Genomic DNA, 72,089 nt, shown 5'->3' on the forward strand with positions numbered 1-72,089 from the left:
AGGGTTGCAATGAAATCATCTCCGCATTTTATCTATTTCTCCACTCATTTGTTTCATGTCAAGAGTTGTCGTGTATCTACCTCTCATTCATATTCTCATTGCGTTGTTTGTTAGCTAGGAGTAGGAGTAGTGTTAGTGTAGAAATCCCTCCATCATTCTTTTATTCAAACCGCCGCATGCACATTTCCGCATTCATTTTGCTACAAGTCCCTGAGTTCGACCTCGAATCACCTGAGAAGCTTGCATTCGCATTATAATTGGCATGAGAGCAAGAAAACTTGTGACAGGACGCATGGTCATCGTATACATTTATTAACGCATAGTAATTCCAACGCAGGACCATTGACGCATGACAATCAACGTATACCTGAAGAACATGCATCACATATTGCATTTGAGAGATTTTAGTTGTCGAGTAATTGACATCTAATTTCCCATCATCAATGCCCACAACCCAGACGCTTCGAAAACATGCTAAAGGACGCGTTTCTGTCTTGGACGGCTCTGGAAGGATCTAGAAGGCATGAGACATGGCCTGACTGCTCACCTAAGGATCTAGAAGGCTCGAGACAGTGCCAGCGCCCACAAAAATCACACAGAGACGTTTGAAAGCCCTTGGACAGCTTGACACTGTGCTGGGCATCTAGACAGTGACACACAGTGCCAACATGGGCTAGACAGCCCCACACAACCCCAGAAGTCTTTAGAAGGGTCTAGACAGTACCAGAACGTGCCAGATGACTCTGGAAGGCTCATGGACATGCTAGAACGTCCCAGCACCTTTTCGAATGTATGATGACAGGGAAATTAGAAGTCAAACTATTCAACAACTAAAATCCTTTGGACGCGGTATGCGATGCATGTTCTTAAGATATGCGTTGATAGTCATGCGTCGATGGTCATGCATCCTGTCACAAGTTTTTTTGCACTCACGCCAAGTATAACGCGAACGCAAGTTTCTCGGGTGATCCGAGGTCGAACTCAGGGACTTGTAGCAAAATGAATGCGGTAATGTGCATGCGACGGTTTAAATACAAGAACAGATGGGAAGGTTGCTAAGTTAACCCTACTCCTATTCCTATCTAATAGACAACGCAATGAGAATATGCATGAGAGGTAGAGAGACGATAACTCTTGACATAAAACAAATGAATGGGAAAGATAGATAAAATGCGGAGATGTCTTCATTGTAATACTTAAGAGTAACCGCAAGGGCAACCTTAGTCAACACAAGCCATGCGATCATGCTACACACACTAAAAGCCTAAATCTAGGACATATGCAGTGGGTATGCATAGTGTCGAGATGATCGCATACATCCACCATATCCTACTTCCTGGATGCATTCAATATCCCATCCGTAGGGTGCATATGCTGTGTGAAAGCAAACAGAGCTTATCTCTAAGATCTCTATTCTTGCTTATGTGTTCCAATCCGCTTTCCCGAATCTTAGATTTGGGTTTTAGACTACTCTCCCAAGTATGCCTAAATGATGAATGATGCGCTCATAGGACAAGGTAACCGCATGAACTTGGTTGACCTAAGATTGTTCCTATCCCTAATGAATAATGACTTACATTGCTTAATGCGACCAACCATTTACCCTCCCAGGTAGTTGGTTGTTGCTGACTTTACTCATAGACAAGAAATGCGTTAGCCTATAGACAGGCATTGCCACAGCTTCACACTAAGCAAATAAGGTTTTCTCATATACTTGCACAACGGACACCTCTTGGTGGTTTGCTACATGCTTCATATCCCTAATCCACATGACTAAGTATGCGATACTCAAGCAATCTCACTAAGTGATGCAATGAATTTAAAGATGCTAAGTAAAGAAGATGGAGATGGAATCGAAGGAAATATAGAAATGTATTGAACACAAAATATATTAATTCCTTAATCACAAAATGTATACAGTACAATATAAGAAAAGAAAGGAAAATGAAATGACCGACTGGAAGTAAAGACTTCCTTCCAACGGATGTGCGTCAAGGCTGCCGGTGGTGCCATGGATGGGCGGTGGAGCTGACTCTCCCGAGATTTAGCTCCGGTCGTCACTCGGAGTGGATGAAGGAGGTGAAGAACTCTCAAGCGTCTTCTCACGCATTTTGTCTGGATCACAAGGATCTGCCCTAGGCGAACTTCAGGAAAAAACCTTGGATAACTTGATTTCTGCTCATCTGCTTCTATTTATAGAGCTTTAATCACTGATAACATTAATGGACTGCTCTGAGTTTGACATTCGGCGCGCTAGTCCTTTTCTGAACCTCTGCCGCCAATGGCGTGGTAGGTGAAATGTTAGCATCAGCTTATGATTTTCTCGAGGTAGATGCGTTGATGCGTTCATTCCACCAACCTTGTGTTGATCCCATTAGTATTCATTATCGCATAGCTGCGATCATTTAATGACCGCATTCGCTTAATATCGCAACTCTCACGATGACTGCAATCGCTTGACGAGCGTAACGTCCATGCGATGGATGCATACAGTTGATTACCGCAACATTCATGTGTTGATCGATGCGTTCGCCTTTGCGATTGAGAGTTTCTTCACATGCGGTCGTCTATGCGGTGGTCCGATTTTCGCGTTTGCTTTCACTTCCTGTATTAGTTACAAAAATAGAACATTAAACGCATAATAACACATAATAATGGGTTAGCCGAGATTCTTTAATGCTGATCGATGAAAACTCATTTTTCATGAATTCCTAGCACAATTGCCGCATATTCTGCTTAACAACCTTCATAATTCTAAGTAAAAGGCCTAAGATGACATGCATTTCTGAATGTCATCAATGTACATACTCTAAACTTCTTTGTTATGGTCTATAATTGTCTAGAAAGAGTCTAGAAGGGTCATGTATGTACTTGGAAGTGTATGGAAGGACCTAAAATATGCTAGAAACATGTCAAGACGTCTGGGTAGTATCTAGAAAGGAGGCTTAGGTCGGTGGAAAACCTCTAAAAATAGACCAAAGGGGCCTCATTTGTATTCAATCCAACATCACACATCAATAAAGCCTCTCCACATTCTTTCAAACACACTCACTTGCCCAACACTCTCTAACTCTCTAAGGTGTGTACCTAAGTGTCTTGAATAGACACAAGCTCTTCTCTCAATGTTTATTTAGTGCCCTTTGATAGCTAGGAAGCCCAAGTACCGCATAGTTAGTTGTCTCAAGCACTGACCCCGTGACATAAAGCTCTAGAGATTTTCATTTGTAATAGATTTTAAAAAGGTCAAAATTTATTGTAGCAAATTAATTGTACTTTCTGTAGCACCCAACTTAACAAAGTAAAGGCACAATGACTTAATAGTCTTTTTCATATGATCAATAGTAAAGCTCAAACAACCAAATTTGATATTGCATTTTATTTAAGTAACCATAAAGCATTACAAGAAATAATAGATACGACAGCAAATGAAAAAAGTTATAAAAGACTTTTATAGCCCTTTTCGAAGGTCTTAACAGCCTATGTTATTAAAACTCTAGAACTTTTTATAGCATTTTTGTAAAGCTATAATGAATGCTATAATAGGGTATGAAGGTATAGCTTATTTACATTGCTATAAAACATTTAATAGCATTTTATATTAAAGCTATAGTATGTTTATATAGCTAAAATAATATGCTATTGTTAACTTATAATAACATTTTTTTACCGTTATAATGTTGTATTTAGAGCTTTAATATTATGCTATGATAAGTTTTTTTTCATTCTTTTATAATTATTATAATTATTGTAATAACATTTTGATTGTCTTTTTTTGGCTATATAAATTTTGTTATAGCTTTTACTCGTGGTTATAAAAGGTCTAACTTTCTTTCTCAACAATTATTTTCTATATATAATTTATTTTTGGTGTTACAATAAACTCATTTTCTTTTTGAAATATCATTTAAATTAATTAAATTTTAGTAAACTCTACTCCAAGTACTCATTTTTAGTTGAATCCACACATAATAACTACTTCATAACATATTAAATAACATGAACTTTTATTCATAATTGAAGTTTCATAATCTATTAACATTACAAAATAAAGTAGTCAATAGTTACTTAGAAAAACGAAATTATCCAAACACTACAAAATAAAGTATTTACTGAACGTAATCACTAACATAAATTTGTTCACAAAATACAAAATTCATCAAATGTTCAAAATTTCAATTTCGTGTAGTTGAGCTGCTATCTTTGATTCCTTTGCTTGAGTAAGATAGCATTTCATTTACCTACATAAATATATATAAAAAATATATAAATATGTAATTATGTGAATGCCAATGATAGTGAATTAATTAAATAAAGAAATCATCTAATAAATTTTAAACATATTGCCCTGAATGCAAGACAAAATCTACCCTCATCTATGATCTGGAAGAACAACAAAGATTTAAGGATAGTAGCCCTAAGTTGATACCAGCCACTGAACACAATTACTTAATAACCCAAATAAATCTCCAAATGAAGAAAGAACCCACTCATCGAGATTGAAAAATAAAAATATTTCAACACCATTTAGTGACCACCTAGTAATTGAAGACACTATACACAAATTTTGTACAAAGAACATCCTAACACATAAAAAAAATACAAATAAAAAGGCATCAAACTAACACAATTATCAAATCTCTTAAACATAGATTAAAATTATAATTATATATGTATTTACATGAAGCATATCTGTAGCAGAAGAATCCTTACAAGAAAGAAGAGAAATAAGAGCAAGAGCAACCCAACGATGGCTAATCATATGCACATCACACCCTTCCGGAAGCCAAGGTACAAGGATTGAGTTACGAAGCGTGAATAAATAAGAACATCAATAGAATTGACCACTGATTCAGTGTAGCAAGAATGAAAGAGAAAATATGAAATTAAATTATTTGTAAGATAACTGAGCCTAATTGGAAAGGAATCATTGCAGGTCCTCCTTGACAATAAAACAACTACTGTCCAATACTTGGACAAGCAGGGGATATATGAGCATCCAAGGGGCAACTGAAGCAACCATAACAACTGGTCATATTTGAGATAGCTAAGTCCATAGAATACAATCAAAGCCATTAAATCATAATATTTGACTAAATTAAAATAAATAGAATGAAAGCGACCATTAGAGAATATAAATCATAAATAGGGGTAATCATAGACATATATGGAAAAAAATCCACAACAAAGACACTAGTTTGTATAAGGATATTTCTAAAAGAATATAAATCATATATAGAGGTAAAAGAAAAAGCACATCCACTCATATCTCACAACTTTAGATTCAATATCTCAACAAAATCTACCTTATCTGCACAAAAGCTAGCAATATATCTTCCAAACAACAAGAATTGTCTCAGATTTCATTGTTCTATTGAAATCAAATACTCAAACTTAAAGAGATAGTCTTGAAATGCAAAGAAGGACTGAGTAAGGAATACGCAAAAGAACAAGATAACCCAACTATACGATAGAATCAGTGCTTTCCACCTCTTGACCTGAGCTGGAACTCAACTCTTGCCTCCTCTTTCACAACAAATGTATTTGAATTAGATTATAAACGCTAGCATAAAAGATCTAAAATGGTAATGACAAGATCTAAAAATAAAATTATTGAAATGAGATCTTACACCAAAGACTGCATGAATCCAAAATTGAATAAAAGAATTAACCATAGAAAAAGAAAAAAATATATGTAACATATATGCAATGGAATTTTAATTTCAGCAATGAAACTTTTGTGTTGTTTTTCTCAATCATTTTTTCCAATGGGTAATTGCATTTTCACTTTAACTTCCTTAATGTTCCCATGTTACCAACTAATCTATGTAAAGGTAAAGAATAAAGATTATCAAATGTAGACGACAGAAACCTCAAAATTATTGAAAGTTTAGAAGATTGAAATCAAATCCTCGATCAATGAAAGAGGAATTGTATGAATGAAAAAATTTGTTACAGTAAATTAAGAGTAAATGAAAATAATGTAATGAAAGATTCAAATATTACCAACAATAGTGCATTTGTATAAATAAACAAATAAAGTATGGAATACATAAAACTGTCTGATGGTTTCAAGAATCAAAATAACCAGCAATGAGTTTACTTCAAGGTACCTGTCAAAGGGCTGTTGTTTACGAATCGATTCACCAAAATATCTGGGGGTTGATTATTTTTTGAAAACCTATGATTTTAATTGAGAATCATACAAGAAATGGATGAAAAATGGAAATAAATTTTGGCATGCCTACGATAAGTTTTGAGCCTCACATACTTCGATATTGAGATCAAATACTTAAACTCATTCAAATTGATAGTATTGAAATCTAGAGAATTGATAAGTGAAAAATAATTCATACCTCTTTCATAACAAACTCCTACACAAACCTCTCCTCAAGTTCCCACTAGCCACACACCAATACCATACTCACTAGCTAAAATTGTATCAAAATTAAAAAATACATCTTTTGAAAAAAATGGAAACATAAACTCAAAATTAAGCTTGAGAAGAACAAATCATCCTTAACTGATGAGCAAAAAACAAACTCCATGTCCAAGTTTAGAAAACCTATTTGAAATCGGAGGGCATAAAAAATTTTCTATAGAACTACAAATCATAAAGATTCATATTTGATACATAACCCTACGACAATAAAGCTCAGAGGTTAAGAATAAGAGAGATTTTAAAATAAATAGAAAATTACAAAACCTCTTAGATTGAAAACAAACATTTACGTTAACATCGTTAACAAACAGCCTAATAAATTATTTTCACCAATCAAGAAATATGGTTTTCAATCAAACAATTTTATACATTAGATAGAAGTAGAAAACTATCACGAGAAAATTCAATAAGATTAGAAAACAAAGCACAAAAGTAAACAGAAATTTGCATGTGTAGCAAAAACATGTTCTCATTTGTATCACTCTTTAAGAGAATATTTCGACCCTAACAAACACATAACATTAAAATATTACAAAGTGGAATAAAACAACTTGAAAGTGGACTCTTAAGGTTCGAGCCATGAACTTTGCAAGTTGAAAAAGAGAAACGACTGAGTGTTAGTTCAAAGCAAAGACTACACTAGAGTTCAAAAAATTAACTAGTTGGCAATTACCAAATCAAATGCAGAGCTTTGAATGACGTTTTGAATTTCAGGTTGTAATCATTATCATATTGTTAAGGCTCAAAAGATAGTTAACAAATCTAAATTGTCCACTTAAAAAGACCACCAATTTAGAAGAATAGAATGCAAATAAACTACAATATGATGTTATCATTTACATTTGGAAATTATGTTGCTGCTCTTACCAAATGAACAGTTCATAATAGAAATGATCTAGAAAAAGTTTCAGTTGCCAAAAACATTCACTCTCACTCGTGCAATAACTTTAGGATGAAACTTAAGCTCTAATATATTTTTCTTGGCTCCCTTATCTCTAGAAGAAAAACATTCAACTTGTCGATATCCCTGCACATCATTGTATGCTTAAGCTTTCAAGAATTAGTTAACGAGATTGAGATGCGGTTTGAAAATGTTATCTAAACTTTAGTCATACAGTGTACACTTAAAATTTTTAAAAGATCCAGCTAGATTTTATGGGGTCTCAAATACTATTAGTAGAAGATAGCAATTGCTTGTTTATTGCATTTCCATTAAAGCTCATGGTTTTAGTGAGAAAGTCACATTAGAATCTAAAAGGGTATTTGGGATTAACTATATTGTTGGGTTAACCACTCTTCACTAGACTCAAATACTCAAGAACAACACTGGAAAGATGAAAAAAAGGCTAAGAAATATTTTGTCAAATCCTCTTCCTACTCGATGCTCGATGAGAATTCCCTTCTTTGTCTGACGAGTCTCTGTTAAATCCTCGGATGAACTCGATGACAATTGAATTAATACTCGATTTTACTCGATGATTCTTGATGAATACTCGGTGCGACTCGAAGGTGAAAGCGATCAGCTCGAAGCTACTCGATAGCAAAGATCGATGCACAATTCAACTTGATACTTTGTTATTCAATGTGATTTGAAATGAAATTATATAGCACGCGATTTGCAAAAAAGATTGACCGTTTCATCACAAAGACGAATGAACAAGAAAGATAAAGACAGGAAGAAGAGACACAGAGGTTTACGTGGTTCGGCAAGATTGCCTACGTCTACGGGAAGATTCAAGTTCTTTACTATTGAAGATTGCATACAACTTTTGTTGTTAAGATTGCATACAACTTTTGTTGTTTACAGAAAACTAGGAAAATGATGATAACTCTCTCTATTTTTGTTTTACTGATCAGAGGTATTTATAAAGCATATCAACTGACCATTACATCACAAAGTTAGTTATAGACAAATAAAAAATTGAGGTATTTGAGTCACAGCTTCTTCATATATATAATAGTTATCTATATTCAAAAATCAACATTAAAAATCAAACCCAATATCTCAAAAAAGAAAAATAATAATAATACATAAAGAAAAGATTTCAAAAACAAAATATTAATAGTAGACTTGCTTCATAAATCTGCAGATTTTCCATTTCGAAAATCTAACAAACTTCGCATGGAGAGCTTTTTGAACATCGTTGTTGATTCAAGTACTTCATTACTATATCTTCTACACATAGATCTCAATCTACCTATTCAGCCTGCACGAAACCTTGAATCAAACCATGATTTCAAATTACACAACCAAAGCAAAGAGAATAAAAAATGCCCTAGGAATTGCAACAAGAAGTTGAATCACCTGGCTATAGATGAAGTTATGGAGAAGAGTGGAGCAGAGAGGATTGTTGTGTTTGACATTGCCAAATTATGAGGCGTTGATGGAGGGATAGGCATTGCCGGTGGCGACATCGAAGAAATTGATGGCGGGAGACAACTCTTTAGATACATTAGTGGGAAGAAGATGCAATTGGGAGAGATAAAATTGGTGATTCCTTCGGTGAGAAAATAATAGGATTGTCAGATGTAAACAAGAATGATGAGAAATGAGTAGAAAAGAAACAAAAGAGGAGAGAAATGAGAGAATTTTAGATACCCTAAATGTTTTGCGAGTAAATAAGGAGAAGATAAACGAAAACAAAATCTTGGTGACATGCTAGCAAATTCTAATATTTCGGGCACGATCAGAAATTTTTCATTTTCTTTTTCTTAGTCTTTTTTTTTTCACTTGATTTTATAGCCTATTTTCAAAAATACTTTACTTTGAAGCTATAAAAGAGCATATTTCTTGTAGTGAATCTAGTGCAAAAATGTTAGGTGTGTTCAATCATCAAAGTCTTTGGCTAATTTATATCACGTTCGATTCATTAATAAAACGAACAACTTAACAAAACCAACTTGACATATAATTTGATGATAAAATACGAATCAACATCAACATGGAAACAAATAATAGAAGTTATATTTATGAGTAATGTTTTTTATTTCCATGTCTAGACTAAATGCATTATCATTGATTCATTGTCTTAACAATAGTCACGAACCCATATGTACAGAGTCTTGAGAAAGTCACCTTGCTTTTAACACAATCTTTTTCCCTTATTTGTTGGTTTTACTTCTCTCTGTGGAAGTCCATAATTTTACAGACAGGTGGATTGGCTTTTTGTTGGACCTGAAAAATATTTGACAATTGGAATCAAATTTTGCAAGACCTAATAATAAATAGGAAAGACTTCTTTAATTAGTAAGGTTCAAAATTCAGCTATAAATATAAAAAGACAACATAAGATAGTAATATTAAAATAGAAATTTACCTCAACCAAGCTCCTAGCCTCACCAACAAACACCAGGAAACGATTCGATGGTTTTAAGAACAGACTCAAGAGAAGCTTGATCCAGGTACTCAGGAAGCTGCAAAGCCTTCTTCGATTTCCAGCTCTTCAAAATCCATTTCTCGTGGGTAGACAACGTCCCCACTGTCTTCTTACGTGGGGTCTCAACAACCTTGTCATCGGTTGGCTCTGAAGCGTGAACGCAGAGATTCGTTAGCTAAGCCTGAGATAGGTCTTCGATGGAACAAAAAACGAACTGGGCTCGTGAGATTTAGATTCAAGAAGAAGATTGAAGATCAATTTGAATGAACAAAGAGCACGGAGTGGATGGATCTAGCTACGAGTCGATGAATCTAGCGTTGTACGATTCATGATTCGATGGAGCTTCCAGCGAACGATTTGATGGAGCTTGCAGCGTGTGATTTGAACGCACTGGTGGCGATATTGATGGAGCTTCGATGGTCCGGTGGTGAGAGATATGGTAACAGCTTGGCGGGGAGATAGATGTTGTGAAGAGAGAGAGGACAAGAAGGTTATGAACAAGAAGGAAACAATAACTTGAGAGGGTAACCAGAATGGGGGAGGGAGGGAAACAGAAAATGAAATTTAAAAATTGTGTGGGATTAAAAAGATGGTCACCTACAATGTCGGTCTTAGACCGACATTGTAGCTTCATTAATATATATCCTTAATGTTAGTTTAAAACTGACATTACAGATCCGTTTTTTTAAGAAAGCAATATTATACATCCATGTTTAGTTTTTTCAACCGACATCAAAGACCAAATTTATTGTAGTGAAAAGAAAACTGGTGGAGGAAAAAGTTCATGCAAATTTGTTTTTTGAAAGAATTTTATTCTTTTAAATTCTCACAACAAAATCTCTTCAATCCCAAAATTCCCTTCAATTTCTTCACATTTGGATCCCATAATCCATTCCAAGGCTGGAGAATAGCAGGAAATACTCTTGTGGTTGTCCATGAACCATTCATGATTAGAAAACAAAGAGGGATTGCATCATTTTTAGAGTTCTACAAAGGTTGTACATTATAACCCTAATTTGCTATGTATGACCTTGCTTGCTTATTTATTAAAATTAATATAATGAGAGTACTTAAGATCCAAATCTCTTCCACATGTTAAATGTCAACTCTAACAATTGGTATCAGAGTATGTTTTAAGTATTCAATTTACGTTATTTTTAGTTTGATGGGTGTTTTTCATAAATTGTATGAAATGGGTGCTGATATGGATATATTATAGTTTTGGCATTAGATTTCTCTTCAATTACGTTGTAATTGTTGTAATTGGCTCTTTGTTTATGGGTCTTAATGTATGATTAAGAGTCTGTACATTTATTAGATGCTTTAAAACGTTAAAATAGGTCGCTATCTTGTAAAACTTTGGTTACAAATGCACCTGGGCTAAATCCTATCTAAGGCTAGAGGTACTTAAGTTGACGGTTTACAGAATACCTGCTACCTGAGAATTTTTGTCGGTTCTTGAGTATTGTTAACTCGATTTTATGAGCATGCATGAGTGATTTGAGGTAATAAATTGGTTTCTCACTTTAACATCGTAGGTTAGATCCAAATATAAACGTTATACTTAGATAAATACCTAAACTTAGGTTGTTTTTACCAGAATATTTCTAAGTAAATATATACTCAAATAAGTAGAACACTTTAGTGAGAGATTAATTATATATATGATACATTATTTTTTGCTCTCACGTCCCTAGAGTTCACACCGTGAGATCCATGCTCGGCTTTATGTCGCTTTTATTGTGACTGTTCCATTCAGAAAGTGTTTGTATGAGTCAATAACAAGGTGAATAGGGAAGTAGTTCATAGTAAATGAGTGAAGAAAATGTATCAACGTATATTGCGGTCTCTTCTATTAGGTTACGAGTTCCTATGTTCCATCTACTTGTCATTTTTAGGTGACCACCAATTCTGATTGTTGTAACATAGGGATCGAAACACCGCAAATTTCAGAAATAAGTAGGATCTCTTAGTTCCTTCTTCAGCATTGTCTTCCAATTCGGGAGCTTGTTGATACCATTCTCTGAAATCTTAAAATGAAGGGTCACACTTACAAGAGTTACTAAGTGTTAGTAAGTTCTTGACAAAAAATGATGGCTAAATGACTATAGGAATAAAGAGTTATTCTGACCTTAGTATTTAGTCAAGAATGTCTTGCTTCAGTGAAGGAATATTTGACTGCCCCTCGATAGCATCTATTGTGACTCCTTAAATTATTGTTGCAAGTAATAATGAGGTATGGGTACATTGTTATTTTTGCTAAAATTAAATTGGATTTTAAAAGAAGTTTAATAATAGAATTGTTTTATATTTTCAGCATGTCGAACTCTATCATTCAAGTTTTAGCTTCCAATAAGTTTAATGAAGATTGTTGAATACCTGGAGATTTAATATTAATACAATACTAGTAATAGATGATTTGAGGTTTATTTTAAAGGAGGAATGTCCTCCAACTCCCAGCCTGATTGCAAACCGAAATGTTCGAGATGGATATGACAAATGGGTTAGGGAAAATGAGAAAGTTCGAGCCTATATCTTAGCAAGCATATCAGATGTTTTAACCAAGAAGCATGAGAGCATAGTCACCGCTAAGTGATCATGGATTCATAACAAGCGATGTTTGAGCAATCGTCCACATCCATTCAGCATGATACTCTCAAATACGTTTACAACTCCTGTATGAAGGAATGGACCTTTGCTAAAAAACATGTCCTGAACATGATGGTCTATTTCAATATTGTAGAGGCAAATGAGTCTTTCATTGATGAGAAGAGCCAGGTTAGTTTCATCATGGAATCTCTTCTGAAGAGTTTCCTACAGTTTAGAACAAATGCAATGATGAACAAAATAGAATATAATCTGCCTACTCTTCTAAATGAGGTTTAGACTTATCAATCTATGATGAAAAATAAGGGATAGGAAGGGGAAGCAAATATTATAACCCCTAGTAAATTCCATAAAGGATCGTTCTCTGGGACTAAATCCTCTAGTACAAAGTCTGGACCTTTAACTTCTAAGGATAAGAGTATCCCGACGAAGAAGAAGGGAAAAAGGAAAAAGAAAGCTCCTGCAAAGAAAAGTAAGGCTAAGGTTGCGAAAGGTAAACGTTATGATTGCAACAAAGATGAGCACTGAAAAAGGAATTGCCTTGGATATCTTGCTGAGAAAAAAAGTCGAGAAGGAAAAACAAGATAAATACGATTTACTTGTTATTGAAACATGTTTAGTGGAGAATTTTCATTTGACCTGGATATTAGATTCGAGCGTTGCCAACCATATCCTTACTTTTATTTAGGAAACTAGTTCTTGGAAACAACTTGCAGAAGGCAAGATGACTTTCAAGGTGGGAACAAGAGAGGTCATCTCAGCCCATGCAGTGGGAGATTTGATTTTTTTTTTTTTTTTTGGAGATGTTTACATTTCGTTAGAAAATGATTATTATGTACCTAACATGAGAAGGAACTTTATATCAATCTCTTGTTTATTAGAACATATGTACAAATTTTTTTTGAAATCAATGAAGTGTTCATTAGTTCAAAATGTGTTCAATTATGTTCTACTAAACTTGAAAATAACTTGTATGTACTAAAACTAATTGAGTCAAAAGCTATTTTAAATATAGAGATATTTAAAACATCTGAAACTCAAAATAGAAAATGCAAAATTTCTTCTAATACGTATCTTTGACACTTAAAACTTAGATACATAAATCTCAATAGATTGGGAGATTAGTTAAGAGTATACTCCTAAATCAGTTAAAAGACAACTCTTTACTTCCATGTGAATCATGTCTTGAGGGTAAAATGACCAACAGATCTTTTACGAGAAAATGTCTAAGAGTCAAAGAACCCCTAAAGCTTGTACATTAAAGCCTTTGTGGTCTTATGAATGTTAAGGCTCGAGGAGGATCTGAATGTTTCATCTAGATATGACTATGTTTACCTAATGCATCATAAGTCTGAAACTCTTAAAAAGTTAAAAAGAGTATAAGGCAGAGGCTAAGAATCTATTAGGTAAAAAGATTAAAACACTTCGATCATATCATGTTTGTGAGTATATGGACTTGAAATTTTAGGACTATTTGATAGACACGGAATTTAGTCTTAGCTCACAACACTCAGTACACCTCAACATAATGGTGTAGTGGAGAGGAAAAACAGAATCATGTTAGACATGGTTCGTTCAATGATGAGTTATGCTCAATTACCTAATTCATTTTGGGGATACGCAGTACGAACTGCAGTATATATATTTTGAACATGGTTCACTCAAAAAGTGTTTCTGAAATACTGTATGAGTTATGGAGAGAGTGTAAAGGTAGTTTTTTTCACTTTAGGATTTGGGGATGCTCGACACATGTGTTGGTGCAGAATCCAAAGAAATTTAATTGTTGTTCAAAAGTATGCCTATTTGTAGGATACACCAAAGAAACAAAAGTGGTCTATTTTATGATACTAAAGATGATAAAGTGTTTGTATCGACAAATGCTACATTCTTGGAGGAGTACCACATAAGAAATCATCAACCTTGTAGTAAACTAGTATTGAATGAAATGTCCAAGGAAACTACAAAAGAGACCAACAAGAGTTGATGATCAAGCCAGTCCATCAACAAGAGTTGTTGATGAAACTGGTACGTATGGTCAGTCATATCCTTCTCCAGGGTTGAGAATGCCTCGATACAGTGGGAGGGTTGTTCAACAACCTGACTGATACATAGGTTTGATAAAAACTCAAGTCATCATATCTGATGATGGCTTAGAAGATCCATTGACCTATAAAAAGACAATGGAAGATGTAGACCGAGACTAGTGAATAAAAGCCACGGATCTCGAAATAGAGTCAATGTACATCAATTGAGTTTGGGAACTTGTAGATCAACCAGATGGGTTAAAACCTATTGGTTGTAAATAGATCTATAAAAGAAAATGAGACCAAGCTGGTAAGGTACAAACCTACCAAGCTCGGCTTGTGGCAAAAAGGGTTTACCCAAAGAAAGGGTGGACTATGAAGAAACCTTATCTTCGGTTGCCATGATTAAGTCAATTAGCATACTCTTGTCCATTGCTACCTTTTATGATTATGAAATATTTCAAATGGATGTCAAGAAAGCCTTTCTAAATGACAATCTTGAAAAAAGTATTTATATGTCTCAGCTAGAGGGATTCATTGAAAAGGGTCAAGAGTAAAAGGTTTCAAGATCAAACGATCCATTTATAGATTGAAACATGCATCTCGATCATGGAATATAAGATTTGACATTGCGATCAAATCTTTTGGCTTTGAACAGAATGTTGACGAACCTTGTGTTTACAAGAAAATTGTCAACAAAACTGTAGCCTTTCTGGTATTATATGTTGATGATATTCTACTCATTGGGAATGAGGAAGGATTCCTTGCTAACGTTAAAAGAGAGCTAGCATCACAGTTCCAAATGAAAGATTTGGGAGATGTTCTATATGCTCTTAGAATCCAAATAGTTCAAAATCACAAGAACAGAATGCTAAAAAATCGCAAGAACAGAATGATAACCTTATCTCAGGCATCTTATATAGACAATATATTGTGTAGATATAAGATACAAAATTCCAAAAGAGGTCTATTATCTTCAGACATGAAATTCATCTATCTAAGGAACAGTGTCCTAAGACATCTTAAGAAGTTAAGGTTATGAAACAAATTCTTTATGCATTAGCAGTTGGGAGTTTGATGTATGCCATGTTGTGTACACGTCCAGACATATGCTATGTAGTTGGAATATTCAACAGGTTTCAGTCCAATCCTGATATGATCATTGGATTGTCATTAAGAACATCCTCAAGTATCTTTGGAGAGTGAAAGACTATATGCTTGTCTATGATGCTAAGAATCTGATCCTTAAAGGATACACTGACTCTGATTTTCAAACCGATATTGATTCAAGGAAATTAACTTTGGGATCAATGTTCACTCTAAATAAAGGAGGTATAGTATGGAGAAGTATAAAGTAGAGTTATATTGCAGACTCCAGCATAGACGTGGAGTATGTAGCTGCATGTGAATCAGCGGAAGAAGCGGTATGGCTTAGTAAATTCTTAACTGATTTGGAAGTAGTTCCAAATATGCATCTGCCTATCATACTGTATTGTGATAATAGTGGAGCAGTTGCTAATTCGAAAGTATTGGGATTGGTGCCCTAAATCTATAGGGTTATATAGTTTGTAATTGTATTGTACAAACATCTTATTTATCTAATAAAATATGTGATATTTTATTTGACATTTAGTTGCATTAAACCCACAAATCGATAAACTAATATCCAAGGTTATCTTGTAGCCTAAACATGTATGTAGAGATATACGGGTGGATCATGTTTAAGTAATAACCTAAATGATCTGTAGTAGTGGATACCTTATCCTAGTGACACTATGAGTACTGCCCGTTTTGTAGATGTTACAATTGTTTAAAGTGCTATAAATCACCTGATCTTGATCATTTCTGTAGAGTCATTTGAGCGGGAGTATTCTATACAAAGGAATTTGTATAATATCGGACCACAAAATTATTAGTCTTATTATATAATGTCATTCATAATTGACACTTACATTTCACCAAGATGACCATAAGTGATATGACCTGAATCTTGAGTGAGTTGTGAACTCCTGCCTATGAAGGTGGTCCTTTGATTTGCATGGGTGAGGTGACTAGATTGTTGACTCAACAAGCCTACCATTTTAGGGATTCATCTGATTGTGGAGCTGAGAACACAACTACACAAGAAGGAATTCACTCCTAACCCAATGTCGGGGTAAGTAGATAAATTGCTCCTTTAAAGGCTGATTCTGATGCTTGAACAATGTGATGCTACACCCTTTTCTGGTCCGAGAGGGGTTTGGTCATAGTTGTGTTGGGTTTTATGTCCTAAAACTCATAGTTTGTAAATAATAAACTTATTTTGTTAATCAATAAAGATGTTATTGAAGTTTGATTCAATAAAATAGTTACTGAATATATGAATTGCTCATTTCGTTTTAGAAATAAATCCCATAAACTTAAGATCCATGGCTATTACATGAGTACTTGAACTTTATGTGGAGATATAAGAGTGGATTGGGTTTGAGTAAATAGCCAAAATGATCTATAGTATATGAATAAGGTTAGGTATCTTATTCTGGTAATACTATTAGATGCAACACACTTTGTAGTTGTTACAATCGTTATAAAATGCTACAAACGAAGTGATCTTAATTCATTCATGTGGAGACATGAGGAGTGGGGGCATCCTATGCAATGAGTTTGTATAAGACTGGACCAATAAATAAGTCACTTTTATTTTATAAAACTATTTACTATTTAAGACTGACTATTTCAAAACGATGATCTTGGTAACTTAACCTTAATCCTGAGCTAACTATGAACTTTTGTTTATTCGAAATTATCCTTAGATTTGCATGGGTGAGGGTTGGCTCAACAACACCGGCTCAATAAGCCTCCTATTTTAGGGGTAAGATTGGGTAGATAGCTGGGGACATAGGGTGCAAAATGGAATTCATTTCTACCCGCTTTAGGGTTAATACAGAGGTTGTTCCCTTAAATGCTAACTCTGAGTCTTGAACAAATGGTCCTACCTTCTCATTGCCTGAGAGGGACTCATTTTGATGATTGGATCTTAGACCAATTGTTCATTAGAGGATCAGTGGGACTTAAGAAATAAGAGGTAATCTCGGGGGTAAAATAGTTATTGACCCAACCGTTATTATGAACAACTTGTGAAGGGTTAACTTACTAATTATGGTTATATCGATTGGACACAATATATCTATAGTGAGGGGAACGCAACTATTGGGCTTTAGTGGAGTGACCTGGTAGTTAATGAATAAGGGTTAATTTGGTTGAAAGAGTTTAACCAATTAATCTCGGTTCGTTAAAGTGCATGATTTGTAGGTTCATTAGGTCCCCCCACTAACTCACAAATGGAATAAACGTTAGAATAGCGTGATGAGTGAATTTGAAACGTTCAAATTTGAATTAAGAGAATTAGTAATTCTATATGATATAATTACATGTTTAGTTACAGAATTAAACGAAATTGGAGAATTGGAAAATATTTAAATATGATTTAAATATTAATTTCATGAATAGAGATTCATGGTGGTGGAATTGGTGTTTAATTAAATATTAAATTAATAGAATTTATTAAATTGTTTAATTAATTAATTATTATTATTTAAAAAATAATTGAATTATTTTTGTAAAATTAATATTTTTTTCAATTTAATTAAAGAAATAAAACCAAAAAATTGGTTTTAATTTTGAAAAGTTTTTTCAAAATTAAAAAGAAAATTTGGAATTTGGAAAACTCGCAAAAGTTGGATTTTCCCACTCAAAAGTTGAAACACCTCACTCACATTTTCGCTCTCAGTCTATGCAAATCTCAAAGTAGGAGCTGTTGATTTTGTGTGCAAGCTGATTGCATGAAGTGCTGATACAAAATTCAACTCCTAATGCTGAGAGATGATGAATGAAAAACCATGGATTTTGCTGAAATCTAGAGCTTGAAGAAGGATTCTTCAAGGTTGCAGAAAAATCAGACCTTCTCCTCAAAATTCCCCTGATCTAGCTTATTTTGAGTTCCACAACTCAATCTAAGGTTCCTAAAGGATAGTAGGGAAGATCATGTGGTGGTTCACAACTAGTAGACGAGAAGATTGCAACTGATTTTGAAACTTCAAGAAGATTTTCAAAGGTATTTTTGAAAATCCTCTTCATATTATATGAGCATGCTTGATTTGAAGCTAGAATTGATGAATTAGAGTGCTTAATGATTATGTTTTCTTCTGCTGCTACTGAGACCAACAAATTGGACTATGATTTATTATTCATTAGAAGGATCAGTGGTACTTAAGGAGTTAGATGTAATTACAGGGGAAAAACGGTAATTTTGGCTCAGCTGTACTTATGAGAAATTTGTGAAGGATCATCATACTGGTGACTAATTATATCCAATGGACACAAATATATATCTGTAGTGCGAAGAGTATAACTTTCGATCTTTAATGGAGTGACCAACAGTTAATGGATGGTGAATAATTTAATTAAAGAAGTTTAATTAATTATTCACGTATCGTTGGAGCTTCAAGCTACAGGTCCATGAGGTCCTCTTTGTAATTCAACAGGAATTAATTAGATTCAATTTTTGGATTAATTTGAATTGTTCAAATTAATTGAAGAAATTAATTATACAATTAATTTTATTTTATTATATATGATATAATTACTATAATGTATTTGATTCATTATAATATAAAGTTTATTTGAGAGAAATTAAATATTTGAATATGATTCAAATATTAATTATGTGAATTGGATTCATATAATTAAATCTAATATAAATTGGATTTATATTAAATATCGTTGTTGAAAAATTAAATTATAAGTTATATTGTATTGGATACAATATTAAACTATAGGTTATATGTTATATTTGATATAACATATAGTTTAATATATATTATATGATAAAATTGTTATCATATAAATATATATTAAATTTTTTATTAAAATTAATTTTTTTATATTAATTTTAATCTTAAAAACAATTTTAGGGAGGGAGTTGTAACCCCCTCTCATTTTTTCTCTCTAGAACGTGAGAGTGAGTTTTAATTTTGTTTTTTTGCTGGTTATTTATCTTCTTCTTCCTGAAGAAAAATTACAAAAAGGTTATGTAAGTTTGTTCAATCTCATCTCCATCTCTTGCTCTCATCTCTTTAAAATTCCCCCTCTTCCAAAATATCCAAAGCCCAGACCTCCTGAATTCTCATCTAAAGAATACGGTGGAATTCTCGTGGTGGTGTCTTTCTTGTTCAAGGGGTTTTTCTTGAAGAATCGATCTTCAAAGGTAAGGGTTTCTGAAACCCATTTTACTTTTATGTAAATTAGTTTTAGCATACTGTAAATTAATTTCAGATGCATAATTTATATATGTTTTTGCTGAAAAATTGATTTTCTGTGAATTTTGGGTTTGGGTTCGATCCCATTTACCGCTCAAGGACCTTCAATGGTTCCTTCAAAAAGAACCAAGAAGCCATAAGCGCGGGAAGCACATCAAGTGCAAGTACCATCTCATCAGGGAGATAGTATACCGAGGAGATGTGATCGTCATGAAAATCGCCTCATAAGACAATTTAGCTGATCCGTTTACAAAGGCCTTCACGGCTAAAGTATTCGAGGATCACCTAGTTGGATTAGGATTACAAGATTTATAAATCTAAGACACGTGGGAGAATTCATGGGTATCTTATGCCTTAGTTTATTGTAGTTATATTTTATTTTCTCATGCTTAACATTGTATATATATATATATGCAAACTCACTGGAGTTTTCGTACAAGTGGGAGTTTATTGGGTTGTATGTCCTTAAACTCGCAATTTATTAACATTAAATATATTCTATTTAGAATAAAGATGTTATTGAGGTTTATTTAATAAAGTTATTATTGAATATGTAAATTTCACATGTTAAAGCCTAAATCCAATCAACTAACGAACCCCTAGCTTTAGCATGAATACTTAAACTTTATGTGGAGAAATAAAGAGGATCAAGTTTGAGTATATAGCTAAAACGGTCTATAAATATAAGGAAAAAGTTGGGTACCTTATCCTGGGGGTACTAAGGATGCGACCCACTTTGTATTTGATACAAACAATATGATCCTGAAATCGTTCATGTAGGGACTGTAAGTGGGGACAGCTTATGCAAAAGATTTTTGCATAAGACCAGACCACGAAATAGTCACTTTTCTTTATAATGCCTTTTACTGATTTCAATTTGATGACCTGGGTGACTCGATCTTAATCCTGAGCTAACTATGAACTCTTGTTTATTCAGGATTATCCTTTAATCTGCATGGGTAAGAGTGGCTCAACATCGTCTACTCAATAGGCCTTCCATTTTAGGGTAAGACTGGGTAGATAGCTGGGGACATAGTCCTACAAGTCAAAATTCACTCCTACCCGATTCTAGGGATAGTAGGTTACTGTCTTAAGTGTTGACTTCGGGTCTTGAACAAGGGGTTCCACCCTCTTATTAACCCGAGAAGGACTCGGTTTAGTGGTTGGACTACAAACCAATTGTTCATTAGAGGATTGGTGGAACATAAGGATAAGATATAATTATAGGGGTAAAACGATAATTTTGACCCAATTGTAATACGAACAACCTGTGAAGAATCGATTTACTAGTCATGGTTAAATAATGTGGACAGAAATATATCTACAGTGAGAAAAGTGCAGTTACTGGGGTTTAGTGGAATGTCCCGACAATTAATGAATGTTAGTTTATTAAGTTAAAGAGTTTAGCCGATTAATCTCGAATCGTTAGAGCTCATAATATGTAGGTCCATTAGGTCCCCCTGATAGCTCATATCGGATTAAATCTTAGGATAGTGTGATGAGAGAATTCGAAACGTTCAATTCAGTTTAAGGAATAATCGTTAATGATATATGATATAATTAACGTAATTATATAGTATAATTGTTGAATTAAACAAAATTGGAGAGTTGTAACTATTTAGATTTGATTTAAAAATTATACACGTGAATGGGGATTCACGTTCGGGATTGGTGTTTTATTAATTTAATATTTAATATTAAAATTAATTTGATTAATTAAATTATTTAATTAATTATTAGAATTAATTTTATTTAAAATTAGTTCTAAAGAAATGAATTTTATTTAAAATTAATTATTTGAATTAATTTTATTTAAATTAAAATTTATTTAAATTGATTTTTTTGAAATTCAAAATATTAAATACATTTTTCAAGTGAGTGGAATTATCCCAAATTCATAGTGAGTGGAATTATCCAACTTTTTTCACTTACTAAAACACCTCAAATTCCATTTAATGCATGCAAATTTAAGAGTCAATTTGACATTAAGTCTCTTTGCATGTAATCACACTATAAATAGAAGAAAATTGGTGGAGGAAAAAGTTCGTGCAAATTTGTTTTATGAAAGAATTTTGTTCTTTCAAATTCTCATACCAAAATCTCTTCAGTCCCAATTCCCTTCAATTTCTTCACAATTTGGATTCCAAAATTCATTCTAAGGCCGGAGAATAGCGGGGAAGACTCTTTTGGTTGTCTATGAATCGTTTGTGATTAGAAAACAAAGAGGGATTGCATCATTTTTGGAGTTCTACAAAGGTTTTGCACTCTAACCCTAATTTGTTATGTTTGACCTTGTATGGTTATTTACTAAAATTGATATAATTAGAGTGCTTATGATCGAAACTTCATTTTGCATGTTGAATGTGTACTCTAACATCAAGTGGTAGAGTAGTAACCAACTTGATCGAACCGAAAGGGTGTCGTAAACACCTTCCGATCCAAATCAAATAATATCACATGCCTTACTCTAAAATAGGTATTAAAGTGAAATACGGAGTCGAACCAGAGGGAGCCACAATAATTCCTTAATTGAAAAGCTCATAGTATAGTAACCGAAATGATGGAGGGTTTGACTGGAATTGTTTCATTCGAAAATAAATTTACATGAAATTTAAATGAAATAAGAGAGAGAGATTTGTGAAATTTAATAGTGAAAAGATCTAGCTCGGGTTTATTGATCAATTAGATTAATTGATCATGGAACTCTAGATCAAACATTCTTTGATTAAGCCTAACCAAATTAATTAGAATTCTAATCAACCGTCCTATTATCTAATTAATCAAGATGCATAGAAAACGAATATGCTCTAAACACATTAACTAATCGATTAAGCTCTAAGGATATGCTATGATGAACAAATTAATTTCCAATGTCTAATTAACTCATTCAATATGATTTCTACCTCAAGATTGATTCAAGCATTACTTATAAGGGTCGACTCACATCAAATAAGTTAATATAATTTTTTTACTTCCTAATAGTTCATTGTCTTATCAAGGTTAAACCTAAGCATGAAATCACATAAACAAGTATTGGTTGTCAATCAAATACATAAAAATGTAATTCGCAGTAGAGAATTCAGAATATAAATCCTTAAACAAGAGTTTGAACAATGTAAGATGTAGAACAAGTCTCACAATTAACCTTGGAAAGGGGAAAACTATCAAACCCAAGCTAGAAGTGTTACCTTTAGCCTTTAATCATCCTCAAAATATGAGGGATTAAACTCAATGGAGACAAAAATGGTTAAACAACCGTGTTAACAGTGGAGAAGAGAAGAAAATAGGCATGAAAGAGGAAAAATGATGCGATCCCCATCAAATCGGGCAAAAATTTCTTTTATACTAATGCACAGGCGCTGCGACACTAGAGGGTTGGGAGGTCCCCTTGTGAAGCGTAGCCTTTCCCTATGCGTAGTATAGTGACAATTCGATGCGAGTAGGCCTTACACGTCAAGTTACGGAACGTCATAGCGCCACAACGCTCTCCCAGTTTAATAAATAGGTGCTCCTGGCCTTTAAATGCAACGCATAGTGGTGCGCTAGCCTCAGGGGTATTTTCATAATTTTGCCTCATTCTTTCACCCTTGATACAATTGAGCTCCAATTAGTTCTTTTTAGCACTATTTTGCTCAAAACGCCTTGCTCTACCTTTTAGATGTCTGAGATCTGTAAAATCATCAATTAAGCACGTTAAATGGAGCAACAATCTGAATTAAGTAGAGGAATATAACACATATTTTTATGCTATCACAAAGAAAGCGACTAAGTGAAAAAACTTTTTTTTTTCTTTTTTGAAGATATCTGTTGGTTGCTCTATAATGGAGATAGATTGGAAGAGGATATATAGTATTGCCAAGAGATGCTGACATACAAATTACAATCATTTCCAATTTGTTTGGTACGCTCATGGAATACATCATTGTTAAAATTTGGATTGCAGTACGATGGTCACAATGAAGTATAATAGCATACTATCAAAGATCACCCATATCAGAAAGAAGTCAATACAGCCCTAATAACTCAGAAATAGCATTTGCAAGAGCAACGATATGTAGATTCTGTGTTAAAAAGAAACTTCTTTTAAGTTATCCGACACTTGCATTTTTCATATTTCAAATCAAATTGTTACGTACAACTTGAAGATTACTTTTGTAAGGTATATTTAATTTTCATGTTTTCAATTACTCGTACAAATTTAGCTTTCATGCTTCAATTACTTTTGTACATTTAGTAACATTCACATTTTATATATTGGGAAATTATAAAAGAAAATTGTTTAGTTAATTTATAAATTTTGGAATTTATTACAAATAAATTTTTTTATTGAATTTTAAATAAAATTCTCTTAACAAAATTTCTAGACACTACACTACACCTATTGGTTTTTTTAAAGTTTGTTGTTAGGAGTTATCAAAATCAAAGTCCAATTTAGAAAACTAAAAAAAAAAAGGTTTATATATATATATATATGTATGTTAATTTTTCTAAAATCAAATGGTTTTTTTAAAAGAAGCGAAAATGAGAAAACAAGCTCAATTTTGAAAACAAAAAACTAAAATTGATGGTCTTGTTTGGTTACCATTTGGTTTTTTTATTTTTTAAAAATGGTGTTTTTTGTCACATTTTCTTACTCATGTTTTTGTGTTTTCTATATAAACGTAATTATTAGCCACTTTTCAAAAACAAAAGCTACAATTAGAAAACTACTTTTTTTAGTTTTCAAAATTTGACTTTGATTTTGAAAATACTCCTAAAATGTAGGCAACAAAACATAGAAACTAAAGGGGTCTTTTGGGCCCAACTTCGAGTTATTATAACTCATTCCATGTTTAGGGCTCTATTTATGATAGTATTTCGAACTATTAAAATCTACCATTAACTACAATATTTGTTACAAATGGTGTGTTGGCAATATTTGTCTAAGTCGGGCTGATGTTGTTTGAGTTGTCTCTTCTTTCGACTTATCTAACTAAAGGTTGTCTTCTGAAAATGTGGTTTCTGCAAAATATTTTCCGTATGTGGAAAATTCTATCTACCGTATATTTGTAGACATTATCTTAGCTTTGTGCAATTATTTTTAGAAGTTAGGATTGCTCATCTTTGTGTTTACTATGCATATTTAAAGGCTTTCAACATCTTGTTTTAGATTGGCAGTTTTTCACGAAAGATATTGAGTGTCGTTGTCTTGTGAAGTACTTTTTTGTCACAAGTGTTATGTCAATCTTCGAAGGCGTCAAAGGTTGTTTTGTTGTGAGGTTGGAGACGTACTCCAAGATATTTGTATAATTCATCGGTTGACTTTTTAGGAAGAGATTATCAAGCTTAGAGGAGCTTGAAACGTGTGAAGTGGTCACTGCTCGAAAGGGAAAGATAAAGAGCTAGCCGAGAAGGGGTCTCGACTTTAGGGGGAGCCTGTGAAGTTCTTTACTAATATTTCTACTTAGGGGAAGCCTAAGTTACCAAGAGATAGAGACTCAAATCTAGGGAGAGCCTAGGTGAATGATTGAGTGATTAAGCTCTACAGAAGTCATTGTAATCATGTTGTCATTATAGATAAGTATTATGTTGTAATTGCTTATCATTTATATTAGTGAAGTTATCTTTCTGCGCATACTATACCTAGACATAGGTGGTATTCACTGAACTGTGTTACCAAACTTTGGTGTTCCTTTTATCTGTTGTTTATGTCTGTTTGAAATTTTGTGAAATGTTGTAACATTATTCATAACAACGTTTAACTTGCGGTAGGTACCACTACAACAAAAATAGCTTTTTGTGGCATCTCACTATAACATTTTTAAAAAACAGCTATGAAAAAAAAGGAAAAAAAGGCAGAACACAAACGCGACACAAAAGCTCAAATTTTCCATGCTATTTCTTTTTGCTTACCCTAATCTTTGGTTGAATATGGAGGACGACACCGCGATAGGTTTGGCAGAGGATTCAATAACAGAGGTTGTAGTGGCAAGGCGATTATGGTAGTTGTCGTTGTTGCGAAGGGACCCGTGATGATAAGGAAAAGTGGGTTCCAGTCACCAAGCTCGGTTGCCTTGTCAAGGAAGGTTAGATTCAAACACTTAAAAGATTTACCTCCATTCTCTCCCAATAAAAAGGAACCTGATCGTCGACACTCTTATCGGCCCTAACCTCAAGCATGAGGACATGGAGATCATCCTTGTGCAGAAACAAACATAGTCGGGCAGAAGACTAGGTTTAAAGCCTTCGTTTAATTCTGTCATCGCTTTTTAATTCCTGCTTCTCATGGTGTTCGTATTGCTGCTAGTAAGCTTTCCAAAGAGATGCTTTAATTCACTAGTATTATTGAGGGGTTTTTACTTCTTCCAGTAGATCGATTAAGGCACTTAAAAACTTTGTGAAGGTATGTCATAATATGATGTGTGTGTATATATATATATATATATCAATCACTTTTGTTAAATATATGATTGAAATATAAGGTGTTCATTATTATAACGTGTTGTGTTCATTTGTTTCTTTTTGAAATTCATTTTTTTTGGATTAGTCATTTCTGCCTGATATCCAGATTTTCATTAGGCAAACCTTACGAAATTTTTAATGACAGTTTATGTTTGGATTATAGATTTGTTACTAATTTTGGTTGTTCTTTTTTGGATTCATTCTCATTCTTTGTGCATTTGATTGATGAAAACTACGTGGAATTAACTTTTGTGTTCATTTTTTATAAGCTTGCTGAATCGAATAATGGTGTTTAAATAAGAGTATTGGATAGGCTTTTGTAAAATATTAGGTTTTTGTGCGGTTTGTAAAATCTAAACAGTTTTTGAGTAATTAGATTAATATATGGAGTTCATGTGCAACTTTTGATGTTTCTAGAATAGAGAAACTCAAATATTTGTTATGATTAGATGGTATGGAATGAATTGCTTGTGAAGTTGTATGCAAATAAATGGCATGTGAAAAGCCACTAGTTTCTTTTCAAAATTGGATTTTCGTCACTAAAATAAATGGCGTGTGAAGTTGTATGCAAATATTTGTCTGTCTGACTTTCTAAATATTAATTCCCTGCTTGGAGAAGCCTTTAAATATCTCAAAATTCGTTCCACAGCCTTCATATGTTCTTCAATGTGCATGGTTATTTGCCACATCATGTTTTATTTGATTTGTTCACTCGTTACAAATGTTTCCATTTTGGCAAGCAACCTTTGATCCTCTATTGAAAACCTATGGTATCCTTACACCCAAGTTCTTAAGGAAGACTTGCTTCAAAATCTCCATTTCAAGAGCAAGAACTTGTTGGCCAAATCGACAGGGAAGGCATTGTTGTTGGAGGCTGCTGAAAGGTTACTAACTAAGTTCTTGGATTTTAAATGGTTTCGGAAAGAGAAGGATTATTTTTTTTAGGAGAACAAGGATATGTTCCTCAATTGAGTTCATTTACATTAGAAATGATGTGTTATTTTTTATATGGGTACTTAACTGTGCTTTTGTTTCTAAATTCAATCCATAAAGGTTGATTTTGGATGCTAAAATAAGTAACTAAATAAATAAGCACAATCAATGAAGCACAAATATTTCATATGAGACAAAGAATTAGTATTAGATACGTATCGAATATCGATACTTCCAGATACTTCCCAGATACATATCTGACATGTGATTTGACGTATTTATTTCTACGCGTACTTGTTTTTAAAGAAAAAATATAAGCAACTCATTTAATCTTTCCAATCTAAAACTAGACAACTTATTTAAAAAGCTTACTACTCGAGTCCAAAACTAAAAGGAAAAAAAATAAATAAAATAATGGACAACCCTTAGACTAGAATCATCTAATCTCCATCTTCACATTTGATTCCCCACGAAGTCTACCAAAATATAAACAATTTGTTTAGCTTCAACAATTTAATGAAAAAGTTATTCGTTTATCTTCATACTTCTCCCTTTAATCTTCTTCTTCTTCTTTCCAATATGAGTCACTTTTCTATTGCATTTTATTAACTATTGTACTTCAACATCTTAGATATTGTTTTTTTTGTATTGTATTTCAGTGTTTGTATTCTATTTTGTTCTATTGTTATTAACTTATATGCTAAATTTATCTATATCCTAGATTTATTTTTTAAAAAAATACATTTTCAAAGTATCAGTATCCTCGTTTTTTAGAAATATATGTATTAAAAAATATATATAAAAAATGACGCATCCATATCTTAGTTTTTTAGAAATTGACGAATTGTCGTATCCGATTGTATCCATATCATGTAGCTGTATCTGTGTTTATGCTTCATAGTTTGTCAGGAAGGCGAAATCTGGGAAATCAACCAACTCAAATTCAATTACCTTGAGAACTTGGCTTAAATCTATTTGAAGGTATTTTGTCAACTTCTTTGTGAAAATAATTTTGCTTTTATGTATGCTTTTAAGCCAAAAAGGTGTAGTCTCATTCTTTCTCCTCTTTTCATGTCATTGATGTTCATCAAAGATTTTTCATCAGCATGACACAGAAGTTAAGCAAACACAGTTTTGTTGGGTGGGCATTGCAACCACCACTCCAAGTGATAAGTAGGTTTACAATTAGCTTCTTTGATAAAAACATAGTTTACCTTAAACTATGTTATGATCTCTCTACATTTTTCTTTCAAGTACCGTCACACAAGGAAAACTCTGTTTTAATCTAATTTACTCTGTATATGAAGTTTTATCTTCTTTTTCTTTCATTCTACTTGTCAGATTATTTTTGATCATGCTCCTGAAGAAGAGATTTTGGAAGCAAAATTCAAGGTATGCCATTTGTAGAGACTTTTAGTTTTAATTATAAATTCAACACTCTGATGTAGTTTGAGTACCTCTTTTAAACTTTTAGTTAATTGTTTTCACATTTGCATGTAAAAAAACTCAACTTTCTATGACATTTTATCGATATATTACATTCTTTGTATTCAGTTATTTATTCGATTCACATTATAATGCTACCCAATGTTTTTTTCTTTTCAATTTGGTTGCTCAGATGGTGGTAAGAGTATCCTTCTCTTATGTCTCTCCAATTGATCCTTCACCATTAGAAAAAGTAAGCATTTGTCTATTGATTACATCTTTGTCTATCTTGTAAGCATCCACTAGAAAAGGAGTTTCCTTTTCTTATTCTCTAGCTTCTAAGCATCCAACTCAACTGATTGTGTTAACTTTTCTGGGTTGTTTCATTTTTGTTTGATTATTTGTCTATTGATCGTTGAATGTCATTATAAGTGCTCAGAAAATAAGAATATTGGGTGGGATGACGTTTCAAATGGCGTTAATTACATCTTTCTTTTGGTGCAAGTCTGTCTTCTAGTTTTAGACACCACTTTCTTTTCCTGTTATGACACTTATCTCAAAGACAATATGCATTTCATGTTTAGCTTCTAGATTGATCAACGATTTATATGGTATCTATTTCGGTCTTTCCACAAGTTTTCAAGCCCATAAATGGAAGAATGTTAGAGTATTGATATAATTTTTGAGTTGACTAGTGATTTAACACTTTTTGTTATTGTTGATATCATTATTTACCTTCTCTTATCCTCATATCATATTTTAGGCCCTTTGTCAAACAATTCATGATGAGTATTGTGAGGTTGTGGAAAAACAAGTGATTACGGGTTCAAAATACTTCAATAACTAGATTTTCAGAATTTTTGGTCATGATTGGTTCTGTACTGAAACGTCATGATTATCCTTTTACTTCCTCATTATTGATGGTAGAGACTAAGTAATTTTCTATTTTGAACATTGTCATGATGTAGCTTTATTTAGTTACGAGTACAAGACCATATGATAGGGTAAGCTAAGGTTTCAAATCTAAACTTGAAATTCAAGAACAAACTTGAAATATTATTGTTTCTGACCAAAATCTAAATGATCATACCAGATCATCGATCACCTTATAGAAACTGGAAAGAATAAGCAGATATTCTCAACTACATTTAAACAAATGGGACGAAGAAAAGTACATGCGATCGAATGTTAATACAATCCTACTTTGATCTCTTTTACATTAGAAATACATAGCTTACAGTTCAAACTTTCAGAATGGTATTTGCATTCTTTCTATTTCTTTGACATCCTTGTTACTTGATAGATGGACAAAATACACTTTTAGTCTGTGTTTGAAGATCAACTTCTGTTTGACCCCAAGTTTAAAGAATTGATTGTTTGTTTTGAGATGATTCTAAAAAGTCTTTGAAAGTTAGATGGCAAACAAAAAGATGATTTGATAGTTAACTTGTTGACTAGATTTGTTGACATTGTAAAATTATCCTAGTTTTTTTTAGCTTATTTGATAATGTTTCTTTTGGTTTAAATTATTTCTTTAATATTATTTCCTCAATAAGAATGGAAAATTTAAAGCCTTAAGGACTTTCTTTCCTTGACGAAGACCCCTGCCTTAAACCATTACTTTGAGGTTTATTTGTTATTTTCTTACATAGCGTTTGTGGTATATCAGGGCAAGGTCTGTATGAAAATTCAAGAAATTGAATCTCGATTCTGGTAGCATTTTAATCACCTCTCAGCAAGTCTCACGGCTAAACAAGGTCAATACACAATTTGTTGATAGGAAGCTGAATTAAAGGATGCTTAAAACTTCCTCCTTCAATGGTACTCTACTACTAAACCTTCTCGTTCTCTTTAGGGGTTTTATCTTCAATCTGTGTTTCTTACTTTTGGGGTTGAGCATATGAAATGTTGATGACACCTATCATTTTAAGATCAACCGACTACACACTTATGAAACTAATACTTTAACCCTTGTCTAAAACTAATTTGGCCTGTTATGCAGGTATGGTGTTTGAGAAAATACCTAAGAGGAAATTGTTTTGTTTTCTCTCCCCCAATACTTGTTTTGATGGTCATGCTTTGTCTATTTCCTTATTGGTTGATATGTTAAAATTAGTAAGGGACTCAGTATCACCAATGAAAGACTATCAACTTGAAGAAGCTTACCATGCTTGGGTTCTATTTAGCAAACCTAATTGATTGATTGGTTTATTTATGAATGTTAGTCTGGCCCTTAATTGTTAATGAAAAATAAAGAAACAAACATTGGGGGTAAGGCCAACATGAGTGTAGCTCAATTCGCATAGTACTTGTACTATCGATCTTGAGGTTAGAGGTTTGATTCCCCCACCCTACTTTAATTACAATACCTTTGCGGGGAAAAAAAACATTGGGGGCAAGGGACTTAATTGAGTTTTTTTGTTTGTTTATTTATGAATGTTTATCTGACCTTATTGTTCTTCTCAACTTTTTGCTATTCTCATCCTTTTGTTCTTTTCATTATTTGGTTCTTCTCTTCTTCTTCTTAATTATTCTTCATCTATTTTTTTATTAAGTAATTGTAGGGTTCTAGTTTACGTTTGCTTTTGTTTTCCATGTTTTGTTTTGCATTTTCATTTTTCCATACAATATGCATTCTAAACAAAGATAAGATGACAAGTGGAAGCATGATTCCTATGGGAATAATGAACAACAAACTTAAAGTATAAATTTGGTGTAATTTTATCATACATATAAGTCATTCTTTTGTTAGATGGTTCTAATTCACTGGTAAGCTCTTGATTATGTTCTAGTGACTGTTTTTAGATGGTTCTAATCCATTTGATGTAAACCTATAAATCAATATAGAAGTTATTATTGTTTAGTTATGTTGTTTCTATCATTGGCAGATTGCTCTCTAATCACAACACCTATACAACCCGAGATGGTTGAAAAGAGTACTTTTTCAAGGAAATTTGTGAGCCACAATCTTAGATAACTTTCTTCTTTAATACTCTAAAGACTTTACTATTAGTAGAAAACTACTCAACGAAGATCAAATAAAGAAAATGACGAAGATACCATCAACAAAAATATGAAGAAGTAAAGGAAGAAATAACACAAAAGATTTAAGTGGTTCAATCCCAATATGGGATCTACATCCACTGTTGAAGACCTTTCAAGCACTTTTACTGATTTTTGTGAACAAAGTTACAAAGAAGATGGTCGAGAAAGGGAGAAGAAACAGAGTGTATATGTTCACTTGACCTACACTCTTCAATAGTAGCAATAATATGAAAAATACAAACTCATTCACAGCTAAAAGGTTTGAATACTACTGCCCACCATTCATGCTCCTTGCAAATGAACAAAAACAAAGATGGCTTTCTCTAGCTTCATTTCTTACTTTGTCATAAGCCAACGCTCCTCCGATGAAGATTTTCTATCTCAGCAAATTTTTTAGCCCACAAAACCACCTCATAACAAACGTCTAGGTGGAATATTCTCCTCTTCCAGCTCAACAATCAAAGACCAACCAGGCCTTATCAAAGAGCTGGATCCAAGACTCTTTCTTAATGGGCTGTCCAGCTTTAATGCATAGCAAAAGCCCTCACCTGCAAATGAATATAAAGGAGAGTATTTTGGCCCAACTTAATAACTGAAATAAAGATGTATTTAGATAGAAACAACACATCAACAATTCTCCACCTTGTTACAAGATACATCAGTAAAAATACTATTGAAGCAGGTCTTCCTTAACAGATCAGTTCAAAAAGAACTAATCTTGAGAGCCTTCAAACAGCTCTCAAGTTTTGATGCTGGCACAGTTTTTGTAAGAGCATCAGCAGCATTCTCAGCTGATGCTATCTTCTTCATTTGGATTTTCCCTTCTTGAATGACAACCCTTATAAAGTGATATCGAACATCTATATGTTTGGTCCTCTCATGGTAGGTTTGGTTCTTTGTGAGGAAGGCTGCACTTTGATTGTCCCAACGAATGACTAGATTTTTCTTCCAAACTAATCCCAAACTCTACAGCCAATTCATCCAACCAAATAGCTTCTTTGAATGCATCAGTAAGAGCCATATATTCTACTTCAATGGTTGAAAGAGCAGCCACTGTTTGGAGAGAAGATTTCCAACTCACTGTGTTACCATAAAACATAAAAACAAGTCCTGATAATGACCTGTGTTTATCCCTATCAGTTGCATAATCTGCATCAACAAAGCTAGTGAGTACTTCTCTATTGTTTAAGTGTTTGGAATACAAAAGTCCATAAGAAGCAGTACCCTTTACATATCTCAACAGCCATTTAACTCCTTGCCAATGGTGTTTATCTGGATTGGTTATAAATCTGCTAACTACACTTAAGGCATGAGCTAAATCAAGTTTTGTGCCAACCATGAGATACATAAGACTCCCTACTGCATTTGCATAAGATATAGACTTCATTTCTTCCCTTTCTTCATCAGTATGAGGTGAGTGATCAAGTGACAGCTTAAAGTGAGATGCAAGGGGTGTAGAAACAGACTTTGACTCATTCATTCTAAACTTTGTCAACATTTTTAGACAATAATCATCCAGTGAGAGCTTCATTGTTCCAAGTTCCCTGTTTCTAACAATACTTATTCCTAGTATTTTCCTTGCAGGACCTAGATCTTTCATATCAAAGGTCTCTTTCAGCTCATCTTTTAGCTTATTTCTTTTTCGCTTGTCTATACTAGCAATCAGCATATCATCAACCTAAAGCAACAAGAAAATTTCATGACCTTTATCATTATGTTTAAAATATACACAGTGATCTAGCATGCTTCTATTGAAACCACAAGACAGCGTAAAAGAATCAAATTTAAGATACCATTGTCTAGGAGCTTGCTTTAAACCGTATAAGGATTTCTTAAGTAGACATACCTGATTTTCTGTTCCCTTTCTTATAAATCCAGAGGGTTGTTTCATGTAGATTGTTTCTGATTAATCCAATTCCATATCGAATTCAGTGACCAATGACAACAACATTCTAATAGATGTATGTCTTACAACTGGAGAGAATATTTCATTATAATCCACTCCTTCTTTCTGTTTGAATCCCTTAGCAACAAGTCTTGCCTTTTATCTTGGAGAATCTAACCCTAGAGCCTCAAATTTCAGTTTATAAATCCACTTACATCAAGCAATTATTCTGCTTTTCTGGTTTATCTACTAACACCCATTTCTGATTTTTAATAAGTGAATTCATTTCTTCTTACATTGCTTGGTACCATTTATCGCTGTCTTTTGCTCTCATTACTTCCTCAAATGTCAGAGGTTCTTCATGAATGGCTTCAAGTTCAATAGTGAAGGCAAAATGAACTAAATCAGCATTTGCATACTTAGTAGGTGGTTTAATTTGCCTTCTTCTTCTGTCTTTGGCCAGATTATAAGATTGGAGATCTTCTATTTGAGAAAGCTCTCCCTCTATGGTCCCCACCTAAGAAGAATCCTCTACATTTATCTGATTTTGTATTTCATCAGAAGATGGTTTTTGAGCATCAAACTCAACATACGTCTCTAGAGTTTTCTGCTGATCTTCAACTGCTTGTTTCCCTTTCTTATTAGCCATTGCCATCTTAGATTCATCAAAGAGGACATCCTTGCTTATAATACATTTTTCTTGTCCTTCTTCTAAGCACCATAACTTGTAACCTTTTACTCCTTGAGGATAACCTAGGAAAAGACATTTCCTTGCCCTATTTTCCAATTTACCTTCTTTTGAATGTGCATAGGCTACACATCCGAAGACCCTCAAATTTGATAGGTTAAGAGGATGTCCAGTCCACTTCTCCATTGGTGTCTTGAACTCAATTGTAGATGAAGGACAACGATTGACAAGATAGGTTGCAATCTCCAATGCTTCCCCCCCCCCCCCCTAAAAAAAAAAAATCTTAGGCAAATGAACATTTGACAGCAAACATCTTGTTTTCTCAAGCAATGTACGATTCATTATTTTAGCCAAGCCATTTTGTTGAGGAGTGCCTCTAATTATCAAATGCCTTTGGATACCTTCTCTCTCACACAACAATTTGAATTCATTATTCAAGAATTCCAAACCATTGTCTGTTCTCAGAGTCTTCAGCTTCTTATCAGTCTGTTTTTCAACCAAATTTTTCCATTCAACAAACTTCCTATATGTCTCATTTTTACTCCTCAATAGGTAAGTCCATACTCTTCTTGAGAAGTCATCAACAACTGACAGAAAATATCGAGGTCCACCCATAGTTGGTGTTTGTTCTAGTCCCCAAAGGCTAGCACATGAACATATTCTAATACATGTTTGGAAGTATGCAAGCCTTTAGCAAAGGATACTCTTGTTGATTTACCATATATACAGTGCTCACAGATGCCAAGGTTTCTGTAAGGCCACAAATAATATATACTTATAAAAGGAGGGGTAAAAAGGAAAATGACACAACAACCATTGATGACCAAGGAAAGAATGTGGGGAGAGAAGATGGAGGGGACCATGAGGCTGTTACAAAAGGGCAGGGATCGTACTAAAGGGGCAGGAAAAAGAATTTGTTGAAAGTGAGAAGGTTTTTGGTAAGGAGAGAAGTGCCCAACTCTTTCTAAGGTGCTGGGGTGTCCTTGTTTGTAATTTATTCTTTCAGAAGGACAGGGGAGATTCATTTTGGGGGAGAGGTTTTCTCTATTTTGGGGAAAGGACGAGTAAGACTGGTTGAATGACTGTATCGAGAGGTTCTTTTAAAAGAAATCGTTTATAAATAAAAGCAAGGAGTAGTAAAGCTTCATTTCTATCGTCTTCATCCTTTCTTGTTCTCTTTTTTTCTCTTCTTCGGGTTTGTTGCTATTTTATTCCAACTTGCAAGGGTTAAAAGCTTACAAGTGGTATCAGAGCCACTTCATCCTGGGGCGTACGCGGGTGATGGCTCAGAATAAAATAGAGGAAAGGCTGGAAAAGAATGAGAGGGAAGTATCTGAGATGAAAGAAATATTGCTAGGTCTGTGTAAGAACATCGAGAAGTTGACAGAGTAGATGAGAGAAAGTAATGCGGCATGGAAAGCTGAGGAGTCAGGCGCGTCTGATGGGAGGAGGATGAAAATGAAAGGGAAGGCTGACGAAACCGATTCGACCCCTAGTAATGGAGGAAGAGGATCCGATAAAAGCAAGTACAAAAGGCTGGAAATACCTGTTTTCGCTGGAGAGAACCCGGAGTCTTGGGTGTACAGGGCATAACCCTATTTCGAAATCCACGAGCTATCTGATCAGGAGAAGGTTAAGGTCGCGGTCATTAACTTTGGGCCAGAGGAAGAGGACTAGTTTTAATGGAGCCATAACTGGAGACCTATTAATATGTGGGAGGAGTTGAAAAGGAGGATGTTTGAATACTATAGACCGACCGGGGAAAGGAGCTTGGGCGCGAGGTTATTGAAGATAAAGCAAGAAGGATCCTATGTGAACTACGTGAAGAAATTTGTCACGTATTCGGTACCCTACCCGACCTGGCTGAAGAAGTTTTCAAAGATGCGTTTGTAAATGGACTGGAACCAACCTTGAAGGCCGAAGTGATCAGTAGAAAACCAACCACCCTAGAGGAATGTATGTATGAAGTCCAACTCGTGAGCCACCGCAATGTAGCCCAAGCAATAGTGGCTGATAAATTCCCTATACCGATCATTGAGGAGCTGTTAGATGAATTACATGGGTCAGCAGTCTACTCTAAGTTGGATCCGAGGTCAGGGTATCATCAAATCAGGATGAATGAGAAGGACATCTAGAAGACAACCTTCTGAACTCATGAAGGTCACTATGAATTCCTTGTCATGTTGTTCGGACTCATAAATGCACCAACCACCTTTCAATCATTAATGAACCGGGTTTTTCGTCTTTTTCTTCGTAAATTTGTACTTGTTTTCTTTGACAACATATTGGTATACAGTCCTGACTTATTAACACACGAAACACACTTGGGAGTGGTCTTCAATGTGCTTCAAGATCATAAGCTGTTTGCAAATCAAAAGAAATGCACCTTTTTCCAGGCACGAATCCAATACTTAGGCCATTGGATATCAGCTAAGGAGTAGAAGTTGATGATAGGAAGGTCAAAGTTATGAGGGAGTGGCCACAACCTTAAAATGTTTCTGAATTAAGAGGATTTTTGGGGCTCACGGGGTACTATAGACGTTTTGTGCAAGGGTATGGGAATATCGCAACCCCACTTACTAAGCTTCTCCAGAAAAACTCATTCAAATGGGGTGAAGAAGCCAATCAAGCCTTCATAAATCTGAAGCAAGCCATGGTCACGGCCCCGGTCCTAGCCCTCCCAAACTTCTCAAAAGGATTTGTGATAGAAACAGATGCATCAGGAATCGGCTTAGGGGTTGTTCTGTCCCAAGACTCGAAGCCTATAGCATATTTCAGTTAGAAATTATCAGCAAGGGCCCAAGGAAAGTCTATTTATAAAAAAGAGTTGATGACAGTAGTTCTAGCAGTACAAAAATGGAGGCATTATTTGTTGGGAAGCAAATTCATAATGATCTCAGATCAGAAGGCATTGAAATTCCTGATAGAGCAGCGAGAAATGTAGCCCCAGTTCCAATGGTGGCTAACCAAGCTACTTGGATATGATTTTGAAATCCTATACCAACTGGGGTTACAAAACAAAGCCGCAGACGCCTTGTCAAGAGTGCGAGCACTTGTGGTTCTGAAGAATCCAGCTACAGGAGAACCGTGCACTATCAGTACCAACTATTATAGATATTGAAGTTGTTTTGAAAGAAGTAGAAGAAGATGAGTAACTACAGAAAATCATCACCCTTTTGAGGGAAAATCCAGAGGGGATACCGAGGTATAAATGGCAACATGACCAATTGACCTACAAGGACAGGTTAGTACTATTTAAAAAATCTAGTTTAATTCCTTCACTATTGCATACATTCCATGACTCGGTGTTAGGGGGACACTCAGGATTCCTAAGAACTTACAAGAGAATGAGTGGAGAGCTATATTGGCAAGTAATGAAATCTAATGTAAAGAAGTATGTTGAGGGGTGTGAAATATGCCAAAGAAACAAGTTCGAGACCCTCATGCCAGCAGGCTTACTTCAACCACTCCCTATTCCATACATGATATTGGAGGATTGGAGCATGGATTTCGTGGAAGGGTTACCAAAGGCCAAAGGGTATGATGTTATAATGGTTGTGGTAGACCGCTTGAGTAAGTATGCACATTTCACCCCTCTCAAACACCCTTTTTCAGCAAAGCAAGTAGGGGAAATTTTTATTCAGGAAGTAGTGAGATACCATGGAGTACCTTTGTCTATTTTGACTGATAGAGATAAAATCTTCGTGAGCAATTTTTGGAAGGAGATGTTTACAATGATGGGAACGAAACTTAAAAGAAGTACATCATTCCATCCTCAAACTGACGAACAAACGTATAAGGTAAACCGTTGTTTAGAGACTTACCTGCGCTATTTCTGTGATGAATACCCGAGAAAATGGAACAAATGGATAGCATGGGCCGAATTGTGGTACAACACAACCTTCTATATCTCAATCAAGACCACTCCTTTTCAGGCCATTTATGGGAGACCACCCTCACCTCTCATCACTTATGGGGACAGAAAGACCTTCAACAACACCGTGGAACAGCAGTTACAAGAGTGGGACTTAGCACTCAATGCCTTGAAGGAAAATTTAGCCATAGCTCAGAATCGAATGAAGAAGCAAGCCGACAAACATAGGAGAGAATTGAGTTTTGAGGTGGGAGAAGAGGTATACTTGAAATTGAGACCTTACCGACAGAAAACATTGGCAAAAAGAAGTGAGAAGCTGACACCGAGGTTCTATGGACCTTATAGAATAACTGAACGAGTGGGAGAAGTAGCCTACAGATTAGACTTGCCACCATAAGTTGAAATACATAACATATTCCATATCTTTCAGCTCAAGAAGAAGCTAGGACAAAGCCAACAGATCCAACAACACCCTCCCATGCTGACTGAGGAGTTTGAGCTGCAAATGACACCTGAGACTGTTTTGGGAATACGATGGAATGAAGATATGGCAACACACGAGTGGTTGGTCAAATGGAAGGGGATATCCGAAAATGAAGCGACCTGGGGAGATGTTCGAGTCTTGAATCAGCAGTTCCCACATTTCAACCTTGAGGACAAGGTTCATTTCGAGAAGGGAGGTATTGTAAGGCCACAAATAATATATACTTATAAAATGAGAGGTAAAAAGGGAAATGACACAATAACCAATGATGACCAAGGAAAGAATGTGGGGAGAGAAGATGGAGGGGACCACGAGGCTGTTACAAAAGGACAGGGATCGTACTGAAGGGGTAGGAAAAAGAATTTGCTGAAAGTGAGAAGGCTTTTGGTGAGGAGAGAAGTGCCCAACTCTCTCTAAGGTGCTTAGGTGTCCTTGCTTGTAATTTCTTCTTTCAGAAGGACAGAGGAGATTCATTTTGGGGGAGAAGTTTTCTCTATTTTGGGGAAAGGACGAGTGGGACTGGTTGAATGACTATATCGAGAGGTCCTTTTAGAAGAAATCGTTTATAAATAAAAGCAAGGAGTAGTAAAGCTTCATTTCTATCATCTTCATCCTTTCTTGTTCTCTGTTTTTCTCTTCTTCGGGTTTGTTGCTATTTTATTTCGACTTGCAGGGGTTAAAAGCTTACAGTTTCCTATTGATGATGATCCCAACAGCCCTTGTTTACTGAGATGTTTTAAGCCATTTTCACTAATATAATCGAGCCTTTGATGCCACACTTTAGCTTCAATTTGTTGGTTTTGTGAAGCATTTGTTGTGGATCCTACTATTGTGTGCCCTTCTAAAACATATAAAGGATGAAGTAGCTCCCCTCTTAGCTTCATCATCACACCTTTTACAACTTTAATAGTACCATTTTCAAGTTTACATAAATAGGCAGCTGTGTCAAATACACCAAGAGAAAGTAAATTTCCCTTTTTAAGTCTGGAACATACCTAACAGGATTGAGTTCCCTGACTTGGTTATCAAATATTTTTACTTGAATTGATCATATTCCTTTGACACTACATTCATGATGGTTCCCTAAGAGAACTTTACCTCTATCAATCTCTTTGAAGTTTTGAAACCAGTGACGGTTGGGACTCATATGAAATGAACACCTTGAGTCGAGTATCCATTCAGCTTTAAATTTTCCATCTATAGCCATCAACACTTCAGCATCTTGATAATCTTTAATTACAGTAGCATTCTGAGAATCATCTTTCTTATTTTCATTCTTTCTTTTGTTCTTTAATTCAAACTAATTCTTCCTTATATGACCTTCTTTATGATAATGGTAACACTTTTTCACTTTACCTTGAGATTTTGACCTACCACGCCCAGAATTTTTATTTGATTTCTTTTTAGGTCTTCCTCTAGCCATCAGGACTTCAGATTCCTTTGCCTTACCCTTCTTCATCTTTAAATCTCTAGATCTTAAAGCATTCAACACTATATCAATTGTGAGACTATCTCTACCATATTTTATAGCCATTTTTATTTCATTGAAAGTATCTGGGAGAGATATTAGCAAAATAATTGCCCTATTCTCATCAGACATGGTTTCTCCTATGTTATTAAGATCTAGCAATACACGATTGTATTCATCAAGGTGATACTCAAGATCTTTAGCAGGATCCATCTCAAACCCAAAGAATCTCTCCTTTATATACAACTTATTAGTAAGGGACTTAATAAGGTAAATAGAATCGAGTTGTTTCCATACCTCAACAGCTGTATTAGCTTCATTAACTTGCCTCAGAACATTATTTGCAAGATATAGAATAATCGTACTGTAGGCAATTTCTTTCATCTCATCGATCTCTTCAGGTTTCATGGTCCTAGTAAGGTCAATGTCCTCATCCAAAGCCTTGGCTACTTTCTGTTGTACCAACAGTGCCCTCATTTTCTTCTTCCAGAGTGCAAAGTCACACTTCCCATCAAAGCGTTCGATCTGAAATTTGGCTTCCATGGACATGAATTGAAAAAACTATTCCAGACAGTCAAGTTCGATGTCTCTGATACCACTTGTTAGTAGAAAACTACTAAACGAAGATCAAATAAAGAAAATGACGAAGATATCAGCAACAGAAATATTAAGATGTAAAGGAAGAAATAACACAAAAGATTTAAGTGGTTCAATCCCAAGATGGGAACTACATCCACTGTTGAAGATCTTTCAAACACTTTTACTGATTTTTGTGAACAAAGTTATAAAGAAGATGATTGAGAAAGGGAGAAGACACAAAGTGTATATGTTCACTTGACTTACACTTTTCAATAGTAGCAATAATATGAAAAATACAAACTCACTCACAGCTGAAAGGTTTGAATACTACTGCCCACCAGCCATGCTCCTTACAAACGAACAAAAACAAAGATGGCTTCCTCTAGCTCCCTTTCTTACTCTATCATAAGCCAACGCTCCTCCGGTGAAGATTTTCTATCTCAGTGAATTTTTGAGCCCTCATAACAAACTTCTAGGTGAAATATTCTCCTCTTCCAACTCAGTAGTCGAAGACCAATGAGGCCTTATCAAAGAGTTGGATCCAAGACTCTTTCTTAATGGGTTGTCCAACTTTAATGCATAGCAAAAGCCCACACCTGCAAATGAATATAAAGGAGAGTATTCTGGCCCAACTTAATAATTGAAATAAAGATGTATTTAGATAACAACAACACATCAACATTTACTTATAAGGCTAGCATATTGGTGGAGAAATTTAATTGTTTTGATAGTTTCAAATTTGACAATGATGTACCAGGATCAAGGTTCATTTTCTTTTTGGTAGCTTGATAATAAGATAATTGAGGCACAATAGTTGTGTGTGTGTTCAAGACTAGGTCTACCCATGCAACTGTTATACCATAAAGTTTTTAGATTCAATGAGAGAACAAAAGAGAAATAAAGATTAAAAAAATGGTGATTTCTAGATGTAATATGCAATCTCCAAACATGTGTGATGTAATCTTATTTTGACTTTGAGTCGACTAGCTTAGAACAGAGACTGAGAAAGAGTAAATTGAGAGTTGTGTATTTGGCACTAGCAAGCCGTAAATCTCAATAATGGTATAACATTGTTTACTTTTATACATAATTTGTGGGCTTCATTATTAAATGAGCTGTAGATTTTGGTACAAATTTATATAAACACTCCAAAATGGTTTTTAGCACTCTTATGAGCTTTGATCTGGTTATTATTACTATCTTTTTATCAATGTTTGCTTTTGCTTTTATTGTTGATGAAATTTATAGGTATATTGTTTTGAGTTTTGTGATGTGAATCATGCATGTTGAAGTCGGAGTTGTTGTAATGATTTTTTTTCTTCTTTTGTCTATTTCACAAAGTTCGATAACCTGTTCTTATTTTTGTTCTCTTTAGGAACATTTGGGCAAGTTTTAGAATGCTTGAATTTTCATACCCCTAGACCACCTTCTTAGCCTAGAGAAAAGCGTGACTGTAGCAGTTACCAACCCCTGGGCTTATACTTACTGCCTAATAACTCTTGCAGAATAACTTTGATACCAATTATAATTCATATGCAATGGGACGTCTTTAGGCCCATAATTTATTAACTTAGAAACATAATATGTTTGGAGTCATTATAACACTTGATTTACAAGTCCCAAAACCCACAAACCCTAGTCTCTATATGAACAATAGTAACATGTGTACAATACTAACAGTAACCACCTAGCAAATGGTTACAAGTCTTTGGTCCTTTAGTGGCAAAGAAAACGCAAAGCTATCTCCAGAGGATTTGACCGCTACTTGTGGGGGGGAAAAACATTTGAAAACGGGGTGAGCTTACGCTCAGTGAGTGACCGAGAAAACATAGTAAATTCTCATGCATGATTTCACAAATGAGTTTTTAACTGAAACATAAACTTTTACAGTATTTGTACTGCAGCATAAACATTTCCCAAGTGTAAAACATATAAAGCTGTTTTAATCATAAAACAGTAAAATCATTTCTCAATCCAATGTACCCTACTGTGGGTAAAACAATCCCAACACCAACTACTAGTCCACAGAGAACCTTTTTGCTCAATCTCTGACTCTATTCACTTGTGGTCACACTATGTACCCTCACACATTAGGTACTTCTGCTCAGATACCTTCTCAATGTTCTTCAGTATCCCGTTGGCTTGGTACCTTCTCAAACGTCCTTCAGTACCAATATATACCTTCTCAAATATTCTTCAGTATCTAGTTGGGTGGATACCTTATCAAATGTCCTTCGATATCGCATTTTAATAAAAACTAGTCATAAACGACTTTTCTCTTTAAAGCATGTAAAGTATAACACATATAAAACATGACTTTAAAGATGTTACATATGTTGGATCAAATCAACACATATAAATAGTTTTTCAACAATTTCTCACACATGCATGCGTTCAAACATAATTCACAACTTGCTTGGAAATCACTTCATAAAACTAGTAGGCATGAGAATATTCTTGAAAACATGCTTTCTATAACACGTTGTAATCAAACAGTTTAGTCAAAACATTTTAGCCACTCACCTTGATTTCTTAGGAGCTTTTCACTCTAGTGGGTCCTCGGGCTCCTTTTCACCCTTAGAATCTAGATTCAATTTACAGCTTAGATTACTCGTAGTTCTGAACCTTATTTTGAAGTACTTCGTTCTACAAACGTATTCTAAAATGTCTCAGGAAGCTTACCCTAAAATTTCAGCTCATAAATTCTCGTGTTTTGGCCGGAATCATAGAATCTTCAAGACTGGCCCAGACTGATCCGACAGTCTGACCCTTTTGCCTTCTTTTCAATCTCCAGCTCGGTTCCTTTGAGTTTTTCCCTCCGGCAGCCACATTTTGAAAACTAGACTTTTAGAGCTTTCAGATGGCTTTGGAATCACTCCAAACACAAGAGTAGATTGGGAGATCTCTTCGTCTCAAATTGATACGTACTCCTCAACCCTCACTACTCTCTCTCTCTTTTACGAAATTGCTGATTTTGTGATTTGAAAATGAAGTTCCAAAGGCTCTATTTATAGGCGTCCAAACTTTCCCTGGTATTGACACCACCTACTTGGCTGCATGGCCAAGTGTTTATCTCTCCTCTTATCAACGCAAGCTTGCATCATCTTGGCCCAAAGTGTCTTTTTTATATGCGTCCACCACAATTCCTTAGCCCGTAAGAATTTCTCCCAAGAAGACACATGGTTTGGCTGACATTTTCCCTACCTCACCCTCCGTATGTGTTCAACTTAGGGTTTTCAACGCATAATTCACAATAACGCAGCTAAATTCAATGTATAGGTGCTTGCCCGGCCATTCAATGCATAGGCGAGGCCCTTCGACGTTTGCGTGGGCGAGGCATTCGAAAACAGCACCGGACGAGCCGTTGCTGCATGCATAGGTTGCTCTCGCTCTCTCCCACTTTCTTGCTAGTCTCGCTCTCTCCAACTTTGTCGCTCAAAATCTCGCTCTCTCTACTCTCTCTCTCCCATTTTCTCTCCCAAGATCTTATTCTCTTCAATCTTGCTCCTCCTATTTTCTTTCCAATCTCGCTAATCTTTTTGTTAGCTACTGTGAACCTTGTTTATCTCCGTGCAATTTCTACACGTTTGTCCACTACTTTGTGCCACTTTTACATGAATTTTCCAGATTTTTCCCAAATAATTTTCTATATTTTTCTCAGTTCTTCAATCCTTTCTTCAGTCATAACGCATTTCACATTAATTCCATACTTAGCCAATTTTTCCCAAATTTCCCAAACTCAATTTCCATATTTTTCTTTTCAAATTTCCATCCCTTTCTTCACCATTCCATACTAACTTTCTCATCAACCTACTTATTATACAAATTTCATTATAATTTTACCAATTAAAGCTCAACTTAAATTATTCAAGAAAAAACTACTTAACACTTAGAAATTTTCTTCCCTTTAACATAGGTTTTAACTTTCACTTAGTTAATTCCTTTTATCACTTGCTTAAGTAAGGAAAATAGAAATCTAGGTTTCACATGAATTGCGAGGAAAAGAGGTTGTAGCTATTAAGTGAAATAAAGAGCACCACTGCTAAGTGAGAAAAAAAGGTTGTAGCTGTTTGGGCAAGTGCTATGTAAACTATATACAATATTATAGATTTACATGATTACAGTTGATTTTATAACTTCATTTGTAATAGTTTGTTACTGGTATAAACTATATACAATTTGATCAAAACCGACTATCAAGGCGAGATCAGAATGTAATGTGGTCTTTTAATTTTTTTTTTTTTTTTTTATTGTAAAAACTGCAACTAATTATAGCATTTTTTTAATGCTATGAAAACAACATTAAAATTATGTAATAGAAAATGAATATTTCATAGTTTTTTTTATAGCATTGAAAAAATGTTATGGAAAGTCAGGGACTTTCAATAATATTGGCTACAACAACATTCCTAAAATGTTATAGAAAATCTTTTATAGAGTTTTTTTTATCACTATAAAAATGCTATAGCAAGTCTTTTATAGCGTTTTTTTACCGTTATAAAAACGTTATAAAAGACTTTCTATAGCGTTTTTTGCCAATGCTATGAAACGTTTTCATAACATTAAATATGTGCTATCAAAAGTTGATTTTTTATAGCGTTAAAAAAACACTATGGAAAGTCGGAGACTTTCAATAACATGGACTACGATAACATTTCGGAAACACTATGGAAAGTCTATGATAGCGTTTTTTAAAGCTATCGTGTGATATTTGTTGTAGTGTACACCAATATTATTTTCAATATTATCATTTGAAATTCCTTTTTGTTATAATGTTTACTATTTCCACTGATACTCTCTTTTTCTCTTCATTACCGTGTTTACTATATTCTAACTAGACTAACATAGTCTTCACCACAAACACTGACTATTTTAACCTAGACTAAAATAGTATGTACCTCAAACACAAATTTTTATAGTCTACATAATATAATGACTGATTATAATAACCAACTAGCACCGCACCTGCAAGAAATGAGGAAACGTTGTTTATAGACTTAATTTTCAAAAATTGAAAAACTAAATGCCACATAGTTACTAACTAAGACCGAAATCATTATCCAACATACCCAACTGTAATTTAGAATAAAAATTAAGATTTTTTTTTTAAAATTATGTTTTGTATTATTCTTGCGTTTTTCACAAGAATCACAACCAAACCAAAAGTTTCAACTTTCAAGTTCAACACCCACTACACTTGAATTATATTACCAAAAAGAAGAAAAAGAGAAAACAACATTACAATTTAAAATCATCTCACACATAGAAACTAACAAAATCAAAGAGATTTCACAATAAATTTGATAGATGTTTTGATTTGGATACTAAATTAGAATACAATGTTCATATTAAGTCCCAAAAAGCAAGAATTGCTGAAGAAGCAAAAAAATGTTTTAAGATAAAGGTTGATAAAAAGGCTCCAAAAACTCCAAACCAACATGCACTTCCAAAACTCATTATGAATTTTGCTCATCTTTTTCATACAAAAGCTTGTCTCCTTATAATCATGAAGAGTTTCTTCTAAGCAACCCTTCCACAATTAACACCTTAGCCCCACCACCAACAAATCTTAACCTTCTTCTTCATTTTTCTTGACATGGGCACTTCTCTTTTTCTTTTTTCTTTTTCTTTTTAATTTTTAATTTCCCTATTGCAGGAGTAAGTGATCGAATCATCATCCAAACCTTTAAAATTGTATAATAATAACTCTATCAATTGAATTAAATTGAATTATATTTAGATTGACCGTTCTTATATTAACTACTTGTTCTAGTAGCTAATTTCTAATATCTAAATAATTTTTCAATTTTATTTGATACCTTAATGTTAAAATTGGCTATAATTGATTTAAGTGGCTGAGTTAGCAAAAATTTAGAGTAAGAGTTAGGAAAGCTTCCAATTTCTCTTCAAAGTTGTATGTTGACAAATTTTCAATTATTTCTCTTCTCGTAAATGTCACTTGTTTATTTTTTTAAACTTCTCATTATTCACTTGTGTATCATGTCTAGAGATATTCATTTAACCCGCAGGGTTGGGGCGGAGACGGGATTGGGACCGGAAAATGTAATCCCCATCCCCGTCCCCATTTAATAATTATGAGATTAAATTTTTTATGTATATCTTTGCACATAAAATAATATTGTTTTTGTTAGAAAAGTTTACAAATTTTTCTTTGAAAATAATGCATTGGAAATGAGCTATTTGACTAATAAACTTTTATTAAGATTGAGCTAAATAGTTTAAAAGTAGTTAAAAATAAATAATTAATTAAAAAATGGAGAATTTTTGCTGGGGAATCCCGCAGGGAATTTCGGGATTGAAATAGGGGACGGGGAAGGTTTTCCAGACATCTCTATTCATACACCGTAATTTCAAAATGTACGTCAATTATGTTTCAACACAAAATTAAATGAACAAGAGATCTATTAAAATCAATCTATCACTCGACTTTGTTGGAAAAAGAAACCATCACCAACCAAATTTTATTTAAAAAGAAAAACAAATATAGCGCATATATTTAGGGTATTATGGCTTCATTTCTTTTTGTGAATCTGATCCCTCTCCCAAATTCAGACTTCTCACAACTTCACCAATTTGCATCATCAAAATGGGAATAGAACCAAAAACGCCCCATCTTCGCATTCAAGTCCCACCCATAGTAAACGATGACACACAACATCAAAACAACAATTACAAAACCATGACACCACCATGGCTAAAACTCATTCCCTCTCCATCTCCATCTCCACAAAAATCAGAACCGAACCGAACCTGGCTCGACAACCCGGACCACGGTCCATACCTACTAAAGCTAGCTCGGGACACAATAATTTCGGGTGAGAGTCCAACCAAGGCCTTGGACTATGCAGTCCGAGCTGCCAAGTCATTCGAGAGATTTCCAGGCCTTGGCGTCGAGCTGCCCATGAGCTTGCACGTGGTCGCTGCCATTCACTGTCGGCTCGGCCAGTTTGATGAGGCCATTTCAGTTCTCGAGCGGTCCATCGACGTTGCGGAAGCCGGTAACGGACTGGACCATGCTTTGGCGAAATATTCTGGGTACATGCAGCTTGGGGATACTTATTCCATGCTGGGGCAGTTGGATAGGTCCATTTCTTGTTATGAGGCTGGTTTGATGATCCAGATTAATGCTTTTACTGATTCTGACCCTCAAGTTGCTGAGACTTGCAGGTACCAGCTTGTTGACTTGCTTACTATATATACACATATATATATATTCTTAAGGGATGATTTGAGTAATTTTATTTTCCAATTTCTAATTGGATCAATCATATATGCTTTATAGAATGGCTTGTTTAGCTGTTAAGAATTTTGAGTGAATTCAAATGGTTAGATGGCAGAATCTGGTCCATAGAGCTCACCTAACATTCATATGACATCGACTCACTAAGGAGAATACAATTTGTGCATGTATAATATTTTTGTGTGCGCATTTGTGTGTGTACGATTTTTTAAAAAATAATAATGAAAACAAATGGGGTGGAAAATGCGGAATGGGGAACGAGGATATGAAGAATGTATTTTCTGCATCCATTCCCATTTAGTTCATAGGAAATTTTTTTCGCCTACTTCCTCTCATTACCTACTTAAACGGAGATTGTCCATCCCATAAATGACGTGCCATTTTTTCCTCACTTTCTCTCCCATTACTTGTCTAAACGGAGATTTTCTACCCCATTAGGGATGGATCCCTACGAGATAAATGGACGTCTCTAAGTAGAGTAACTAAGATAGAGATGACTCACCGATATCATGAAAATAAAAGATTAAAATACAATTTTATTTCATATATATACTTTGAGTTTCATTTTTCCATCTGAATTCATTATTTTCAATCAACCTTAAAATATTATTCGAAGTTAATGTTTATAGAAAATCATTCAAATGCTTTCAAATTTTATAAAACTAAGACTAATGGAGACCCTTTTTTTTTTTTTTTCTTTTTTAACAAAATAACAGGTACTTAGCAGAGGCACATGTACAAGCAATGCAATTCGAAAAGGCAAAGAAATATTGCAAGAAAACACTAGACATCCACAAACAACATAGTCCACCAGCATCCCCACAAGAAGCAACTGACCGCCGTCTAATGGCTTTAATTTGTGAGGCTTTAGGCGATTCTGAATCTGCTTTGGAGCATCTAGTTCTAGCTAGCATGGCAATGATCGCCCACGGCCACGACACCGAGGTTGCTGCCATCGACGCTAGCATTGGTGATATCTACGCCTCCCTCTGCCGCTTTGACGAGGCCATATTTGCCTACCAAAAAGCCCTCACAATCTTCAAGTCCACAAAAGGGGAGTCCCACCTCTCCGTCGCCTCACTCTTCATCCGTCTCGCCGAGCTCTACAACCGCACCGGCAAGTCCCGGGAGGCAAAGTCATACGTGGACAATGCGTTGAGAATCTACCTGAAGCCTCCATCGGGGGCTTCATGTGAAGAGCTTTCGAGTGGGCTAGTGGAGATCTCCAGCGTGTATGAAGCCACGAACGAACCGGAGGAGGCATTTAGGGTTCTACAAAGGGCGACAATGGTACTGGAGCAGGGAGTGGGAGGCGGACGATGGAGCGGGAGTGGAGCGGTGGCCGGGATAGAGGCTCAAATGGGGGTGATGTTTTATATGGTGGGGAAGTATGGAGAGGCTAGGAAGGCATTTGAAGGGGCAATTGGGAAGCTAAGAGCTGGGGCTAAGTCAGCAATGTTTGGAGTTTTGTTGAATCAAATGGGATTGGCTTGTATTCAGCTCTACAAAATTGGGGAAGCAGTTAAGCTGTTTCAAGAGGCCAAAGTGGTGTTAGAGGAACAATATGGTGTCTACCACTCTGATACTCTTGCTGTTTCTAGCAATCTTGCTGCCGCTTATGATGCTATGGGAAGGTATAGCATTTACATACTATATATATTTTTAGTTAAGTACCGTCGTCCTTAATTAAAATCACTTTTGTCATTTTTAAAATCACTCTAAAAATGTTTCTAAGCATTCAAAATCAATTTTAATACTATAATAAAACTTTGTTTAAACGTGTGTTTTAGAATGATTTTGAACCCAAAAAATCATTTTAATCATTTCAAAATCAATCAAGTAGTAAACAAAAGTAACTAAGTTTTGTGTTATTTTTAATAACTTTGAGGTACACACGTAATTTCACACTTTAAGAAGGTGCAAAAGGAAATTACCTTTTAGGAAGCAGGTCATCCTTTAGAAGTTTTTAGTCTTTTGGCTTTAGCTCGAGAATTTTTTCTAACAAAAGAACATTCTTCTTTTATTAGGTTATGGTCCTGAACTTATATTTAAATTAATTTATTTAGTTCTTAAACTTTAAAAAAGTATGTAATATATGTCTCTAGAGATTTTCTACAAAATTGATCATTGACATGTTCAAATTTCCTAAAAATTAATTTGTTTGTTAAATATAAAGTTTAATTTTATATGGACAACTGGAATAAACTATAGATTTTTTATTTTTTGTCTAGTAAAATGAATTAGTTTAAGACTTATTAGATATAAGTTGAAAAATTCAAGAACATATTGACACAAAAACCAAAGTATTAAATTAAAAACTTGATTCTTTTTAAATTTCAAGAATCTATTGGACACAAAATTAAAATTCCATAAATTTATTAGGCACTTTTAAAACACATACTTAGTGTGGAATTTAGAGACTAAATTTGTCTATCTCTTTTAATTTTTCTTATTTGATTTATTACATATGTAGTGTGGAAGAAGCAATTGAGATATTAGAACATATCCTTAAAGTGAGGGAAGAAATGCTTGGAACTGCAAATCCAGAGGTAGATGAAGAAAAAAGAAGGCTAGAGGAATTGTTAAAGGAAGCAGGAAGGGCTAGAAATAAAAAGGCAAAGTCATTACAAATTTTGCTTGGCTCCAACCCCCTAAGGATGAAGAAAGAAGTAGCAAAGAGATGGTCTGGTGGCTTCAGTTTTAGAGCTTGACAAAATGTTCCTTTGGACTATATTTAAAAGCTTCCCATATACTCTTAATTTACTGGTCAAATCTTCATACTCCCACTGTTGTTCACTACAAGAAAATTGGATTCCATGACACTTAAAATTTGACTCAATTATCGTTTTTGACTTCTTTTTGTCGTTGAATCGACCATCAAAGTAAGAGTATCACGATACTTTTTAAAACTATCATAATTAATTCTTTAATGACTTAACAGTGACAATTATAAACTGTCACTATCAATTGTACTGTCAATAAAACATATATTTTGGTATTTTTGCAATGCCACAAACATGTTAATAATGTCACTGTTTATTATCATGAATATCTTGGCAATGAAAATATATATTTTTTAGTAAATAATTATCATACAATCAAAATACATGTTTATTGTTACTGAAATGCATATATATGATAACACTCCTACATTGTCAATTAAATTTATTTCAAAGACTGTTTGTTAAGTGTCTAAAGAAATACTTATAATGATTGAAAGTTACTTTTTTAATACTCCAACAGTCAAGTATGTTTTTCATGATCAATTAATCCAATTTTGAAACATATTGACATTGTTTTTACAAAAGGAACTATATACAAAGAGACTATAACTAAAGTTGGTAAAGTAATTTTTACAAAGAAACTAAATAGAACAAGTGTTGCCAAAAGTAAGTATATTGCAACCAAATCTTGCCACTAAAAATAAAATTAAATTAAAATTTTAAAAAAAAACTACAAACTAAAATGTTATTTACTTATTTTGTGTCACCACTTTAGTGAGTTCGTGCAAGACCTAACAAAAAAATAAACATTTATTTTAGAGTTCAACCCAATATATACATCAATATTGACGATAATAATACAATTTAGTTTACATTTTTCTCTTGCTTCTCTCAATTTGGCTATACATCTGTATCATGGAAACTCAAATTTGTAGTAATATACTAAAGATTTTGGCAATCATGTGACAATAACACTAAATTTTTTAGAAGGGGGAAGAACATTGTAACACCCCGCATTTTTTTAATAATAATGTAATTTCAGTAATTTTTATTATTTGAGGGCATTTTTGGAATTTTGGACTTCAAGTATAATTGCGGGAATTTAATTGTTGACGTTGAAATTATTCAATTTGGAAATTAACAGCAAGAATTAATTTCATGTTAGGAAGGAAAGGAATTTAATAATATAAAATGGAATAAGGAAAATAATAAAATATAGTTTATTTTATTTCCTTTTTAGTTTTATTATTATTATTATTATTGTTGTTATAAAAAACCTAAATTCCCTCTCTTCTTCCTCCTGTCATCACTGTCAGTGCTTGTGTCATCATCAGATTTATCAATTTGGGTAAGATTCTGCTGTTTGGGGTTGTTTTCAGTTGATTCTTGACTATCCATTTATTTTGGTACCAATCGATTGAGGCCTTTATGTTTCAACTTTGGATTCATGTTCTTGAAGGTATTAAGGTGCTGTTAGGTGAAGTTGGAATTGTTTTAGCAGATTTGGTGCGCCTTATATCACACCTTGGGTGAGTTTACTCGAATTTATTTGGCAATTATGTGTGATTAGGCCTTGGTTTTAATTTTAAAACTTGGTTACGTTCTTATGTCAGGGTCTTACTTGGTTGTCCGATATTATCTGTGGATTTTCGATTTAGGTAAAGTTAAATTGAAGATCTTTAAATAATTTGGTTAATTAGATTTAGACCCCAAAGATGAGTTTAAAACTTTGGATTTATTATTTTTGGACTAGGGGTGCTCAATGTATGTTATAGGGTGGATTCAAAGCCTTCCAAGAGTTGTAAGAGGGTTAATTACTTGGATTAATTTGTGACCAAATTTGAGATAAGTATCTTAATACTGGAACTACCCACGGGCCAGACACTAGATATATGCTAGCATAATAGACGAATATCATAACAGAGCGATGACATGATAAACGGATAGTATAGTATGACCGATATATATTCTTGTATGAGAATCTACAAGATTTATTTGTGCATGTAGATACTTGCATGCTAGTAAGAGATGATATTTGATTCACTGAGGTTGTATTTGATATGAGGATATTGAGGCGTATATGCATGTTGTATAGCCATGATGTTGAGGTGTATATGTATGTTATGAAACCATATTGTGATAATTGTGATATTGAGGTTATGATAGTGTCTTTACTGATTAGTTAGATGCCCATTAGGTATTGTGTTTCCTTCGGGATTCACCAGATTGTGTTTCCTTCGGGACTCACCAAACTGTGTTTCCTTCGGGACACCAAATTGTGTTTCCTTTAGGATTCACCAGATTATGTTTCGTTCGAGATTCATCAGATATTGTGTTTCCTTCAGGATTCACTAGGGGTTGTATTTCCTTCGGGATTCACCAGAGATAGTGGGCATACTTAATTACAATAGGATAGAAACCAGTTTTGCATGTATGTATGTGTCCAATGAGGACTAGAGCAGTTTTTATGTTCGGCCAGAGGTAGGCATCTAGAGGATATAGATGACTAGCCCGACTCCAGTAGTGGAGTTACTTACTAAGTATTTTATACTCATTCTTTCTCATGTTGTTGTTTCAGGTAAAGGTAGAAATGCACCGACAATTGACAAGCAGAATTCGTGATCAAGCCACTAGAACTAGTGTCATCCTTCCGCCCATGAGATTTAGATTTCTTTTCATATTTTGCTTAACTTTAAGTTTTGATGTTTGAAACTTACTATTAAGAATTGTTTTTAGATTTATTTATTAATATTTATGATTTATGGGTATCCTATTGTTGATTTTAATATTTGAATTTAATGAAGGGCTTTTGAACTTACTTTATTTATTTAGCATTTATTTCACAATACAAAGATGTCGTTTAAGTTCCATGCATGCATGTATTTAGTAACGGCCTAGCCTGAGTCCTAGGAGGTCGGGTCGTTAAAAATATGATCTAAAATGAAGGGAACCTACATACTAGTGTGGTACTTGCATATACACTTTGATACTTGAGTCAAAGAGTGATTTAATATGAAAACTTAAGGGTTTGAGATTCAGTTTGGGACTTTATATCAATAAAGTTACAATAATTTACTTATAGGAGCAGATGACCAAGGTTATTCCAAATAGAGTTTTGAAGTTAAATCAGGATAACCCTTCAACTTACTAGGCAAGAGCATACACTACAAGAAATTTGGCCTTTGATGTCGGTCGAAAAATACTAAACACGGATTTGCAATGTCAATTTCTAAAAAAAAAAAAAAAAAAAAAAAAAAAAAAAAAAAAAAGATCTTTAATTTCGGTTTCAAATTGACATTAAAGATATATTTAATGGGACTACAATGTCAGTTTAAAACCGACATTGTAGCTACCATTTATTCTTTTTTTTTTCTTTAGTAAACATCCTTTCTTTCATTTCTTCTCCTTTTTTACAAAAATTTCCCTTGATAACTTATAGAAATACAAGTTATTGTCTCTTAAAGATTGAAACAATTAGGATTTTTAGGGATAAAAATGCATTTAGTCTAAGGAAAAACACATAGAATTCCCTACACATCATCAACTCATCCAAAAGTAGCTTTCTTGTTAAGTCTGCTTCACTAGCGCATTTTATTGCAGGAATTCAAGAAATTTCACTAAGTGTTGTAGACCAAGCTAATGCAAGGGCATGCGTCCAGAAATGTTCGACTTAGAAGAGATACATTTGTTCATGCTTTTTATGTAAAATCACCACTTGCAGGTATGGACAACTGACTGACGGCGTCTAAAAAGTCAAAGATTCAAGCGGCTGACCAGGATATGGAATTTAATGCAAATCTTGTCACAAGTTGCTGAAGAAATGCTTATAAATAGGAAAGCTTGCTGTCAAAGAAAGGGGGGAGAGACAACATTAGAAAACTTAGAGAATTCAGATAGTTAATAGAAGCTCTACCGGTGCAAGAAGAAGATAGGCGGAAAAGATCAATTTCCATCGTTGATCAAGAGAAGAGGAGTTGTTGGAGATTAAGCTCAAGAGAGGATTCTTCATCACTTCTTTCCAAGTTGGTCGCAACAAGCACTAAAATCAAGCCAAATTGGACAAAAGATTGAACTCTGGGGGTTAACTTCTTTCTGTTTACTTCTACTTTCGCTACACATTTCATTCGATTGAGTTGAGATTGTTATAAAAACACTTGCTATCTTTAAATTCAATCTTGCAGTTGATCATTCCACCTTTGTTTCCTTATTTACACTCAAATTTGTATGTGGTTGTCACTTGTCTGACTTGACATATACTTGAATTTCATGCTTTAATCATCTTGATCACTTGATTGAAGTTTTTAAATAATTAAACCATTTAAGAGAGTAGCTTAACTATTGAACGCATTGAGTCAAAACACATAGTAGGTATAGAGATAAAAGTACTTACGTTTCTACCTGTTTCTATGACTAATGCATGCACCCTATAGATAGGAATACATGTGCCATTGCATTGAGGATTGTTGAACAATATGATCTAAGGACGAAAACCCTAACGCATACACATACATTTAGTTTGTAAGCACACAACCATATTATTTTCATCTCATTCTCACCACATTCACACATGCTTGTTCATCTTACTTGGAATCAACGTATATCCCAAACACTTAGCGCCATTCAACCATAAATCCCTATTTTTCCCTTGAACTCCTATGTCTTCTTATATGTGTGCATTGAGGTTAGTGTAAATACTTTTCACTCACATTAATCTAGGAACTCTTTACAAATGAGGCAAATGCAAGGACTGCGTTAGACTATCCTAAAATCCCGTGTTCGATCTTGGACTTACCATGAAACCCAAGTTAGATTTATACTTGCATCTGCAACATATCGCCTACTTTTCTTACTTAAAAGAAGTGATCCACCATTCATCTCCATTCATCTTATTCACTTATTATCATGCTTCTTCATCATCTATAGCACTTTTAGATTCAATTCACGAGGAGAACACTCCTCCTCTCGAAATCCTCTCATTGTCATTGCCTTCACCGTCTCTGTCAGCCCGCCGCTCTCACAACCAAATCCTTTAGATTCACGTCGGCATTGTGCAGATATATCTGCATCGTGAGATGTGTTTGCCAGCTTCAACTCAGTGTCGACATTGTGAAGGTCTGCGGATTTACGTAGATCTGCTGGTCACACAATTACTCATCGTGCAGATCTTCAGATCTATACATATCCATCAATCGTGCAATCACTCATTGTACAAATCCATCAATCGTGCAATCGCTCGTAGGTGTCATGATTCATATCCACTCGTCAGGTCCTCGTCGTCCTATCCACTGTTGCTAATAGTGATTTGTTAAGTCCACCGTTCGTTCGCTAGGTCTACCGTTCTTCCAGCCCAATTTCAGCTAAGATCTTTTCCAATCTTCGAGCTCCGAGTCAGATTCGTTCAAGCTCCGATTTTTTCAAAACTTTGACGATATTTTTACGATCCCAAATCTAGAAAGCAATGACTACTTTATTGTGAGCTTGGATTCAAGAATATTCTGTTCTATTAGCTCATTTCCTGCATTAATTCCTCAATTTCATTTAAGCTTGGAGTGTTTTAGTTCGTCAATTCTGTGCCACTCACTACAAGAAAATTGACCTTTTTTGAAGGTTCGAAGGTCAAAACCTTCGAAAAAATATTTAATAGACCTTCGATAGATTTTTTTTCAAAGGTTATCTCAATCTTTGCAAAGTGTCGAAATAGATCCCGTCGAAAAAACTTTTTCAAAGGTTTTACTAACCTTCAAAAAGTATTATTTTTCAAAGGTTGATTAACCTTCGAAAATTATTATTTTTAAAGGTCATATATCTTTGATAATTATCAAATTATTTATCAATAATTATCTATTATCCTTTTTTTAAAGTTTTCATTATTTTTAAAGGCTTATCATGTTATTTTCAAAAATTTTAAAACCTTCATAAAAGCTTATTTAACAATAATTGTATATCCTTCAAAAATTCTCTTACAAAACCTTTTAGCACATTTATTGACAAATCTCGGAAGGTTGTTTTTACTAATTCATCTACCTGTAGTACCATAAATTACAAAGTATAAGAATAGAGTAGAAAAAATAGACAATGACATGAATGAAAGTAAACTTATATGTCATATAAGTACACCAAAAGACTATGTAAATTTTATAACATCAAACTACAATCGATCAACTAGAAACAATTTTTTTACGCATCTCTGTCATTATTTTATTAAATCTATCCTTAAAACGATCTTTTAATTCGTTTATTTGACGCCTAAGTGCTTCTACCTCAACATCTCTTTGTTGTTCAGATTCTTTTCTTTGTCGTTCAGATTCTTGAAACCGTTGTTCGAACTCATTAAGGAGACGCTCAAGATTGCGTATAGTAGACGATTATCCAAACAACTCAAAAGAAGTAACACCTACCCCATAACCACGAACACGCCCATGTTTCTCCGATCCAAATACTCATACGAAAATCACATCCTCGTTTGTGTCAAGTGTACCATCAATTACTTGAGAAACATATGTTTTAAGTTCCAACTACAAATACAAATTCACATATTATAATTCAAAACTAACACATATAAATTCAAGTGTTTACAACAAACACATTGTTGGAATATAAAGAACACATGCAATAGCGGAAGCAAAGATCGATAACGTTCTGATTACATAAAAACAAGAATAAGCATGCATAAAGGGTTAGAAATTATAACCTTTGTAGAATCCACCGCAATCTTCCTCTCCCGAACTCGATCGACACCATTAACGGTAAATCCTCGCTATTCTCCGGTTGAAGAATACGGTTGTGGGGCCGTTTTGTTAGTGAAAACAAGAGAATTTCACTTTAGTAAAAGGAGAGTAAAGAGATTTTGGTGGAAGAGTTTAGGTCAAAGGTCAAAGAAGCATTAGTTTTTTTACAAAATTCAAAAACCAAACTATTTATAGACAAATTATAAGCAAAATCCTATCTTGCATGTCTTCCACCTCAAACTCCACCAGCATGTAATCTTTAGGTGTCAAGTTTGGGAAGTGTCACTTCAAAGTCCACATAGTTAGTGGGAAAATCAACTAATTGGATTTTTCCACTAGCTAATTTAAAAGATCAATAAATCAATTTTTATGAAAAAATTATTTTCATAATTTAGAACATATTTAAAAAAAAAAAAATTGAATGTCATATATTAAATTGTTTTTGACACCTAACTTTGATTAATCATATAAATCAAGTTTAAAAAGCACTTTCATGCTAATGTTCAAGAATACTCTAAAAAATAATTAATTAATATATTAATTATTTGATTGTAAATTATATCTCATATAAAATACAATTTTTCTTAAAGTCTGAATTTGAACGTTTCAAATTCTTACTTCACTTAGTTCTTCAATTTTTTCCGTAGTGAGCTAGCAAGGAGACCCGATGAACCTACAAATCATGGGCTCCAACAATCCGAGACTAATCAGTCAAACTCTTTAACCTAGTTAATCAACATTCGTTAACTAACAGGACTGTCTACTATAATCTGTACTTTCACTACCCCAACATAGATATATTATGTGTCCATTTGATATAACCGTCATCGATAAGTTGATCCTTCACAAGTTGTTCGTAACCTCAGCTACATCAAGTACTGAAATACCCTGAGTTACATTTTTTTCATCCTTAAGTACTATTGTCCTTCTAATGAACAATTGATTTAAGATCATGATCACTAAATTCATTCCCTTTCAGGCCAATGAAAGGATGGGCCCCTTGGTCAAGACTCGAGATCAGCTCTTAAGGGAACAACCTTTCTACTATCCTTAAAATGGGTAGGAGTGAATTCTATCTTGTAAATTCTATATCCCCAGCTATCTACCTGATTTTATCCTTGAAACGGGAGGCATATTGAGCAACAATGTTGAGCTTACCCTCACCAATGCAGATCAATGGACAATCGCGAATAAATAGGAGTTTATAGACAGCTCAGGATTCAGATCAAGTTATCTAGGTCATCAAGAAGTGAAATTAACCAGTGTTTACAGTAAACCGTGTTAATACGTAACAGTGATTATTTCATCGTCTGTCTTATATAATCTCATCATGTAGAACACCCTCACTCACATGTCTCTACATGAACAAACTCGTCACATCGTTTATGACACTTTACAACATTTGTAACAATCATAAAGCGGGTCGTATTCAATAGTATCTCTAAAAATAGGTACCCAACCTAATCCAAGTACTATAGACAGTTTAGGCTATTTTACTCGAACTTGATCTAGTTTATGTCTCCACATAACGTCTAAGTATTCATTACAATAGCCAAGAATTCATAGTTTATTGGATTTAGTGTTATTAAACAATCAACAACATTCGTCTGAATAAACTTCATATATGTTTATTGTTTACAAAACTACAAGTTTTAGGACATACAACCCAACACACATGTCACTTCATGAAAATCTATACATCATCTAGCAACATCAAGGTTTTCCATATCATTTATCATCAAAATATACTCTATCATTCAAATTGATACAACAAATTGCACTCAATTACAAAAAAAATAAATATTGATGCCTTAATATAATATATTAACTTTAACGCAACTCTTGACTATTAATGGGTGTAATTGTGTTATATAATATAATTGGATAAGAAATAGATCATTATTCAATCCAATTTGTAGTGTTCTCTATTTTAATTCAAATGTTTTCTGACTAATATGTTAAAAACAAGAAAAAGAATAAGATCAACAAAGAATTTACTTACAAAAACTGAGAAAAAGCACTGAAAGCTAATGTGTTCTATGCTTCTCTTTATCCCATTACAGCAGCAACCAAGTATAGTTAGAAATTTCCAAATTGGAAGATTCTAAAGCAAACCCAACATTTATACACTACATAAATTCTATCCAAGTTCAAATCAAAACACACATTAAGAAGACTTCTTTAAATCAATCATTTCCAAAACAGAGCAACAAAGATGATAAATTAATGACCCTTACTCAAACTTTAACCAATAACATCATATCTATCCATTATTTTGTACTTACCATTTTCTCATGTGTAGTTTCATTCATAGTCAATCCATTATTGCTCAAATGAGTTAGCTCCCAAATTTCTAATTCAACTCGGTTCTTAATTAGTGACTCGAACCTATTTAAGTGAAAAATATTATATATTAGATAATTTGACTAAATTAAAAGAAGTTTATGTAGTTTTTCATTTAATTACCTCTTTTTTTAACTCTTTGTTGTATACTTTGTGAACCACATATGTGATATACATTCAATTTAGAACAGTTCTTTTGGTTTCTTTCACACATCTCCTGTATTTCAAAAGTAGCGTATGAGCATCAATAAAAAATAAATCAATAAGCACAACTTTTTTTATGTACAAGAAAAAGATATTAGAATACAACCTGATATTCAGTTGACTTCCACAACTTTGAAAGATATTTTGCATCTTTTCTTGTAATTTCTAGTAGAATATTTGTTAAAGCTTCTATAACTGTATCATATTTGTACAACAATTTTTTCTTTAAACTGCCTCTCCAATTATTATAAGATCAGTAAATTTGAAGCAATACTGAAGCCTCGTGACCTTCAACTCTAAATGGTTCATGCAAAGAAAATTGTAGTTTTAATCTAATTATGTAGGAAGTAAATTAAAGAAAAAAATAACTATTATTTTTTCACATATCAATGTAAGCTCAAATAGTTTCCTTTTTGTTGTTGTATCGTTATCTCTCTGACTTTTTACTTGTAAATGAGTAAAGTTGACTTGTCTTGCTAAGATAGTGCATTGTCTTTTAAAGATATTAGCATTATCTCCAACGGGCCGTTTCTTCCTCCATGATACTTTAAATCTAGTCCCATGAGGTAGTTTAACTAATTTGAGATTACTTGTGGGACCACATACTTTTCTTACTATAAAAGAACATTCTAAAGTAAAAAGAAAGAAAATAAAGTAAGTTACTAACAAATCAAACATAAATGATATATATATTATAAAAAACATGTTACCTCTATTAAGAAATTTTTCATGACTAGCAATTGATCCAATTTCTCTCGTAAACAATGATGAAGCTTCTAAACTATTTGGTTAGATGTAGATGCAATCATAGTATTCTCGTGACTATCTATACTAGTATTGTTGTTGAATCTACTTCTTACTTTTTTCATTCTTTACACAAATAATGAACTTGTTGGAAAAAGCAAGCTAGATAAATAACATAATAAAAATTGAATATTAGTTTAAGAAATAAAAGATATCATATATTATAAAGTTAAAAAGAGATTACCTAACATAAACGACAGAAAAAAAAAATTAAGAATTAAATTCCTCTATTTCCGTCTTCTTCATCATCTTCTTCTTGACAATCTTCATCTATGATCAATGGGACATTGTAATAATCTCTTGGATCAATTTTCAACACAAAATACCAAAGCGAGGTTTTTCTATCTTCAAGGTAAAAAACTTGTTTAGATTGGCATGCTAATACAAATGGCTCATTTGTAGCCAATGTGTACATTATATTCACACTAGTTAGTCCATGATCATCGACTCTAATTCCTTTACCAAGACTATTGATATTCCATCATTTGCATTTAAACAAAACGGCTTTGTTTCCACCCATATATTGCAATTCAATATCATGCAATACACCAAAGTACTCTTGATCATTAGTTCCTCTCAGTATTATCCCATTACTTTGTGTTTTTCTTAAATCATCATCATTCTTGATACGAAATATAAATCCCATCTTTGTAGCATGTTACTTCTTGTGATGGACCTCGAGATAAATCTAATAATTGTTTGTCAACTTTGTTGCTTCCATCGATATATAATTTAGTAACCTACATAGGAAATACTATCATATATTAAAATGAATAGAAATTTTATAGATGAATAAATATCATAACTATTGTCTTTTCTCACTTACATGATCTTCAAACCATTCTACACACTCTATATCATGCTTTCTTTGTGCGTTTCTAGGGTCAAGATGTTGTAATCCTTGTATGTGCTCACTAAAAAAATTAAGAAGTTACTTTAGATTCTATTTAAAAATATTTTTAAAAAAATTATCAATAAGAGAACTTTTACATACCTAATATATGGGAGCACATCATCACAGTTCTTTAAAATATAGAGATGAGCTTGTCTCCACTCTTGTATTGTTAACCTTCTTGTTTGTTTGCCTGGTCCCATAGGACGACCAACTAGTTTAAAGATAGATATTCTTTCATAAGGATTATGATCATTATCTTCATTTATTCTTTTTTGGTTGAACTTAGTTTTTATGGTGTGAAAATATCTAGTGCAGAACATTACATATTCATTGCTGATATAACCTTTTGCAATAGAACCTTCAGGATGAGCTTGATTATGTACATAAGCTTTTAACTTACTTAAATACCTTCCGAATGGGTACATCCACATATATTGAACTGGTCCACCAAATCTAACATCATTTGGTAAATGGATTAATAAATGCACCATTATATTAAAAAACAATGGAGGAAATATCATTTCCATTTTACAAAGAACTTTTGCTATTCAACTTCAAGAAGATTTATATCATCCACTTTAACCACTTTTGAGCATAGGATCTTAAAAAAGTTGCTCAATTTAATCAATACATCTCGAACTTCCTTTCTCATCAAACCTTGAACTGTATATGGAAGCAAATATTCCATAATAATATGATAGTCATGACTTTTAAGACCAAATAATTTTCTCCCTTTTAGATCGACACACCTTCCATTAGTAGAAGAGAATCCATCTGGAACTTTTATCTCGTGGTCTGGTCTTATACAAACTCTTTGGATAGGATACCCCGCTCGCATGTCTCTACATGAATGATCAGGATTAGATAATTTGTAGCACTTTACAACATTTGTAACATCTACAAAGTGGGCGAGTCGTAGCCGTAGTGTCACCAGGATAAGGTACCCAACCTTATCCATCTACTATAGACCATTTAAGTTATTATTTAAACAAGATCCACATGTATATCTCTACATACTTATTTAAATTTACATAAAATCACCTCAGATCTTAGTTTATTGAATTGAGTAAATGCTTGTAAAATAACACTTATTTTATTAATAACAATATGTTTATATAGAGTTTACGAACTACGAGATTACAAGGAGGTTTAGGATGCCATTCCCAACAATTGTACTCTATGTTCCCAGCTATCTACCTGGTCTTACCCCTGAAATGGGAGGCTTATTAAGTCGACGTTATTGAGTCAACCCTCACCTATGCAAATCTGAGGATAATCCCAAATAAACAGGAGTTCATAGTTAGCTCAAGATTAAGATCAAGTTACCTAGGCCATCTAAGCAAAATAGTCAGTCTTAAATAGTAAATAGCGTTATATAGTAAGAGTGACTTATTTTTTGGTCTGATCTTACGCAAACTCATTACATAGGATGTCCCTACTTCTTATGTCAATACATGAATGAATAAGGATTACTTCATTTGTAGCACCTTTACAACAACTTGTAACAACTACAGAGTAGGCCGCATCTGATAGTGTTACTAGAATAAGGTACCCAACATTATTCGTATACTATAGATCATTTTTACTATTTACTCAAACTTGATCCACTTTTATGTCTCCACATAAAGTTCAAGTATTCATATAATAGCCATGGATCTTAGTTTATTGGATTTAGACTTTATAAGTGCAATTAATAGATTCAATAACAACTTTATTGAAGTAATGTCGAATAAAATTTTTATTGATAATAGAATATGTTTAACTTTATAAACTGGGAGTTTCAAGACATACAACCCAACAATACTCCCACTTGGACTAAAACTCCAATGGATAAAATATATACAAATAGTGTTGAGTACAATGAGAGAATAAAAAGTATAAATACAATAAACTAGGGCATCAAATACCCATAATTCTCCCACTTGTCCTAATTATGAGTATCTCGTAGACCTAGTCCTATTAGGTGACCCTCAAACACTTTAGACGAGAGGGCATTTGTAAATGGATCAACTAAGTTATCTTGTATGGCTATCTACGTGACGATCATGTCTCTTCTGTGTACAATCTCTCTGATAAGATGGTACTTCCACTCAATGTGCTTTCCACGTTTTTGGCTTCGAGGTTTCTTTGAGTTTGCAACTGCTCTACTGTTATCACAATATAGGGTGACTGGCAGGTGCATATTTGGAACCACTTCCAAATCAGTTAGGAACTTTCTGAGCCATACTGCTTCTTTTGCTACTTCACTTGTAGCTACATACTCAACTTCCACTGTGGAGTCAGCATTACTTGATACTTCTCCACATTATTGCTCCTCCATTCAAAGTGAATACAGACCTCAAAGTTGATTTCCTTGAATCAATATTAGTCTAGAAATCAAAATCAGTGTATCCAGTAAGGATCAGATCCTTAGCACCATACACGAGCATATAATTCCTCGTTCTTCGAAGATACTTGAGGATGTTCTTAACGGCTGTTCAATGATCATATCATGGATTGGACTAAAATCTACTGACTATTTTGACTGCATAGCATATGCCGGGACGAGTACACAACATGGCATACATCAAGCTCCCTACTATTGATGCATATGGAATTCAATTCATAACCTCAACATCTTGTGGTGTCTTAGGACTTTGTTCCTTAGACAGATGAATTCCATGTCTGAAAGACAACATTCCTTTCTTGGAATTTTGCATTTGATATCTAGACAACATTTTGTCTATATAAGAAGCCTGAGATAATGCTAAAGTTCTGTTCTTTTGGTTTCAACTATTTGGATCCCAAGAACATACTGTGTTTCACCCAAATCTTTCATTTGGAATTGCGTAGTAAGCCATCTCTTGACGTCAGCAAGAAATTCTACTTCATTTTCTATTAGTAAAATATCATCAACATATGGAACCAGAAAAGAGACGATTTTGTTAACAATTTTCTTGTAAACACAAGGTTTGTCAACATTTTGTTGAAAGCCATAAGATTTCATCGCAGTGTCAAATCTCATATTCCAGGAGCAAGACGTTTGTTTCAACCTATAAATGGATCTATTAAGCTTGCAGAATTTTTGCTCTTGACCTTATTCTATAAATCCTTCTGGTTGAGACATGAAGATACTCTCTTCAAGATAGCCATTTAGGAAGGTTGTCTTGATATCCATTTTCCAGATTTCATAATCATAAAATACAGTTATGAACAAGAGTATTCTAATCGACTTTATCATGGCAACCAGAGAGAAGGTTTCTTCATAGTCCACTTTCTTTCTTTGGATAAATCCTTTTGCCACAAGCCTCACTTTGCAGGTTTGTACCTTTCCAGCTTAGTCTCATTTTCTCTTGTAGATCCACTTACAACCGATGGGTTTTACTCCTTCTGGTTGATCTACAAGGTCCCAAACTGAATCGAAGTACATTGACTTCATTTCAAGATCCATGGCTTTAACCCACTATTCTTTGCCCACATCATCCATTGCTTGTTTGAAAGTTAATGGATCCTGTAAGTCATCATCAGGTATGATGACTTGAATTTCAGTTAAACCCATGTACCGATCAGGCTGTTACACAACCCTCCCACTACGACGAGGCATTCTCAACTCTTGAGAAGGACGTGGAGTATCAGTTTCATCAACAATTCTTGTTGATGGACTTGCACGATCTGTTTCTCTGGTCATTTCATCTATTACTTGTTGGATTTTATGTCCTAAAACTCGTAGTTTGTAATATCATATTCTTGTTCAATAAAGTTGTTATTGAAAATATTTAGTAAATTTAAATTCTATATTCATGAATCCAATAAACTAAGGTTCTGAGGCTATTAAGTTTAAGTTTGAACTTTATGTAGTGACATAAATGTGGATCAAGTTCAAATATATAGCCAAAATGGTCCACAATATATGAATAAGGTTAGGCACCTTATTCTGGGGACACTATGGATACGGCCCATTTTGTAGTTAGTACAAACGATGTGATCCTAAACCGTTCATGTGGAGAAATGAAAAGGGGGGCATCCTATGTAAAGAGTTTACATAAGACTAAACCATGAAATAGTCACTTTTTACGTTCTAAATGTCGCTTAATGTATAAAACTGACTATTTCGTTAATTGATGACCTAGGTAACTTAATCTTAGTACTAAGCTAACTATGAACTCTTGTTCACTCGGAATTATCCTTAGATCTGCATAGGTGAGGGAAGCTCATTATCGCTGGCTCAATAAGCCTCCCATTTCAAGGGTAAGATCAGGTGGATAGTTGGGAACATAGGGTGCAAAATGGAATTCACTCCTGCCTGTTATAGGGATAGTAGATAGGTTGTTCCCTTTAGTACTGAATCCAAGTGTTGAACAATGGGCCCCACCCTCTCCTTGGCCCGAGAGGGGTTCGGTTTATAGGTTGGACCTTAAACCAATTGTTCATTAGAGGATCAATGGAGCTTAAGGAACAAGATGTAGTCTTAGAAGTAAAACGGTTTTTATGACCTAGCCGAGATTACGAACAACCTGTGAATGATTAGCTTACTAATCATGGTTATATCAAATGGACACAAATATATCTATAGTGAGGGGAGTGAAACTACGGGACTATAGTGGAATGACCCGTTAGTTAACGAATGTTGATTAGTTCTGCCTAAAGAGTTTAGCCAGCTAATCTCGGATCGTTGGAGCCCATGATCTATAGGTCTATTAGGTTCCCCTACTAACTCATATGGAATAAACTTAGAACAGTATGATAGAATAATTTGAATTGTTCGAATTAGGTGAAGAGAGAGAAATCGACAAGTATATGTGAGATAGTGGTCGGATTTTTTAGTTTAAAGATACAACTTTAATATTTAAATATGATTTAAATATGAAGAATATGAATATGTTCATATTCGGAAGCTCGGAAATAATCGAAATGGTCAAAGATATAAAAAGTCAAAGAGTTGACTTTTGATTTTGAAAAGTCAAACTTTGACCGATCTTATATTCAAATGTGATTTGAATTTCGAGAAAATGAATGCGGATTCATACTCGGGAGGTCAAAATTAGTAATCAACATGGAAAAAATCATAAAAAATCAAAATGTTGACTTTTCGGTCAAAGTTTGACTTTGACAAAATGACTATTTTGCCCTTTGACTAAAGTTAGTGGGAAAATCCAAACTTTTGTTGGATAATTCCATTAACAAGATAGTGGGCTAGGTGTTGGCTTATAGTGGAGACATCAAGCCCACTTAGATAGTGGATTTTGAGGTGTTGGGTTTTTATGAATTTGTTTTATGTAATTTTGCATGGCTTTTTTCTATAAATATGAGCTTTCAATTTGGATAAAAGACTTTTGGCCATTTTTCCAAAATTATTTTCTAAATTTGGGCTGGAAAAATCACTATTTTTGGAGAAAAATTCAAAACCCAAACCCAACCCAAAATTCCATCTTCTATTTTTATCTCTTTCTCTCTCTCGGGTTCTTCATCCATCGGGTCCCACAACCCGGTTCTGAGTCCAGAGGATAGTAGGTGAGCTCTAATGGTTGTCCGATTCGTGTTCGAGTGGAGATAGAAGATTTCCGGGAGCTTCAAAGATAAAATTAATTGATTTAGGGTTGTATATTTAATTTATGCAATTAGAGTAAAATTGTTCCTCTTTTCCGCTGCGCATGCCTATTTTCCCATCATTACTGGCCTACTACGAGATTGTTTCTTGATGTGGTCTTTCTCTAAGAAAATTGCATTTGTCGATAAAAATACTTTATCTTCCTGAGAATCATAATAATAGCCATCGTTTGTCTCTTTTGAACGGTGTTCCAGTTTTTTAGGGTTTTGCACCAACACGTGTGTTGGGCATCCTCATATCCTAAAGTGATGTAAACTACCTTTACGTCCTCTCCAGAGCTTGGAAGGTGTTTCAGAAACACTTTTCGAGGGAACCATGTTCAAAACATACACCGTAGTCTCAACTGCGTGTCCCCAAATTTGGCAACTGGGCATAACTCATCATAGAACGAACCATGTCTAACAAGGTTCTATTTCTCCTTTCTACCACACCATTTTGTTGATGTGTGCCAGGTGTTATGAGTTGTGACTGGATTTCGTGTTCTATTAAATAGTCCTAGAATTTCAAGTTCATATAGTCACCACCTCGATTTGATTGAAGTGTTTTAAGCTTTTTACCTAATTGGTTCTCAATCTCTACCTTATATTCTTTGAACTTTTCAAGTGTATCAGACTTATGATGTATTAGGTAAACATATCCATATCTAGAATAATCATCAACAAAACTGATGAAATATTTGCACCCTCCTCTAGCTTTAACATTCATCAGACCACAGAGGTCCGAATGTATCAGTGCTAAGGGTTTTTTGGCTTTAAGACTTTTTCCAGAAAAGGATCTTTTAGTCATTTGACCCTCAAGACAAGATTCACACGGTGGTAATGAATGGTCTTCTAACTGATTTAAATAACCGTTCTTCACCAATCTCTCAATCCTGATGAGATTTATGTGACCAAGTCTCAAGTTCCAAAGATAAGCATTTGGAGAAATTTCCTTTTATTATTTTGAGTTTGAGTTTTTTTAAACATCTCTATGTTCACTTTTACCTCAGTTAGTTTTAACATGTACAAGTTATTTTCTAATTTTGCAGAACGAATATTAATATCTTTCAAAGTAATGAACACTTCATTATTTTCAAAAGAAATTTTGTAATTTCGTTCCAAAAAACATGAGACGGATATTAAATTCCTTTTCATAAAAGAAATATAATAAACATTTTCAAGTAAAGTACACTTATCTCCTATAAATAACTTCATATCTCCCACTACTTTAGCTGAAACAATCTCCCCAGTCCCTACCTTAAAGGTCGCTTCGCCTTCTGTATGTTGTCTCCAGGAACTAGTTTCCTTAGAGAAAATACATATATGATTAGCGGTACCTGAATCTATTATCCAGGTCTTTTTATCGTTTTCCACTAAGCATGTTTTGATGACCAGTAAATCACATTTACTTTGTCGTTCGAAAACTTTAGATGAGTTGGGAGATAAAGGACAATCCTCTATTAAAACTTGTTTTGAATCATCATTTGCTAGTAATTTTCATGTTGATTTGTTATTACCATTAATTAAAGTGGAAGGGAGTATTTTAGAAGAATTCGACATGCTAAATTTTAAACATATTCTTATTAGTAAATTGCAACTAAATCCAAATCAAGTTTTAGCAAAAAGTAATAATGTACTCATAATCACTATTTATTTGCAACGATACTATAGTGAGTCAGAATAAGTGCTACCGAGAGGCGGTCAAATACTCCTTCACTAAAGCAAGACAATCTTGACTAAATACTATCTCAAGAAGAACTCAAATTTCGATAGTCATTTAGTTACCATTTTTTGTCAGAACTTACTAACACTTTAGTAATTCTATAAGTGTAACCCTCCATTTTCATACCTCCGAGGTCGGTCCCAATGATGCTACCGAATTTGGAAAGTTAAGGTTAGAAAACGACCTAAGAAATCTTATCTATTTCTGGAGTTTGAGTTGTTCCAAATCCTATGTTACAACCATCTGAGGGGATAGCCATCATTAAAAAACTAGCAAGGTCGACTTAAAGACGACAAAAAGGCGCAACATAGGAATCTCACGGTCCAAAAAAATGGAAGAGACCGTAGGACATGTTGATACATACCTTCACCCATTTACTATGAACTACTTCCCCTATTCACCTTGATTTTAACCCATACAAACACTTTCCGAATGGAGGTCACTCCCAGGGTGACACGAAACTTCATATGAATCTCATGGTGTGAACTTTCTAGGGACATGAGCGTTGAAATCAATATATCGTATATTTGATTTTACATTGAATTACTTCCCTTCATTTACCTTGACCTTGACTCATGCAAACACTTTTCGAATGGAGGTCACTCCCAGGGTGACACGAAGCATCACATGAATCTTACGATGTGAAACTCTTAGAACGAGAGAATAAAAATCAAAACATCACTTTTGATTCTACTATGAACAACTTCCCCTATTCACCATAATCTCGATTTATTTAAACACTTTCCGAATGGAGGTCACTCCTAGGGTGACACGAAGTGTCAAATGAATCTTCATTGTGAACTCTTGGGGACGTGAGAGCTAAAAATAACATATCGTATATGTTATTAATCTCCCAATGAAGCATTCTTAAATTCCCACTGAAGCGTTCTAATAACATATTATATGTGCTATTACACTCTTATTGAAGTGTCCTATTATTTGTTTGGGTATATTTTTACTCAAGTTTATTTCGGCTAAGTTAAACAACCTAAGTCTAGGTGTTTATCCAAGTATAACATTTACATTTGGATTTAACCTACGATGTCTAGATGATAAACCATTTTAAAACCTCATATCGCTCATGTATTGCTCATAAAATTGGTTAACAATGCTCAATTATTCGACCATAATCTCCAAGTAAGAGGTGTTTCATAGACCATCAACTTAAGTACCCCCAGCCTTAGACAGGATTATATATCGATTGAGTTTGTAATCAAATTTTATAAGATGTCGACCTATTTTAACTATTAAAACAGGTGGTTAATCTATATGAGCATGCAACTTATCTTTGTTATGGATTTTAAATGTCTAACCGAATTTTATAATAACTTACAAAATTCTAAACATGTTAGGCGTCCACAACATACATCAAAGGCATTCAATATTTAATATAACATTTATATTAAAACATTTGAAACCCTATACATGCATACTATATATTATAACATTTTATAAAATACTTTCAATACATGTAACAGCTTCCTATAGTGGGATTTTAAATCTACATGGCATACTTTATGCACATACAAGATTTATTTAATTCTATTATACATCACATGCATAAATAAATAGACATAGACTAATATGGTTTTAGTTTTGGCATTATCAAGCAAACAAAAGCCTAAGAATTACCAAAAAAAAAAAAAAAAAAAACCCAGCTCCAAAGCTTTTTGATCGCGCGAACCGCCTTGAGCCGAATCGGAACCTCTCGAACTGGACCTCCAATGCTCAAAATGGGCAGAATTGGGCAAAAACGATCGAGTACCATCAAACATCGAATATGCCATCAAGCATCGATCATGCCCTCAAGCATCAAGTATTTCACTAAATACCATGGAGTTGCTCATCAAGTACCATCGAGTATGGTATCATGCTTCGACTATTTCATAAAGTACCATCAAGTACCACCGAGTATGGCATCGTGCATCGAGTTATTTCATGAAATATCATCGAGTTGGCCATCAAGTATTCCATCAAGCATCGAGTATATGGAAGTGGTTGCAAAATCCAGTTCCTACTACTCGACCTTCTTCACTTCTTTCTTTAATTACAACCTAATTGCAACTCTAATGACTCCATTAGAGTCAAAAACACTTAAATACACCATAGAACCTATCCAACAAGAGCCAATTACAAGAATTACAACATAATTGAAAAGAAAACAATGCCAAAACTAAAAAAAAAAATCATATCAATTAATCGTTTTCATACAACTTGTGAAAAACACCCACCAAAACTCAAATTAACGCTAATTGAGTGCTTAAATCACATTTTGATACCAAGTGTTAGGATATACTAGCATGCAATGAAAGAAAACATAATCAATAAGCACTCTAATTACATTTAATTTGAGTTCTAAAAGCATGCTTAAACAGAAACTTCAGAAGAGGGTTTCTAAACTACATACCTTCGATGAATTCTCTCAATTCCAAGCTGCTCTCCACGTGATTCTAGCTCCAATTCAACAGTGAACCACCAAAAGATCTTCTCTACTATTTTCAGCCTTGAATTTGAGTGGTGGAATTCATACTAGAGTGCATTTATGAAAGGAAATATGGGTTTTTAAATGATGAACAAGCTTTCTGTAGAAAACTTACTTCCAGCAGCCAACCACTTATTTCATCAGCAAAAATGGAGTGTTTTATACATTACCCACATGCAGGTCCTCAAGTTCAGCAACTTTGACACTTTAGTTTGCTAAAGAAAGTGGGAAATGTGTGTGTTTCATGGAGGAACACCTTATACTAGTGAAAATGTGGGAAGATCTCATTCAAAACTAATTTCCAATGTTTTTATGTTTAAATTCAAATTTTAATTAATTTAAAAAATTAACTAAAATTTGATTTAATTAATTCATAATTAATTAAATTTAAAACATCAAAATTCAATTTCTCAAATTGAATTGAATTTGATTTTTAACTAATTAAACATATTTAATTAATTAAATAACAATTTAGTATCAAATATTAAATTAATCACACACCTAATTTTAAAATATGAATTCTATTCATGTAATTAATATTTAAATATTATAACCTCTCTAATTTTTTTTAGTTTCGATAAATTAAACGTTAATTAATTATATAAACTCTAATTTGAATTTGAACTTATTCAAATTCAAACCCTAATTTCAATCTGAACATTTCAATTTGAAATTAAATTTGAACACTTCAAATTGATATCATTCCAAATTCACTCAATTTATTAATTCAAGGTGTTCATGTTTTACGAGCTAGTAGAGGGACCTTGTGGACCTACAGATCATGAGCTCTAACAA

General features: G+C 33.9%; 1 protein-coding gene across 6 annotated transcripts; it reads left to right on the top strand.

The window, feature by feature from the left end:
• The first annotated feature begins 25,567 nt into the window (after positions 1 to 25,567).
• On the top strand, positions 25,568 to 50,666 carry LOC120092643 (protein KINESIN LIGHT CHAIN-RELATED 1-like). 6 transcript variants are annotated; one of them, XM_090308536.1, is made up of 10 exons: positions 25,631 to 26,126; positions 26,926 to 27,069; positions 28,020 to 28,099; positions 28,212 to 28,291; positions 28,460 to 28,510; positions 28,737 to 28,796; positions 30,213 to 30,364; positions 47,140 to 47,754; positions 48,544 to 49,461; positions 50,301 to 50,666. In XM_090308536.1, exons 8-10 carry the CDS (start codon positions 47,174 to 47,176, stop codon positions 50,536 to 50,538), a joined length of 1,737 nt encoding a protein of 578 aa, XP_090164662.1. In that variant the 5' UTR covers positions 25,631 to 26,126; positions 26,926 to 27,069; positions 28,020 to 28,099; positions 28,212 to 28,291; positions 28,460 to 28,510; positions 28,737 to 28,796; positions 30,213 to 30,364; positions 47,140 to 47,173; the 3' UTR covers positions 50,539 to 50,666. The 6 variants fall into 6 exon arrangements, with proteins under 6 accessions (XP_090164660.1, XP_090164664.1, XP_090164663.1 ...); XM_090308535.1 differs by having other exon boundaries at positions 28,028 to 28,099; XM_090308534.1 differs by having other exon boundaries at positions 25,568 to 27,069.
• The last annotated feature ends 21,423 nt before the right edge of the window (positions 50,667 to 72,089 follow it).

The sequence above is a fragment of the Benincasa hispida genome, chromosome 12 (assembly GCF_027475165.1).
Source record: "Benincasa hispida cultivar pf3 chromosome 12, pf3_genome.v1.1, whole genome shotgun sequence".
In the NCBI taxonomy this organism is placed as follows: Eukaryota; Viridiplantae; Streptophyta; class Magnoliopsida; order Cucurbitales; family Cucurbitaceae; genus Benincasa; species Benincasa hispida.

Coding starts and splice junctions, on each gene's coding strand:
- LOC120092643 (XM_090308534.1), top strand. CDS start 47,174: ATGGGAATAGAACCAAAAACGCCCCATCTTCGCATTCAAGTCCCACCC. Junction 47,755..48,543: donor CAAGTTGCTGAGACTTGCAG/GTACCAGCTTGT, acceptor ACAAAATAACAG/GTACTTAGCAGAGGCACATG. Junction 49,462..50,300: donor GCTTATGATGCTATGGGAAG/GTATAGCATTTA, acceptor TTACATATGTAG/TGTGGAAGAAGCAATTGAGA.